The following is a 71,681-nucleotide window of genomic DNA, read 5'->3' as shown; positions in this document are numbered from 1 at the left end:
GTCGTCCCCGATGACTGGGCTGAACTTGAGTTGTCTAGCAAAGTTCGATATCTCTAGCAAGAGTACCTCATCCAATACAATCAAGACGTCGGCTAGTCCGTAAAAGCCCCTCAGCGCATGAGATATGTCAGCCCATGCCGCTGGTAATTCTGATCTGTAAAGTCTCAAGTTTACTGGCTCCAGCTCTCGATTGGGGGCTGCCATCAGAATCCGCCATTCACTCCCTTCCGCTATCAAGATTAAGACCGCATACACGAATTGTAGGGCGGGTGGCATGCTGGCGTATCCTGGGGATGTGGTAAACACCACCTTTGTCTTGGACCCAAATCTCGAGGCTACGTTCTCTTGTACCTCATTCATCGCCGCAAATAACGCCTGAATAGCCTCCCATATCTTCTTCGATGTCGGAATCTCCTTGCCCTTCAGTTGCTCAAGAAGTCCCATCGCGTGCAGGTGGTCATTCATTCCTGCAAACAATAGCAGCTCAGGTTCACAGGGCATCTCCGACTTTATTGCCACCACTAGGGTCAACATCTGGTTCAATTCGGCTCCTGGCAAAGAGTATACCAGAGTCTCCGGCCAGAACAACTTGGGAGACGTTCCTTCGAAGTCTGATCCCGCCACAATGATCACTCTTGCAGCAGCTGGATCTGCTCTATCATAAACTGCCAGAGTCTTGGCCAATTGGGTGCCGCCACAGGGCTTCCCGTACCTGGGATCCTCTGCCAACTTTGGACCTTCGTAAGCAGCGTCAGGCAACTCCATTCCCCCCGGGTTGAGTAGCTTGTCTACTACCTTCAATTGCGCCGGGGTTGCCAACCTGATCCTGGCGATGCCAGTTCGGTGCTTGGGAGGTTCTACTATAAGTCCAGGACTCCCTAGCTGCTTAAGAGGCCTGTAGTTAATGGGTCCCATGATCGTTTTTGTGGGAATTCCAGTCAGGTCTGTAGTCTCCATTAACTTCGTTCTCGAGAAATGCGCCTCGTGTGCTTTCAACCAGTCTACGCAATGATGTCTATTCAAGTCCTCATGCGACACTCGTTCGATCCCCAGGGTTTCCGCCAACTCTCGTCTGCATTCCAAGGTCTCTAGATCCAGTTCCCTCACCTTCTCAGGATATCTCAAGCGGGTAGTCTCCCTAGACTTCTTTTCTCTCCTGCCATCTGCCACCACCACGGAGGACATCGCCGAGCCCGGAGGCGTTGATGACTCTGCCTCCTCCGACTCCATTGGCGTGGCACTCTGCAACCGGGTCTGATTGCTCCTTGAACTGTCTCTAGTATCAACTCTCGCTCCTAAGCGACCAGCCAAGGCCCTCGAGGCAAGGAATGGTGGGTTGGGAGGTGGTCCTAACGTGAATTGGGCTGTCTCCAGCAGGTCCGCCTCTAGCGTGTTTATATGTTCCTGGAAGACGTCGTTCAGCCACTCCGCTCCCCTTGGCCTATCGAAATGGATTCCATCTTTCGAGGTGTCTTCAGGGAATCCCTTGTTCTCCATGCGTTCTGCAACGTCCAACAGCCTGAGAGGAAGCACACTGTTTCGGTGTATGTCTCGGATCGCCTTGTTCAGGCTCCGCACCCTCTGGTTCATTTCTAGGGAGTGTTGATCAAACATCTTGTTATAGGGGACCGTGCATATCGTCAGCAGGATGGGATCCATTTGGATCCTCAGCTCCTCAAGAAGGCAACTCATCTTGTCGCACAGCCTCGTCACTTTCCTTGCTTCTCCTCTTGACACGTCGTTGGTCCCAACCATCAGGGTGACTGTGTAAACTTTGTTCATTCCTAGCATGTCCAGGGTTGCCAACATCTGTGGCGTAGCAGCTCCAGCGAAACTCAAGACTCCAGTCTGCCAATGTGACCGGATCTGGGTCAACACCCGCACCAGGCTGTCCCCTATAATCAGGTGAACCGCACCCTCTGGCACACGAGGTGGCGCTAGATACTGCACCCAGGCTGCGTCGTGGAAGCAGTCCCTCCTGGCTTGCTGTTCCGCACTCCAGTCCAGCCGACTATGCTTGTGGTAGTTCCCCTCTGTGTTCTTCTTGTAGCTCGTGATCACGACGTTTCTGACCGGCTGTTCCCTCCAAGTCGGGGGAAGCTCTGGCCTTGTCGATCTTTCACGGCTCTGCTGCTGCAACTTCTCACCCAGCTCCTTCAGGCGCGATGAGGCGCCACTCACCTGACTGCCGCTCGAGGTCGAGGTTGGTGTATATCCTGGTAACACCACATCCATCAGAGGACGTACAGGTTGGGTCTCTAGATTGCGCAAGGAAGGCGTCACGTCATTCGGTATCCAGACCTCCAACCCTTCACTCATGTGTTCCCTGGCCTCGCGGTCAAGGTTGAACCGTCCTCTAGCCCTGGGAGCTTCATCCACCTCCATGCGTGACTCTGGCCTCGAGCTTGTCACCACCCGTTCGTTTGACCTGGCTCCCTTTTGTGCGTCAAGCTCGCGTTGTCGTTGTTCTATCCTTTCCAACTCCGACTTTAGTTGATCGCGATTCGCGGCGTTCTCCCGCACCTTTAGCTCCTGCTGATGTTCCGCCCTTAGCATCTCAAGTAACTTCAACGTCTGATCTCGCTCGTCGACTGCCTGGTCTCTCTCCAGCTGAAGCCTCTCCCTATCCAACTTCGCCTGATCCCGATCGAGGTTCGCTTTATTCCTTTCCTTCAGCGCCTTCTCAAGCTCTTTCCTTAGGACTCCCAGCTCCGGATATGCCTCGGTCGTCTGTTGCGCTCGCGACATCGACGGCACCTTACTCGAGCTCTGGCCCGTGGATCTCGCTGTTGGCCTCGTCGGTAGCGGGAACTCTCCTGCGCCGTGTTCGGTGTTGTTACTCAGGCCAGGATTTCTTGCCAAGTCAAAGCCCCTTACTCCTCCATCCGCATTCCAAGACAACCATCTGGTCTGTGCTCGATTTGATATGCCCTCGGTGGTGTAGCCGACTATCAAGACAGCCTCCGTCGCAGACTCCCTGCACTCGCCCTGGTCCTCCAACTGGAGGATCGCATTCAGCATCACCGCCATTCTCTCGTCGATCTGGGTGTGGTCCAGGTCCCTCAAGCGTCTGTACAGCTCGTCAAGAGTGGGCCTCTGCAGAGCCGTGGGCATAGAGTTCCAGAATCGGTCTGCCATTCTTTATAACTTCGGGATGTGTGTAGATAGATGTCAACCAGCTCAAGAATTACCTTACCAACTCAAGAATTACCTTACCAACTCAAGAATTACCTAATTCAAGAATTCTCTAGGAATTTTCTCTTGCAAGCACTTGCTGTAGATCCGAATTATCGCGTGTCCAATCACGATTCTCTTCTTCTGTTTCTCGCTTGAGTGTAGTTGGATATTCAACTTTGTTTTTCAAACTTGATCTGAAAACATAGAGCTCATTAAAACTTAGTATGTCACGTTCCTGACCTAGAGACCCCCCTTTTACCCATATGATTAAAATCCTATCATGCACATATCACTTAAAACAATTCGATTGGATTTCCCTTAAGAACATGCAGATTCATTTTATGTTTTAGCACCATCAATTCTTTCTTTTAAAATTCAATTGTCATGCCAATCACATCTTAAGATCCCTTTACCTGCGCCGCACCCCAGTACCTAACTCAAGACTCCTCCCTCACACCCGACTCGATACCTCCATGTACCCGACTCAGGCGATGCTCAAGTAGTACTTCTTGTGAAGATGCACCATTATCTCGGTTTCTGCAAAGACCACATGTAGGATAGCATACAATTCCCTCGAGCTCAGTTTGCCCCTGTTTGGGTCGTACACCGGCATCGAGTCCTCCACTATTCCTCTTTCAATCATGAAGTCACGTAGTCTTGTCAGTGCCAATATCACGTGTTCGGGATCAATTGTGTTTCTGTCGTTGACTCTCGTTACTAGGAAGCAGAGGTATTTGCCCGGGACTTGTGCCACTGACGGTGGAAGCGCTGCTATGCCTCCCAGTCCTGGCCTCTGTCTGAACAGAAACTCTACGTTCTGGTACTCTCTTCTGAAGTCAGCCTCCAATCTTGATTTGAAACTCATGTCCGCCGTGATGCAGATCGCGCTGGTCCTGTTTGACAGGATGAAGTCGCTATCCGTTATCATGATGTTCTCTGAGTATTCATTGGGTATTTCGAATTTCGTTTTGAAATTCCTTCCTATGGTAGGCTCTGGTTCTTCTTCCTCCAGTTCCAATCCGCTTGTTTCCCTCACTTCCTTGAGCTTCTTTATCATCAAATTTTCGGTGTGGGTAAGTCCTACCCCCACTCCCCGGACAAAAATATTTATCGACGTCCCCGTCGATGTAGTCGGGTCTGAATTGTCCTTAGGGATGTCCAGTGGCCTGTCTGTTGCTGTCCATCCGAAAAGAGGGTCCTCTGTCTTCATGTAATTTGCTGCTGATACATCGATTTGCTGAATGCTTTGTCCTTCGCGGCTCTCGTCCTTGACATCACGCATCCACTCTAGAATCCTCAAGATCGTGTTCTCCCTCCTTTCTATCTCACTCTGTTCGAGATCCGTCTCCAATTCTGGCGTCGAGCAATCATCCTGCGGATAATGTCCACCATCGTCAATGACCTGCCATTCCTCTCCGGCTTCCAGTTCGCCTGCGCTTAGTAGTTCATCGCCCAACTTGTCTGGCTGTATCTTATCGATCAAGAAGTCATCCCCGTACCTATTGTACCTCATGCCTGTGCGTTTACGATTGCCAGTCCTGGTTTCCGGTGGTGTTGGTCGATCCGGCTCCATCCACTTCGGTACCTCGTTTTGCTCTGGGTCGTTCCAGTCTTCTTCTACAAATGAACCTGCATCCGACTCCACTTCTATCTTTTCGTTGTCGTCCAAACTCAAGTTCTCATTACGTATTGGCCCACACGTATTGGCCCACTTCGTATGGCTTTGCTCTTAGTATCTTTTCGTCATATTTCTTGCGTTGCCTCATTTGCGCTTGCGCCGTGTTTCTCCGACATAGCTCGTTTAGCTCTTGTTGTCTTTTGATCGCTTCCTTCACGTATGCTTGAGGTGACGTCCTCTTCCCCTCGTACTCCGGGTAGAAGAATGTTATAGGCATTGCCCTTTCCCTGCCTGTCAACATCATGAAAGGACTGATACCCGTCGTTGAGTGCTGAGTACTATTATAGGCTCCTACTACCTGTGGCAGGTATTTGTCCCAGTCCGTCATGTATCTCGAGCAGTACACCCTGAGCATGTTGACCAGTGTCCTGTTCTGTCTCTCTACCAACCCATTGGTCTGTGGATGATAGGTCGTCGAGTGCGCTTGAGCAATGTGTGATCTCTTCATCAATTCTTTTGTCAAGTCCCCCACAAAAGCCTTGCCGTTGTCCGACTGGAAAGTCATTGGACAACCATACCGCGATATCCAATGCGTTATCAGGTGATCACATGTCTCCTCTGCCGAGGCTGTCTGGCACGGAACCGCTTCCGCCAACTTGGTGAAGTGATCTATTATAACTAGTATTTGGTTATAACCCGACTCCGTCATGCAGATTTTCTGATGGTCTATCTGCACCACTTCATTGAATTCCGAACTCTCGACAGACTTGAGGGGAAACTTCATCTTCCTTGGGTCTTTTACTTGAAGGCATGCTAGGCAGGCATTCACCCATCTCTCGCAAGCTTTTCTCATTCCCGGCCAATCAAACCTGTGAAGTATCCTTTGTTGTACTTTATCTATCCCCTGGTGGCCCATCTGGTCGTGTGATCTGAAAAGCACCTCCGTTTGGTACAATTGTGGTAGTATGATGAGGTTGTGTTTGTGTAATATTTTTTCCTCATCTCTTCTCTTGCACGCTACCACCCCTTCAGCTGTGTGATAAAGTAAATCTCTCTTTTCTTTGTAGAACTGGCTCAAGATCTTGTAGCTGTCTTCCTCAAGTTTCCCCTTCTCCTTGACTCCCGAATGGATCCATTTGGAGAGGTTACTTGTCATTTTGTCATTCCTCTGGGCCCTTATTAGGTCAGACAGCCTGTATCTCGCCTTAACGTGCTCCTTTAGCGCCATGATCTGTCCATTCATTTCACCAGGGTTGTGGATGTCATCGCTCAGCTTCACACATATCATCCTTTTCACGATTTTCATGTCGTCTTCTGGTACCAGATTCGTTCTGACGTTTGAGTTGCACGATAGTTCCCTTAGTGGTTTTCTTGAAACTGCTATTTTCTCGAGCTCTTCACCACCTCGTACCTCTTGTATTTCCAGATTGTACGTCCCTGAAGATGGATCCGTCTGTAATTCCCTGTCGTGCTGTCTTATCTTCTCTTCAGCCAGTATCATGCATAGACTGTCTTGGTCTTCGCTGCTCTCATCCGAGTCTTCATCCCATTCTTCACGCTCCCCGGACAATTTCCCTTCTCCGGTTTCGTCTTCTTCCATGAATCTGGACCACTCCCCGGACTCTTGATCTAGTCCCAGGTGTTCAACTTCTTCTCTGAATGTTACTTTCTTATCCCTGACTTTTGTCTGCTCCAGAATTTTGTCAGGGATTTTTTCAACTAGTGATCGCACAACTTCCTTGCTATCAGTGATGCTTCCTTTTGAGACGTCAGTATTGTTCACTGTTTCTTCTCTCCGAAGTATGGTTAGTTCCGGTGCCTCCTGACCTTTCCCTTGGATCACGGGCTTGTCATCTGATAGTTTCTCAAGCAACCTCATTAAGTTTTCATCTATTCGGACCGTTCCCTCCTCTACCTGGATGAGATCATAACCTTTCGCCTTGAGTGTTTCCCTCACGATCTTGGATTTGAGCATTATTCCTATCGGAATCCCTCTGCTTTTCTTCAAGATGGTCTTCTCAAGAGGCTCTTTCGGCAATTCAGGATGATCTTCAATCGGTTTGCCTGATTTGTCCAGCCATCTCGTGAGTGGAAGACTGTCGTACGTTTCTTTGTCCATAAAGGAGAAGCCGTCTTTGATCTCAGGTCTGTCCGCCTCTCTTTGTTCTTGCCTCTCGTAGAACTCCGTCTTCTTACTCAAGCTGTCAGCATTTTGATGTTTATCTCGTGTTCTGTGCTCAATTATCATGTTGTATCCATCCAAGCGAACTATCCACCTCCCAATATAGCTCTGGTCCATTGAGTACGTTTTCAGCCAGCTTAGTGCTCGGTTGTCGACTCGCAGCTTGAAGGGCTCACTGCCTAGGTATGCTCTGTATTTTTCGACAAAGGTGACCACCGCGAACATCTCTGCTTTCGGTGCTCCGTACTTCATTTCTGTGTCACTTAGGACCTTGCTCCCGTATGCTATTGGTCTCAAGACTGTCTTCCCATTCCATTCTTGTTCTTGATGGAGAATCCCAGAAATAGCGACTACTGACGCGTCCGTGTCTAGCACGTACATCCCCTTCTCTGTCGGCATACCCAGTACTGGTGCCTCACATAGCTCTTTCTTTATTCTCTGGAATGACTCTTCTGCCGCGTTGTTCCACGTGAACTTCTTGCCCTTATGTCTCATTAGTTGTTGCATCGGGTATACCTTGTCCGCATAGCCCTTGATGAATTCTCTATAATAGTTGGCGAAACCCAGGAAGCTCATCAGCTGGTGCTCCGTCTTCGGTGATTTCCAGGTTAGGACTGCTTCCACGGCGTCTGGATCAGGTCTGATGCCGTGCTTATCTACCATCCTTCCCAAATATTTAATCGAGTCCTTGAGTATCTCGCACTTTGATGGTTTACACTTCAGCCCCGATCTTTTCATGCACGCGAACACCTCGTCAAGCCTCTCGATGTGGTCTTCTAGTGTCGGCGTTGCTATTACCACGTCGTCCACGTAGCACATTACCAGGTTGCCGTACTTCTTCGTCACGCCTATCAACGCGTGTGCCATCAGCCGCTGAAACGTGGCTGTTGCATTGCAGAGTCCAAACGGCATCCGTTTCCATTGAAACAGACCCAACTCGCAGGCGAACCCTGTCTTGTCCCTGTCTTGCTTCCTTAATGGTACCTGCCAAAAGGCTGAGCCTAAATCAAGAGTCGTAAAAAATTTCGCATCACCTAACTTCGAGAGGCTCTCATCAATTCTAGGTATGGGATAGGCATCCTTCACCGTGACGGAGTTCAGGTATCGAAAGTCACAACAAAACCTTAACTGGTCGCCTTTCTTTTTGGCCATCACTACTCCACACGCCCACGGTGACTTGGATGGTTCTATCATGTCATACTCTAGTAACGTTTCGATTTCTTTTCTACACGCGTCCGATTTGTGTGGGGTCATGCGCCTCGCCCCCTCCCTGTGTGGTACCGCGTTTTCCTCAAGTTCTATTTCATGTTCAACAAAATTACAACACCCGATATCCGCCTTATGCCTTGAAAAAACCTCCTCGTTCCGCTCTAGTACGTCCTTGATAGCTTCGAGCTGTTCATCTTTCAGTTTGCCCCTTAAATGTTCAATCTCCGGCAGAACCGGTTTATCTGTTTGCATTTCATCTAGCGTGGGTCGCTCTGGAAAGTTCGAACAGCTCGAAAGCCCATCTTCCGTTTCTGACTTAAGTGATTTGATAAGACCTGAAGAATCTTTTATTCTCTGCAATCGTCTCAAGATACAAATTTTGTCCCTGTGATTAGGACAATCAACAACTTCATTTTGTTTTGAGTTTTCAATTGTTTCATATCGAGTTTTAACCGGTAAAGCATATCCCAGCTTCCTCCCTCTCTGTATCGTGATCGGTATATCAAGGGTATTCAACAAGACACTGACGCAGAGGCCGCTCTTCGTTATCGAAAATGATCTTCCTAAAACAGCAGCGCTTTGACTATTGGGATTCGGAACTATACACACTTGCTTGTTGTCACTTAGTTCATTATAATTTTTCATCCTCAAGCTTACGATTGCCGCTTCATTAGCTTTTAACCTTACTCTCCTACTCAAGAATACCGGTGCTTTGTTTTCATTCGCCATTATTAAATTTACCGGTTTGATTGCGTACCTCCTATCCGGGTTCCGTATCCTGAACATTGCATTATTTAGATCAATCGTTACGTCGAAATTCCTGATGAAGTCTCTGCCCAAAATGAATTGGTCAGATTCATCTAGGTTTTCTACCACGATGAAGCTCATCCACAGGTTACGTTCCCCCAAATTGAGGGCTATTATCGGCGTCCTTCCCAGCACCCGTAGGGCCCCTTTGTTTGCAGCTGACAGCCGTATTCTCGAGTCTATCAAGTCACCTTTGTCAAAGCCCATCTTTTCCCATGTTTCGATTGGTATGACGCTCAAGACTGCTCCCGTGTCAAGTAACCCACGTAACTGAGTCTTTTTGCCATTTATGTCTAGCACGTGCCCTGTCACGTCTGCTTCCGTCCCGATGTGCATTGCATCTTCTTCGAGCATAGCACAGTGTCCAATCGATCTTACTTTCAATTCTTCTTTCCCTATGTAGATTTGTCCAATTAGGTCTTCGTCGCATGTTATCATCGTCTTGGTATAGATGTTGATTCCATCTATATTTAGCATGACCTCGTGTGGACCATAAGCTTCAGTGTACCTATTATCAACACGTACCGATTTGCTGCCCCCTCTCGTGAGTAGTGCCCTGAGCGCTCTAGAAGTCGTTTGTGGACTTATTCCACTCAAGTAGTCTGCATACACGTCAATGTGCATTATCGTCTGGTCGCTCGGCTCGCTCAAGTTTCTGGTTACCTCGTGTCCGCCCACTGTGATTATCGACATTATTCTTGCTCCGATTTTCGATATTCCAAAAGGTTTACCTGTCACCATTTTCACGGTGTTACAATTCCCGGTCTTCATTGAGCCCGTTCTAGCCTCTGGTATTGAGTTCGATCCGGTTAATGCTTCGTTAAAATTCTGTCTTTCGATCTCCAACTTTAGTCGTTGCTCTATTTCTTTCGCAGCCAGATCTTGTTTTACTTTGGCAATTGCTTCCGTCGCCGCTTTCTCATAATTTATCTCTAGAGAGCTTCCGGCCGCGGATTCTAACGCACCGCTAACATGTGTAACAGCTTTCACTGTCTTCGTCGGCAATTCGGTGTTTGGTGCCCCCAAGTTCCTAGATTCAAACTCGTTTTGCCTGTTCCGCTGATTCTGCACCGCCGCTAATGCCAACTTATGTTTGGGGTGATTCTGGTCCTTGACCGCTTCCCAGAACAAGGGACAATCCATTCTGAAGTGCCCCTCCTGGTTACAGAAGAAGCATCTGGCGCCTATCTTGATGATTAAGCCATTATAGTACTCGTGTTCCTCCATCTGGCTCATATCCTCTTCATCCGGTGCATAACCTAGGCTCTTCATGCCTTGTTTGTACGTTGTGCAGTCAGCCACATGATGATCCGCTGACCCGCAGTTCGCGCATGATCTGCGCTTGTCCATATCATCCCTAGGTTTGTACCATGATGACCTCTGGGGTTGGCTTCCCCCTTGCGTGTTCCTGTTTTCGGAATATGAGTACTTCTTAGGTTTCATCAGCATGTATTCTCTTGATTTCTGTCTCATTTCTTCTGGGGTGGGTGCGCTGTCCTTCGACAATGTGTAGTATGTTGCTAACATTGTCCTTAAGTCATCACTTTTCACCCCATCGATGAACTTCGAGGCAATGCTAAAGTTCCGTCTATTTGTCGACTCCTCTGGGTCACTCCTCCTTCTCAAGCTCTCGAGGTCATCTAGGAACCGATCTATTGACTCGTCGTCCCTCTGCCTTCTCTTTTCAAATCGCATCATCGCTTGGTGGCCCTTCATGCCTGACCCGAATCGATTCAGCAATATCTCGAAGATCTTGTCCGCGGTGTCGCGTTCTTCCTCCTTCTTTGCGACCACGCATTTTAATGCCGTTCCTTCCAAGTTGCTCAGTATGGCTGTACATGCTTGTCTTTCGTCACTCAAGTTATCTTGTTCTAGATGTAATCTCATCACTTCCACCCAAGTGTCAATGCATCCATCGGAGTCGTCTTTGAATTCTTTCTTGGCTTCTTGAATGTCTTTCTTGATTTTCCCTCTCTCCTGTCGCTCGAGTCAGTGTTCCTCGTGGCGAAGGCCTCTAGAGTCCTGTTCATCATCTCCCAAGTACTGGCCCATGTCATAGCATCCGGTCCTGTGTTGCTGTTAGCTGTTGAATCTCCCAGAGCAGTCGTTGTATTCGACGTTCCATTCTTCATTATTGTTTTCGCAGCTGTTGGTGCTATGCTTATCGCATCCCTGGTTAAGGGCAACGGTGTCGATTGCCGTTTGTTCCTTTGTGGTTCTACAAAGTCGACTCTGGTGCCTTGCGTACGATCCGCTGCCGGTCTTTCTTGTGGAGTAGAACCTCTCAAGATTGCATCCAACTTTGCCTGTATTTCACACGAACTCTCGGCTTGACTCCTGCTCATTGTGTCCATTCTCCTTTCCAGGCTCCCTAATTGGCTGTTGACATCATCATATCGGTTCTTCAACTGTTGCATGTCTGTTTTGATGTTCTTTTCTCGTTCTTCATTGGTGGCTTCTACCTTATCTGACATTTCCTTGAGTCTCTCATCTGTTGCCTTAGCTAGGTTAAAATAACTGTCTAGATACTCGTGCTTGTTGTATCTTATCTCCTTTTTTATCACCTCTCTGTCTTCTTCACTGTGCTTAAGTCTTTTGTCAATCTGATTTAATTTCGCCAACAAGTCACCCAGCTCAATGTTAGTCTCTTCATGGTCAGCTGTCGGTCTCTCTTCGGCCGTAGCCTCTGCTTTAGCTTGTTCCTCTCTTGGATTGGCTTCTGAGGTCTTCGTGCTCACTGTCCCAAACGTTCGTGCTCTTTCTGCTTTTGGTTCTTCAGTCACGTTTTCTTTTGTTTTTATTCCGAACATTATTCCCAATTTTTCCGTAAAAGATGTCCTCTTTACGTGAGAGTCTTCTTTCACCGTTTCTTCGGTGTTGCCTATTGCATCTTCCGCGTCATCTATCGGTGAGAACTTTATGGGTTTCTGGTTCGGTTCCTCTGCATTGGGCATTGGAGTTGACTCTGTCGCCATCTTCCTTGTTTCATCCACACTTTGATCGGGTGTCTCTAGATCAATCTCGATGGTGGGTTCTACTCGCTCCCCTTCCGTGCCCTCTTTCGCCCTGTTCTCCGCTGTACTCCTTGTGCTGACCATGTTAACTGAAAAGTTCGTCTTCGTTATCTTTGGGCCCGTTGATGTCGTTCCGCGCAGCGATGAATTATATTTCGTGTTTGATCCACTTGACCTTTTTTCGAGCACCGGTACCCTACTCCGCCTCATTATTTCTATTTACAACTGCTTCTATTTACAATTTTATTATATACACGATTCTATTCTAAGGGTAAAAAAAATATTTTTTGTGGTAACAAATTCTGTACAACGTGTTAAAAACCTTATCCAATTCTCTTTCTAAAACCTCCGAAAAATTTTCCTTAATTTGGTCTTAACCCTACCTATTTCGATTTGTCTTATTCTGTCTTAAAACGCACTTGTTGTAATTTGACTTCAATTTCTATACCGTCCCAAGACTATTCGTCACTATCACAGTACTCTCCGTTAGTGTCCTAAGACCCTTGTACCAAGACCACTGTTCCAAGACTACTGTCCCAAGACTAGTGTCCCAAGACTACTGTCCCAAGACCAGTGTCCCAAGGCTAGTGTCCCAAGACTACTGTCCCAAGGCTAGTGTCCCAGGGCTAGTGTCCCAAGACTACTGTCCCAAGGGTAGTGTCTCAAGACCAGTGTCCCAAGACTACTGTCCCAAGACTAGTGTCCCAAGGCTAGTGTCCCAAGACTACTGTCCCAAGACTAGTGTCCCAAGGGTAGTGTCCCAAGACCAGTGTCCCAAGGCTGGTGTCCCAAGACTAGTGTCCCAAGACTAGTGTCCCAAGGGTAGTGTCCCAAGACCAGTGTCCCAAGGCTGGTGTCCCAAGACTAGTGTCCCAAGACTAGTGTCCCAAGACCACTGTCCCAAGACTGTCCCAAGACCACTGTCCCAAGACCCTGTCCCAAGACCACTGTCCCAAGACCCCTGTCCCAAGACCCTGTCCCAAGACCACTGTCCCAAGACCCTGTCCCAAGACCCTGTCCCAAGACCACTGTCCCAAGACCACTTCCCAAGACCCTGTCCCAAGACCACTGTCCCAAGACCCTGTCCCAAGACCCTGTCCCAAGACCACTGTCCCAAGACCACTGTCCCAAGACCCTGTCCCAAGACCACTATCCCAAGACTGCTCTGTCCCAAGACTTCTTCGGTCTTGTCCCAATACTCGTCACGGAGTGTCTTCCTCGTTGTAGGGTCTTCTTGAACCACCGTACCTTGTACCACCACTCAAGCTCTAGTAAAATTTTCCCAAAAACCCTCTCTTAAAAGCCAAATGCTGACCCCCCTCTTCTTTTTGGTTGTTTCTATTTCAATGTAGGTGCGCAGGTATCTTGTGATCACCTGTTCGTATAAAACCAAACACAAATCCTCAATAAAATGCAACAAAAATTTTAAGTAAGAAAAATAATAAAAACAGAAAAATGAGCCCACCTAAAATTTAAAGGTGACCAATGTCTACCTTTCGTCTAAAAAAAATGTCTGGTACCTAATTGCCACGCGTTTTCCTCCCCCCACTAGTGATCTTATGGGGTATCACAAAAGCTGTCTATATCCGGTCCCCCCTACCAAACCAACCAGCGTACCAGCCTTAACTCGAGTTGGATTTTGGATCTCCACCTAATATTACCAACGCGTGTTAATTTCTAATGTAACTAAGTCAACGATGTCGACTAATTAGTTACTCTAATTTCCCCCTTTTTGCAATTTACAACCGCCAACCTCTAGCCTAACCAGTCCCCCTTCTGACCTCCCCCCTTTCTAGCCCCCCTTCTTAAGCCTAAAAATTACTTTAAGCGCCGGGTGCTAAACCTCTCAAGAGAAAACCGTAGACCTGTTTCCAGGCCTGCTCAAGTAAAAACGTTCCTCAAAACTGGGGGATTTCGCTTATCCAATTTTACACTTATCTCCTATAATGTAATGTGGATTCTAACGATACCCGTTCTGCCCAACTTGAGAACTCGAGAATTGCCAAATCCTTCTTGGCTGCTTTCCCACTCGACTGGTCACCTGTTCCAGTCCAGTCTCCTATTGGTTCAGCCAAGTGTCCCTGAACCACTTTCCCACTCGGCTGGTCACCTCTTCCAGTCAAGTCTCCTATTGGTTCAGCTCAAGTGTCCCTGAACCACTTTCCCACTCGGCTGGTCACCTCTTCCAGTCAAGTCTCCTATTGGTCCAGCTCAAGTGTCCCTGAACCACTTTCCCACTCGGCTGGTCACCTCTTCCAGTCAAGTCTCCTATTGGTCCAGCTAAGTTCCAAGCTATCTGAAAACCCTTGACAACGCCCCACTTCGGGCACTTTATTCAGTTTACTGGTTTAAATTGCTAGGTTGATCGAAACGATCGAACTTGTAAAACAGTATGGGTATACTATTTAATTAATATAAAGGTTTGATCCAACTAATCTGGTGTCAAAGTCACTGTCTTTTTTCGTTTTATGGTTTTTGTTCCTTTTTCTATTCTTTTTTTGGTTTTTGTTTTGCTTTTTGTCTTTTTGCTCGTGTTTTTGTCCCCCTAGTTGCCCCCCTTTACTCGGTTAGCTAAGCCTCGTTCGGAGAGCGTACCAGGAAATTTTCTCGAGTTTTCTTAAAAAGCTATCACGGTACAACCGGAAGGTTTGCACGTTCCTGTCGAACCGTACCGCCGGTACTCTAGAATGGGCATTCAGCCCGAAGCTGTCTCAAGTGGGTTCGACTCCGTAGTCTTGATGTCGTAAACACCCAGGAGCGCCATAAAAACACTATGTAACATTCGTCTACTACAGTCACACATGAGGCTTAAGAAAAATAGGCCCTATAACTATTGGCTCAGGAGTCAGGGACACTATCTCTTGTGTTTTTCCGCCTCAAATCAGTCGGAGCCAATTCGGTTCGCTTGTGACATGAGACTACGACCCGCTACTGCTTAAGGCTACTACCAAAATATCCCCCCACTCTAGAATTAAGAACGTCCCCATACTTAGGTCTCAAAATACCCAAAATACATGAACGCCGTTAAAAACCGGGTTGGAACAATCCGTTAAGTTGCTTTTTTACTAGACAGTGGAACTTTGATCCATTTCAGATGGATCAAACTAAAACTCGCCTTACCTCAACATAACAATCATAAAACACACTCTAGAAATTTAAATTAAGGACTCACATGTTGATGCGCTCAAGCACAGGAAGTAATTAAATGGGTGAGCAACTCTAGAATTAACTATGGTAACTAGATAAGTTCAATGTTTATCAGTTTGAATGACAAAGGTAAGTTTGAACTCAAGAACGAAGTTTTATGTGGACCATTGGGACACTCAAGCTGTCCACCTTTCCGTCGAAGGTTCACTCTGGTCTAGTTCGAATAATTACTCTCTCGGGAATACTCTGTCTTCTATTTCAGATAGGACAGCTCTACTCTTGTTCACTATGATGGAAATTGCGAATAGCAATTTCCCACTCGTTTTTATTTGACAACTTCCCCGCAATTGTTCTAAAATTGTTCTGATTTCTTTTTCTGATTTTCAGTTATCGCGAGAAAATCGTGCATGACATGTTCCATTCGAAATTTTGAAAAATTAAATTTCACTCCAAAATCAAGTGTTTTCTGCTCTTCTCAAGGTCAAACTTCCAAATATGACTGACTGGCACAATTTTCAAATGAAGTGTTGTAAAAAAAAATTACAATAATAATGCAGATTACCTTTTCGCCTAAAGTGTATGTTGACTTCATTCATTAAATGTAAAGTAATGAATTTATTTTTTCTAATTTTTTATTTTAGGACGCTTTGGGATTTTCAATGGAAAGATCAGCTACTCTCTGGCAGGTGTGCAAAAACTGCCCTCCTAAATCTGGCTTTGAATAATCAATTGAAAAATAGGTTGTAGGAAGCTGGCTCTAATTTTTGGAGAAAAACTGTTATACTTTTCGGAAAAGTCAAATTTTATTTGAGTTTTTCATCGTTTTTTTTTTGTGGAAACGTTTTGACTTTTCTCAAAAACTACACTGCCAAATTGGATATAATGATCTTTACCGAAACGATAGGTTTGGTCTATTCCTCCCTGCATTAGTTGATTGCCCCTATCTTAAGAAAAAGTAATCGCCTTGTGAAATGTCATTTTTTGAAACTTGATGATTTTTTTTTAATTATCGAAAAATACCGTGCAGGCTCTCTCCTCTGCAAGCGAATAATATCTGTACAAGCAAATATTACCAGTAGAAAACCCTCAAGGTATGGTTTAAGACCAATTTTTGAAATCATTTCATATAACATTTTCAAAAAAAAATCCGACGTCAGTATTCTTTTTCTATTCACTCACTTTCTTGTAATGTGATAATTTTGTATTGCAAGTGTTGCGAAGCTCCGCTTCGCCTCAAGGCTAATAAAGAACTGACTGTCGAAACTTCTATGCACCTCACCTAGTTTCGTTAACAAAGCATTTCCGAACGATTCTGATTTCAGACTTTCTTTAAAAGATGGCCTCATTGATATGTGTTGCTGCAACTTCTTTGAATCAATGGGCGATGGACTTTGACAGTAATTTGAAGCGAATCATTGGTAGTGTCGAAAAGGCTAAAAGAGATGGTGCAAGATATCGATTTGGACCAGAACTCGAGATTTGTGGATATGGATGTGCAGATCATTACTTTGAAGAAGACACAATTTTACATTCCTGGGAAGCTCTTGCAAAGATAATTGCCGATAGAAGCCTTGATGACATAGTTATTGATACAGGTATGCCCGTTCTGCATAAGAGTTGTTTATACAACTGTCGAATTGTAATTTTAAATGGAAAAATACTTGGAATTGCTCCCAAGAAAAATCTTGCTAATGACGGTGGGAATTACCGGGAAATGCGCTACTTTGTCTCTTGGAAAAGCTTGGAAGTAGACGAACTGAGGCTTCCTAGTTGTATTTCGAATGTGCATGGGCAAAAGACATGTCCTATTGGCATGATGGTTTTTCAAACAGCGGAAACTGTTTTTGGAGTGGAGACTTGCGAAGACATGTGGACGCTAAAAAATCCCCACATAGACTTGTTTCTCCAAGGAGCAGAGTTAATTTTCAATTCATCTGCTTCTCATTTCAGCCTGCAAAAGTATTGGGACCGGAGGCTTCTGACTTCAAGTGCTTCTCTTCGATTTGGAGGACTTTATGGGTTCTGCAACACGCACGGCTGCGACGGAGACCGATTGTATTTTGAAGGGGAAACATTCTTTGTTTTGAATGGAGAAATAGTTGAGCGCAGTGAGTTGTTTTCACTGAAAGACGTTCAGTGTCTTACTTGTGCCATTGATTTAAATGATATCAGAGCCTCTCGACGGACGGTTATGAGCTCGATGAATGGTGCTTCTTTGCATCAGACTCATACAACCATAAAAATTGTGGACTTATCGCATTTTTCGTTGAAACCTTCATCTCAAAATCCGAAGCTCTCCTTGCCAATTGTGCTACAGGTAGTGAAGCATTACTTTTTTTGGCTCAATTGATACACGACGTCAAATCATAGCATTTCAAATTTTCAAGCGATTTCATATCAGATTAATTTTATAAAGTTTGGAGCGGTTCGCTTTGCCGTGATCGAATCATTCTTACTGTCTACATTGGAAGTAGCAAAAACCAATTATCAAATTAAGTACAACATTATTTCGACTAACTGATTTCGGTATATGATTCTGAGATGTAAGAAACTAGAGGAATAACTCGCTGAATTATGTTTGTCTAGGACCTCATTCCAGAAGAAGAAATCAGTCATGCACCGGCTAAGTGGCTGTGGGACTATCTACGACGATCTTCGTTAGCAGGATTCTTTCTCCCTCTGTCCGGTGGAATTGACAGTGCCTCCGTTGCTTGTCTTGTTGCTTTCATGTGCCATCATCTTGTCAAAGAAATATCGGATGGCAATGAACAAGTTTTATCCGATGTTCGGAAAGTTGTAGGTGAGGATAATTACGCGCCCGTTGACAGGCGTGATTTGGCTTCTCGTCTTCTCTACACCTGCTACATGGCAACTGAGAATTCTTCAGATTTCACTCGCAACAGCGCGTCAAGTTTGGCTCAAGGGGTCGGGAGTACCCATAGAAACATAGTCATTGACTTAGCTGTTAATGCAGTTGTATCGATCTTTCAAACAGCCACTGGTTTCGTGCCAAAGTTCAAAGCACACGAGGGGTCGAATTCGGAAAACCTAGCGTTGCAGAATATACAGGCGAGACTAAGAATGGTTTTTGCCTATCTTTTTGCGCAGCTGAGCGTGTACGTTAAAACGGGAAAAGAAGGATCGCTGCTAGTTCTTGGATCGGGTAATGTGGACGAGGCTCTTCGTGGATACCTGACGAAGTACGATTGCTCCTCGGCTGACATAAATCCGATTGGCGGGATTTCGAAGACTGACTTGAGGAAATTCATTCTTTACACTTCAGATCAGTTAGACATTCCGATTCTGAAAGAGATTTATAAAGCGCCCCCGACAGCAGAGTTGGAACCTCTGAATACGGATGGAGCAATTCAGCAAACTGACGAAGATGACATGGGAATGACGTATGACGAACTATCCATCTATGGCAGGCTGAGAAAATCCAACAAATGTGGGCCGTATTCGATGTACTTGAAACTTGTACATGTTTGGACCCATTTATCGCCGCTGGAGGTAGCAAGAAAAGTGAAATACTTCTTCAGAATGTATTCAATAAACAGACACAAACAGACAGTGTTGACCCCGTCTGTACACATGGAGAATTATAGCCCCGACGATAACAGATTTGACCTGAGACAGTTTCTGTACAATGTCAACTGGCCTTGGCAGTTCAGAGCGATTGACAGACATGCAAGTGAAACGAAAGAAAAGTGACTGATTTTAAACGAGCTGATAATACCAGGAGTATCAAAAGACTTGATTACTAACCATTCCGGGTTTCTTCTGTTATATCCCTGTGAATTCGTCCTAGGTTAAAAGTGATAATAGTTTTGAGCCGATCATTTTGTTATACCGTTTTCTGTGACGAAATATTTGATATTTTAGTTTTGGTGGATATAAAAGAAGAGACCCACTTATGATTCACTTCGTAACGACGCGTTGTTAGATTTTGTAAGCTTAGTTTTAGACTAGATAATTCAAATATTTTATTTGTTTTATAACAGTTTAAGCGAAATTAGAAGAGTAAAATGCAACCGTTTTTAGTCAGCTTGCGTTCGTTTATACGCAGTTCATGAAAAGATCAGTACGTGAAATCCAGTGTATGAACAAAACTAGTTAATTTGCAGCGTGCGTTCAATCGGCATGAAAAAAATCTTTGTATGGACGCTCGCCAATGAGCTGTAGAAATAGTTTGAAAACAGGTTTCAAAGTGAGAAAAAAACTGTTTTAACATGTGAAAACCAAGGTTGAATACATGAATTTTTCGTTGACTAAAGCATTTTCGCTACTTTTTTCACGAACTCGGGAAAATTGTTCACTATCCTCGGGCCTGGCGTCTCTCTGATAGTGAATTAATTCCCTCGTGCGTGAAAACATTTGCGAAGCTACTACTTAGAGGTGGTCTAAAACACAAATGTTTTGCTAATAATGTATACAAAAATGAGTGCCGTCGTTTGCTGTGCAAGTTGCCTGGAATGTCCTGCTCGGGAAATATTCATAAAAAAATTAAGGTAAAAAAACATGTTAATTCTGACATGCTGCGTAGAAATAATGCTCATGCCTACCAAGACAAATGTCCATGGTTCGAATTCGGCCAGGAATAGTTTTTGTACGCTGGAAATTTTCAGCGTTTCAAGAAACTTTTGTCGAGCTTTCGTCTGTGTTTCTGTTTTTTTGTCGGCTTAGTTGCCACTATAAGGAATTTGCCTATTACTATAATGACGGTTGTGATTTACAAGCGCTATTAAACCTGAATATAAAAGTGTGGGTTATAGACTCCGCCAGTGTAAACAATATTTTGAAATTTTTTAAATTGTGGTGATTATCCTTCCGATAAGCAAGGGTATTGCAATCGGGTACTAGTTTTTTTTCCAGTAAAAATAACTTTGTCCACTGGGATCCAACTTTGTTTTGGGGTTACTGGTTTTCGTCCTAGTTTTGTTCGGTTCAATTTCCGTTTTTTAAACGCCATTTTTTTAACTGGTAGGTTTTTTATTGGTTAACTTTCAAAGCATTGGTTTTGTTTCAATCTAATTAATTTTTACTTTAACTGAAACTTTACAAACTTGTAAATTTACCATGTCTGATTTCGAGTATTTTCATTTTTTTTTTAAATACTCAAAAAGTTTCACTTTATGTTATATCGACTTTGTCAACATTTTGACGTATTTTGGAGGGCAAAATATATCCATTTGGGATTATGTGTTTCAGTTTGAATGGGTCGTACAAACTTTTAAATTTAGTTAATTTTTTGTGATAACAGTTTTATTTTCGGTTCAGCAGGTTTTGACCCAAAGTTTGTCGCCTTTGTTGCTGCTCAGTTAAAATTTTCCATTTTTTATGGGCTGTTTATAAAATCTGAAGTCTTTGTAGCTGTAATTTTTCAACATTTGTCAGTTTAATTTTTCAAATAATTTTTTACACCATAATTTTCCAGAATTCTTCGTAAGTTTTGTTCAATTGCTAATTTGAATTTCAAATGTCTTGCTTGGCATGTTTGCCTAGAATTTGTGTTTGATAAAAACAGGTATTATGAAAGTGTGTAAGATTGGGTTCTTTAAATTTATTTTTTTGAGAGGCTTTGGAAAATTTTATCGTTTTGCAAAAAATATTTTATCTAAAACCCTGCTACCGAATTTCCAGAAAGGCGTACTCATAGAAAGACCGCCTGAATTCTTGTGTGCCTGCATACTATTTGGTCTCTTTTTGCTTAACTTTTTGTCTACAGCCTTCGAAGACATCTTTGTGGGGAATAGTTAACCGATATTTTTGATATTTTTTCCTTTTTTCAAAAACTAACCTACCAAATCTGAGATTTTGGTTTCAATGAATAGAACGTATTTTAAAAGATTACCTCCTTTAGCGGCTACGTCCATTTTTTTACACATTAAGTTATGGCCATCGGAATAGTCAAATTTTTGATTTTGTTTGACCGTTTTTGAACCTTTCTTAAATTTTCTCGAAATATAATTTTCCAAACCTAAGATTGCGGGTTCAATGGAGATAACAGATAGTGGGAATTCTCCTGCATTAGCGGCGACTCATAATTTATCTACACAATAAGTTAATGTCCCTGGAAAAGTCACTTTTTAAAAAAATTTTTCAGCGTATTTTTTCTAAACTTTATGAATTGTACCAAAAAATACCTCCCTTCATCTGAGGTTTTGGTTTCAATCCGGAAAATGGGCTGTGGGAAGCCTTTTTACATACGCGACTACGCCCAAATTTTTTCGACCCAAAAACTTATGGCCCTAGGAAAAGTCAAAACTTCGCCGATCTTTGAAAATTTTTTGGCTTTTCTCGAGAACAATTTACGTTTCCGAGAATCATAACTTTTTGTTTAAAAAATGAGCGTAGCCTATGCAGAAGAAATTTTCTCAGACAGAAATTTCGATTGAACACAAAAGGTTTTTGGGTTCAATTGAAATTTCTGTTTGTGTGAATTTCTTCTGCATAAGCTACGCTCATTTCTCAAACAAAAAATTAGGATTCTCGGAAACGTAAATTTTCTGATTTGTTTTGTCCGCTTCGCCTCTGTGTGAAAAAACTCAATCTTGAAAGACTCTTGAAAATCAAAAAGCTATTCTGTGATAAGTTTTTTCTTCGGAAATAGAAAAATGATCGAAGAAAGTCAATCCGTTTTTTTGTTTCCTTGAGTTGATGACATTTAGCAACTTATTGTTGGCTTTGTTTGAGTTTCACGAGTAGTGGGGTATGAAAACTTTGAGTTTTAAAACTCTGTAGCTTGAAATTTTTTATGTTTTGGATCAACAGGCGTCTACCCAAGTATTGTCTTCTTAGTTGCCGCTCGGTAAAAGGCTAGGAATGTTTATTTAACTCCCTGAGGATGCGCAGCATGGGAGACAGTTTTATCTTGTTGAACATGTTTCGAGACAAATATCTGAAGACGTAGTTTCAACTTTATTTTTTACATAATTTTTTGACTGAGTTGCATCCGTCTCATTTTCTATCCGCCAGCTTATAATTGAATTCTATGTTTGTCTTGTATCGCTATGCTATGATAGTGTTCAGTAGTTCGGCCTGTAAATGAGCTCATCTTTTTAAGATGAAGTTTCGTCTCGTCCATGGCTTGTAGGGGGATGTGGTGGGTAAATAGGTGAACGTTTCAAGGACTAACTTATTTTTTTCAGGGCCTAGTAGATCTCTGCGATTCGTTACATATTTCCTGCGTAACAACTTGAATCACTCGTCAGCTTGATTCATAATAAATTTAAATTTCTCAGGATCTGCGGCCCACTTGGTCTTGAGGACACGACTACGCCTGGGACGGCGAAAGTTCTACGCTTGAATCCTCCCAGGATATGTTTTTCAAAATAAAAATGTTCAGTGAAAGAAAAAAAATGTCGAGCCAAGAAAAATATTAGAGTTTAAGAATTTTAAAGCTCAAACTTTTTTCTAGGTAAAAATTATATTTCCGGCTCAACTGGTGTTCTCTTAATTTTTGTCGGCTTAGTTACGCCTCATAAATGTTTCTGAATATTTATTTATTCAACGACGGCAATATTCAATGAAATTGAAATTTTTTGACGTTTTTCTATTATTGGCTTTCATTTCCTTTTTGTCTGCGAACTCGCAATGCTAAAGTTAGTGGGATATCGGAAATGGTGCAAAGCTCAGCTTTGCCTTTGTAGTGCAACATATTTCTTTCACATATCCTTCTTTTTGCAGCGACTATATTCTGATCCTGTCAATTTTGATCTGGTCCAGATGTGATGATGTTTACCAACAATTTGCTACCGGAAAGGCTCCTGAGAATAAAATTGGCTTTCATCTCGAACTATTTTTGTTCGAATTCGTAATTTTTTGCTTAAAACTTTTCGTGAAAATTACTTTTGTTGAAAAGTTAGTAGCGACGTGGGAGTGATTGGAATATGTGATAAAAAATTTTTGAATAGATGAAACTATTCATTTTTTGAATTGGTTTCGTTTTTTGAAATAATTTTCCACAGTTTTTTTTTTCAACTGGTTGTTCCGATCACGTCACTCAGTGCCTTGAAGAAACTTTGGCAAAAACTGTTTACTTTTACACTCGGTTTTAGGTAGTTCTAGGAAAGTTCATATGGATCGATCATGGTCTCAAAATAAAGCCTTTTTGCTTGTGATTCGCTTTCAATTTTATCAGGAACCTTGTGTTCCTTTTGTTAAAATTCAATTAAACGTTTTTTGTAAAAATAAAGCCCCTGAAAAAGTCCTGATTGGTTGAAAAAAAATCATCACCTAGTTACAGAGCTAACAATTAAAAACACTGTAGTTGTGTAGCAGAATTGTAATTCAGTTTGCAGAAAATGGAACTTTTTGGACGAACCGAGATAAAACACACAGGTAAAAATACGTCATCATATAACGACAGAGATGGTCATGTTTCTTCTGCAAAAATCTTAATGGAAAAAATATCATAGCACATGGAAACCACAGCCTCGTTTGACGTTCAGCGAGTCAAAAACTGATTTTATCTCACCTTTACTCTGAACACTCAACAATTCAGCATCAAATTTGTACCAGGAGACAATGATTATCACGTAAAAAACCGCTTCCATTTTTCATTATGTAGCGAAACATCATCAATAAACAGTGTGAACTTGTTGGGATCGCTTATCTCGTTCTTTCTGTTAAAAAATCAATCCATGACTTATCCACATTTCTGACATCATCATTACAACAATCGAACCCGGAGTTCTCATCTATCACAAAGATAGCTCCCTTGATGCTTATATTTCTCGTTTATTTATAATACCTGACTCCATACATATTGTACCCGAAATAATCGATTTTGATGTCCATCATCAGTTAACCCATGTTTTCTGTAACAAAAACTCTTGAGTGACCAGACTTTGCGACGTTGATGATGCTCTCGAACTAGCTAACCAAACATTCCAACGTGTTGTTATAAGATGAACTACTTTACCAATGCTACTGCTTAACAACGCTTGTAAAGCAGAGCTACAAGCTATTGATTGAAAAATTGAAGAAAGCAAAATTCAGAATGATTGGATACTCTGTATTATTACGATCTCGACTGAACTAATTTCGATGAGCTGTTTTACGGGATAAACATAAATTTTTTGGCACGACTTCATTGGATGTGATTGTCACTCGGACATGATTTTTGTTCCGATCATTTTAAAAAGTGTAGAGAAACTTTGTATTCAGGTGTTTTAGTTTTTCTGTGTTCCCCGCAAAATTACATAACCTAAATTATCATCTAAATGGGTCGAGTTATATATCATAAAAAAACTCGTGTTTATATCAGTCGTGTTTCGAACGATATAAAAAATTTTTATATAGGAAAAAACAGGTCTTATTTCGAGCTAGTAAAGTGAGCGTGCAGGCCTACAATAGCCTTTTGAGCCTAACTTAGCGTCTTTTTACCACCGACAAAAATCAAAGCCAGTAACACGTTGAAGCTGCTTTGTTCCATCCGTAAATTTGGATCTTAAATTTTTTTGAAGAATACAGAAAATCGTATAAAACACCGAATATTCGGAGAATGTTCAATTGTTTTTAACGAACATACGTAGGCTAAATTCGAACAAATAATGCATCACCAGTGTCAATAAGTTAGTAATTTTCTTTCAAGGTCTAGTACAAGTGTTCATATTTTGAACTCCTTTTTTTATATCGACTTTTTGGCTGTAGCAATGTTTGCAACTGTCTTTCAGGATGTTTCGAAAAGTATTTTTTATGAACTGCTAAAAGACTTGAATACAGATGATTTGAAATACAGATGATAGAACTCCATTTTGTTATTATGAAATAGTTTCTCATTTTATTGTTTCGATTGACCCTTTGTCAACCCACTCTTGCTGTTTTTGGCAATTCCTGTTTTGAAATCGGTTCTAAATCTTTTGCGACTGCGGATAAAGCTGGCTTTGGTAATTCTCACGCTAATGGACAAAATTAAACGCAAAATTAGTATTTTACTATCTAAAATGTCTATTTTTAAAGCCAATTTTGGAACTAAATGTACTTGAAATTTCACCGAAAAAATTACCTCGACTGAAAGAAAATTACTTTGAATTGCATTTTTTTGTTCAAAATGTCTCTCATCGCATCAATTTTTTCTATTCTGCTTATTCAAAATAATATGTCATAGAAAACGTATTAAAACGGTAAAAACTGGCATTTTGAGATCCGAGAAAAAACTGATGCAGTCGGCGATCTAAAATTTGGGAAAAATCTGAATAAATGTTGTTTAAAAAAGTCTTTCAAATACGCATTGTAGAGAGAAAAATCCTAATTTTGCGTTTAATTTTGTCAACTAGTGAACGAATTTTGAAAAGGAGATTTGAACGTTTTCGTAAACTTTTTGAAGGCTCGTTTCTGCTGAAGAAGTTTATTGGAAGCATTTCTTCATCCTTTGATAAAACTCTCATCATGCAGTCAGCCATGTGAAAATAAATCAGGTTTTTTCACAAATATGGCGCGGGAAAAACACATGCTGTGGGTATAATTGACATAGTCATAAATTGGTATACATTACGGATCAGATGTTGCCTATTGTTATGTATATCACTCATGCTCTAATAACTTGCTGCGTTTTAAATATACTGAAAAACTTCAAAAAGCCTAAAACTCTTCCGCAGTATAATTATTGACTTCACAAAACCCATTGGCTTGGCTTGCTCTGATAGATAGCCACCTAATTTGACGACTTGAGTGCGTGTAAATCAGTTTTTGAAAAAAAAAATGTGCAAAACGTAAATAATGGCTTATGGCTTGCCTGATCCATTTCATAGAATTAACTTTAGTACCTTGCTTCAGTCACTTTTCTAAAAAATCTCGCCTTTTTAAGGTCAATAAATTCAAAAAATTGAAGGCTGAGCCATGAACATAACTTTTTTTTCTGAATCAAAACTAGTTTTGCTGGTTAATTTCACGTATAAAACTCTTCCAAGCTCACAAAAAACTTATTTTTAGAAAATTAGCAAATGTAATTTTGTTGCTAAAATGTGATCGAACTTGCTTCAAAAGCGTTAGTTTGTATGATTTTTAAGTTTTTTCAACCATTTTTTGTTTTGAGGAAAGATCAAGCGAATTTTTTCACGATGTGTTCAATTTTCAATTTCTTCTAATATAGAAATGTTTTGCGACACCATGTAGTTGCCAGTTTTTTATAGTTTATGCCCATACTTTGCACTACTTAATTGTCGGGACGCCCTGCAACACAAATCGACTTCTTCATAGACCCCAGCCACATTAGAATATTGACACTTCCAAATTTTGAAATATTGACACCTCTTGAATGGACACCACCGGAATTTTTCTATACCATAACAATTATACACAAAGTTTTAGAAAAAAATTAATCCCTTTTTGAGAGGTCCAAGCAAAAAAAAAAACTGGTTTTTAAACGCACAAAAAACTTAATTTAGTTTAAATTTAAAACTATTTAAAGCAATTTTGAGATTCAAGAAAGTTTTAGGCTCCATTTTACCTGTTTTTGATGAAAATTGATCCACAGTTGACACAAAATTGACCCCCTAATATTTTGAACGCTCGCAAGGAAAAACACTTTTTTGGTCGAAAATTGTCCATGATTGGCCTGTAATAAAAACTTAGTTACACTTCATCCTAATCAATGTTTCCTTTATTTGAGCTATCAGAATCAGTAGAATTGATCTGAAAATATTCGCTTCCTGGTTCATAAAAATCAGCTCAATTCACACTGTGAACAACAGTTTCCAAGTCGGGTGTTATTTCAGTTTTATTGAAGTCATCTTCATATCCATATTCTGTAGTGGTGACTTCACATTAGAACATTTTACAACAGCTAAAAGATATCATAAAAGAAACATCCATACAAGTTAACTGATGTCCATCGAGCGCGCTTCAAGAATTCTTTGTTCAATGCAATCATGCCTCGGTCTCCGATATGATGAATGGGATCGACGGAGACACATGATCGAAGGTCTGAGAAGCGCGAATCCAAGACGACATCGAATCCACCAAAGCACTTGACTATACGAAGTTATTTCTTTTTTCTCACTGATCACCGAAGCAAGTCTTTTCTAAAACGTGGTAGCAAATTTGCCCATGCCTCCCGTGCGCGAAAGAACAAGAGTTGTGAATAAACTATGTCAACTTTTCTGATACGTTGCTCATAGCATCTCATGCACACACTTGGCAGAGTACCAGAATTTGATTTGGCGCAAGGATTGAATACTCTGACATCGAAGAATGCCTTCTCAAATCTGCACCCCCCAGACTCCATTGGCTGAAATATCAAGACGCCCTTCGTTGTCGCTAATTGATGTTCTCAAAGCCAAAAACTCGCCAGCTAACCGCTCTAAATGAGGTTCGACTTCAACATTTGAGCAAACTTCAGTCAACATTTCTGCTGTTATGTCTCTCAATTCATTATGCCGAATAGCTGGGAAGCCTCCAGTAAGACAAGACAAGCAATGCTTAACCGAGAACGTTTTTCCACAAACACAGTGAGAAGGGACATCTTTCAGCGGCCAATTATATCGAAAGTGCAATGCATCTCGAAACGCTGCTTTACTCAGGCAAACACCTGTTCTTCTGCCTCTTTCGTGAGCCAGTTCAAATGCTTTTGAGTATGGAGAACTGCGTTCTGATTTTGTTTTCGAGTTTAGTGAGATCACCATTAATTTCATCTTGGCTACAATCGATCACTCTTATCATCTAATTCCACTTAGGATTGAAACTATGCTTAAAAACTGCAAAAGCACAATGTGGCTGTGTCTCAGCGATGTGAGATAAACTCTTTAGCTCACTTATCAATTCATCTGACGTTTTGAGATCATGTTGTTCAATGAATTTTTGCTGCTAAATATTTGTGTCCCTCTGTTAAAATTGTTATAACACTCTGCAAAGTCCAAGAGTTCAAGTTTAACAATAAGCTTAGTCTTGGAAGTTTTGTTGGAATATCCATACTCCGGTCCGAGTTCTTTCAACGCTTCCCATCATGACTTCAGTTCTAGTTTTCGACCTCCAGCTGAGTCATCTGCATACCAAAATTGCTTAACAAGATCATGGAATCGTTTAATGAGAGGTAACAAAGCTATACCATATATTGGATTACCTTCAGGCCCGCCCTGAGTTCTTGCGACAAAATCAATTCTCCGTCTATACCTGCAATGAATGGCCTGCACTGAATGCCTGCATTGATTGGCCTGCATTGAATGCATGATGCTTTGGCGCTTTTAAGAATGAGTTGAAAGCATGTGGATGTAGCAATTCATTATCAATAAAGTTCAATGTTCAAATCTCGATTTATAATTTAAAAAAAAATTATTTTCCTCTTAGATGCTTCAGATGTTTTAAACGTCGATAATACCTGGTAGGGTGGGAAACAAATTTGGCGTAAATTTGACTTTTTCTAAGACATTTTGCAAAAATTCAATTATGGTATCAAACTGAAGAAGCCTTGCCCGTGATTCTAATTTGAATTTCAAAATTTTTGCTTGTTGTCGGAAAATTTCATGTTCAGTGTAGACATGTTTTGAGACTCCTTGTAGTTGCCGTTTTTGTAAGTTTATGCCCATACTTACTTTGCACTACTTAATTGTCGGGACCCCCTGCAACGCAAATCGACTTCTTCATAGACCCAACCCACATTAGAAAATTGACACCTCCAATTTTTGGAATATTGACACCTCTGAATTTCCAAAAGTTCAGTTATGGTATCAAACTGAAGAAGCCCTTGTTAACGTTATTGTTGTTGTACGTAACCTCAGTTAGATAAATGTTTCAGGTGGGGTTTATGAATTAACGTATTGGTTTTATACCAGTTTTCATATGGTAGCAGTATCTAACGATGACGTCTGGAAACAACTGTAAAATCCCGCCTATCTGGACAGATGACAAGAGCTTTGACAACTGGGCCAGTGAGATTGATCTTTGGCTTGTTGTCACCGATCTCAAGAAAGAGAAGAGAGCTCCTTCCATCGTGTTGTCACTTCAAGGCAGAAAGCGAGATGTCGCCAGGGAAATACCTCTAGCCGAGCTAAATCACGTGGACGGAGTTCAAGTTTTATTAGCAAAGTTGAAAGAGTATTTTGCTAAAAGCTCGATTGACAGCTCATTTGAGGCGTATGTGAATTTTCAAGAGCTGACAAGGAAGTCGGGGCAACCTATGATGGAATATTTGCTGGCGTACGAATCAGCATATCAGCGTATTGAAAAGTTGGAGATGAAGTTGCCAGAGTCTGTACAGGCTTGCAAATTGCTGTATGGGGCTAGTCACCAAATGACTGAACGGCAGATGGTTCTTGGTGCCACGAAAGATCTAGACGTCCAATCCATGAAAGGGACGCTGAAACGGGTGTTCTGTGATACGTTAACGCAAACATCACAAGACGCCAGGGAGTTGAATCAAGAACCAGTTTTCAAAGTTTTCCGCTCGAGAGAGACGTTTTTTTGAAGCCTCCCAAAAGATTTGAGTCCCCGGATAATTTGTGGAATCTTAAAAAATGTGTCTATGGCCTTGTTGATGCCTCAAGACAGTGGCATGATCGTGTGAAATTCGAATTATGCTCCCTAGGACTCACACAGTCCGCGGAGGACCCATGCATTTTCTATCAAATGACAAGCGAATCGGAAGGTATCATAACAACACACGTCGATGACTTCTGGATGTGTGGCAATCACAGTTTTTTTGAGGCTGTTGTTGATAAGATCAGCCATATAACCGACGTTGGCAAGCTGGAAGATTTACCACACAAGTACCTTGGTCTAAATTTGAATACCACTGATACCGGTGGCCTGAAGCTCGATTTGGACCACTATAAGGCGAAAATTGCTGAAATGGAAGGCTTTGGTCGTAACAAGAGTTCGGATCTTCTCAACAGTCAACAAGTCAAGGAACTACGTACTTTGATTGGAAAACTCATGTGGCCAGTCATGCACGTGAAGCCTGAGATATGTTTTATCTATCTTATTTGGCTTCACAGTTACCTTATCCAACCGTGGAATTGATAAAAATAGCGAATAAGGTTGTCAGACACGTTCTGAACGGCCCTCCGATTGTTTTGAACTTTCAGGCATTGAAAAACTGGTCAAATATCAGTATTATTTGCTTCACAGACGCTTCATTCAACAATAATGTCGATGGGTCAACTCAGTTTTCATAGCCCTGTCCGTGACTCTAATTTGGATTACAAAAAAATCATTGTTGTTAGAAAGTTTTCTGCTGTTTGCACAGCAACCGAGTACCTTTTTCGCATGTAACATACTTCGCTCCGTTGGGAGGGAGGTCACATTTGTGTTTCGTTTGTGTTTCATTAGAGTTATCTTGGGTGAAGAATTTTTGGCGAATAAACGAAATGTTTTGACAGATATTTATATTTTTGGAAAAGAAAGTCTTTTTGACTTTCTCGAAGACTAACCTCTCAAATCTGATATTGTGGGTTCAATGGAGATGACGGGCAGTGGGAAGCTCCCCTGCTTTATCCGCCACTCACAATATTTATTACACAAAAATATATTGGCCTCGGAAAAGTCAAATTGATGATTTTTTGACCGTTTTTTTAACTTCGTGAATGTTTTAAAAATTTTCTTGTCGTATCTGAGATTTTGGGTTCAGTTCAATGAACCGGTTATGGGACACTCATTCGCTAATGTGACATGCGACTACGCCCAAGTTTTTGTGACACCAAAACTTATGACCTTGGTAAATTTTTAATTTTTTGACCGTTTTTTGAGTTTTCTGGAGAACTGCCCTCCCTCGAAATGACAGAATGCGTGAATTTCTTCTGCATCAGCGGTTACACTCTATTTTCCCACATAAAATGCTACGATTGTTGGAAAAATCAAACTTTTGGTTTGTTGACTATTTTTTGGACTTTTTCGCTAACTATCCTGCCAAATCTGAAATCATAGGTTTAATCGAAACAATACGTTGCTGAAAATCTACCTTAAAATTGGCTCTAGGTAGTTTAATTGCAAAAAAGTTATGGCCTTTTAACAAGTCAAAGTTTTGAAAATTTGACATTTTATAATAACTTTTTGACTTTAGGCCATAACTACCTTGCCAATTCTCAGGTTGTGTTCAAGCGAGAAACCCGGTTTGGGTAATCTGCACAATAGGTTCATTTTTGCATTTATTGACGATTGTTTTTGTTTAAATCCGTTAGATGTATTGGCTAAATTTTTTGTAGGTGCTCAAAACGAGTTTTGAATAAATTGCACTCTATCCCAGTTGTAATTTAATTACTGACTTACTGAATTTTTTAATTTTTGTTTTGATCATTCAAAATTGGCAGGGATTTCGCATTTGGTTGTGATTTGGTTTTTTTCGGGTACCAAAATCAGGTACCACGCAAAATTAGGTACCACAATAAATTATCGGAATGGGTCTAGTGAAATATCACTTAGGGAGTACAAAAACTGTTTTCCAATTGGCCTATTTTACTATTAGTATCGAGTATACCTAAGTTCTGTTTTTTCGTTCAGATCTTTTTATCAGGTCACGCAGAAAAAACTACATTTTCTTGAAAAAAACTTCTGTTTGTTTTTTCTTAAGACTATGGTCGAAACATTCTGTGCTACTTTCACAAAAACCGGCTATCCTCGTTTGAAGTTTTGCTTATGCTTTGAACGGTTATTGTTCCCATTGTTAGTCCTGTGTAAACTAGTCATAACATTGTCTCAGGGTCGAGAAAAATGTGTGTGAACTTTTTGAGATTCAGTCTAAATTCGATCGAGAACCGCGATCGAGTAACGCACGTTATACAGAAATCTACTTTTTTAAGAATTTTAGGATAAGAAAACTTAATTATAGTATATCGAAAACTATTTTCGGATGTTTCGTTTTGCGCTTCTATGGCAAAAAAATCTCCAAAAAAATTCAATTATTTTGCGAAAAATTAGAAAAACAATTAATTTTGATTTTACATTTTTTTTTATTGTTGAATATTCATTTTTTGACAACAAATGTTGTCGATCACGCCTGATTTACTAAATTTCTACACGATCGTGTATTTTTCGAACCGCACCACCTCTCATGGATTTTGGGGCTTCGTAGGTATGCTAGAAACCTCTAAATGTTGCTAAAAAGTTTTAGTATATTTTAAATTGTTCGGCTGCATGACTTCGAGTTTTGTTTCGTCTTGATGGGTTTCGACTTGATTTTTATTGGCTTTGTTTTATTTTATTTGAGTAAGTTAAGTGGAAAACGACATACGGTTACATATGGTGAATTAGTTTGGATTTCTTCTGATTTTGATTTTTAAAAGCGCGAGTTTACTGTTCTTACCACATGATTTTGTTTGAGTTTTTGTTCCGACCAGTAGGAGGAACTTTGTATTTGGGTGTTATTCATTTTTTGACGTTTTTTCCTTGGCAAAATCTGACATCACCAAGGAACTTCAGCTTCAGATGGGGCTAGTCTGTTTCAAGAAGTATTAGTATTATAAATTGTTATTTAATCGCTATTTCAAAAAAAATAGTCGATAAAAAGCGTTTTAAAACATGTGATATTATTCCACTTTTACAGCGAATAAAGCGAGAGTGTAGAGAGTGAAGGGTTATAGAAGGCTATAAACTAATATTTCAGCTCCTTATACCAATTTTAGATGCTTGATCTTGCTTTTTACAAACATTGAAAAACTTCAAAGAATTTTCAAAATTGTAACTTTTTTAAAGAGAAAAATTGAAAAGAAAATGTTGATGATTTAGAAAATATATCTGTAGATAACTGAAGCCATTTCTTATTTTTCATACTTAATTTATCTCCCTCTGCGTAAACAAAACAAATGGAACAAATTAAAAATGAATATTTGGCTCGATCATTTGGGCTATAAACATGAATATTTCGGCTTTTTCTAGAAAGAATTAATGTGGTCAGAACCTGATGTGCTACTTGCAAATGGAACTGGTTTCACTTGTTTTGTTATGCTTTTCGATATTTTATTTTTTTTTAGTTTCTTTTATATTCAAATCTGAAGGATTATATCGACAACTTCTATGCTCGGAAAATTGTAGGTTATTTTTTCCCGGCCATTTAAGTTATTTTTTGAATATACATATTTTTTGAATATATAACTTTTTCTGCTGATTTTCTGCAAATATTTTTGCTCTAACAGTTCGCTTTCACTTATAAGAAAGCAATAGAAAGATTTTTATGACAACTCAGATTTTTGTAAACGTGATGCAACTAATTTTCATAATTATTTGCAGCTGTTTGAAAAAAAAAATTTCACATCAAATTTTGAACAAAATGTCACCTTTTTAAAAATTCTTTTCTTATAATTTTTCTCTTTTTTTTGTCTGTTCGGTGCTTCAATTATTTTTAATTGTGCTCAGGGGTGGATCTAGGATTTCCTCGAGGGCGGGGGCAGATTTTAAAAGAAAAACCCAAAAATTTTGTCTACCTTTATTTTTACTTGAAAAAATATATATATCCGAGCGCTCTTAGAAAATTTTTATGACCCTATTTCGACAACATTTTCTCCACTGCAGGCGAATTATTGAAAAAAAAATTGAAAATATAGTTTTTGAACAATTTTTGAAAACTTTTGGACCGGAAAATTGCATTTTTTCGGCGCGTGATCGCCTTTAAAATTAGTAAAGATTGGCGCCGAAGCCGCCTTCAGAAAACTTTTAGGCTTAATCACCGCAAATATGTGTTATAAAATTGCAAATACCTAAGGGTTGAACCCATAGGTTGGTGAGTGGGTCGAGTCCCTGAGGAAAAAAGTATCCGTAACCCAACTCCCCACCCCTCCCCCTAAATCCGCCCATGATGGTGCTAGTAATCCATTTCCGCAGCTTTTCATTTCTATGGTTTGAAAAGCAGCGGAAATGGATTACCAGCACCATCAGGGGTGGATTTAGGGGGGGGGGGAGTTCAAAGCTTAAATACTACAAATGTATGTCTATAGATAGGCATGAATCCATCTTTTGGTGTTGTTAGTAAGATTCGGGTGTAGATCTGGGCGAGGGCTGCAGTCTTGCCCAGTGTGACCATTACAATTATCGGACATGGTTTAGCCTTGTTCGGGCCAGCTTTTATGTGAAATGAGATGCTGTTAAGAGTAGTATGTGTAGATCTCTTTTTTCCTAAAGCCGAGCTGATTTTCCAAAATTAACGTCAAATGCAATTTTATTTAAATTAACACAGTGATTCATAGGTTCCAATAGCAGGTGCAACCATAGCTGAAAAGTAACTCAAAAAGGTTCTAGGCATTTTCATTTTTGAAAAAAAAATAGTGAAAGATATAATCTGTTTTGCATTGAAAAATCTCTTAGTGGGAAAGCTAGCCTAGATTTCGTGTTGTTGCTGAAAAGTATGTGTTTGGGCAGATTGATAAAGTTAGATTTAACGGGAAACTTCCTCTTGTGAGGCAACTCATATGAGCAGGAGCTTCCTTTTGAAATAATCCATTTCAAAGTATCGAGAAAATTTACTGCCGCTTATTTGAAAAATTACTGACTGCTAACATGAAAACTAAATGGTCATTGTAAAGGTTATTACCGAGAGCACCAGCAGATTTGGGGGGGGGGGGGGGTTGGAAGCCCCCTCCTCAGGGATTTGACCCCCTGGCGACCCAAAGTGTCCTCCTTTGTACTATTTTGAGATATCCATTTTTAGCTGACAGACCTTAAAATTTTTCTAAAGGCGCCAAAATATGCTAATTTGAGAGGGGGGGGGGGGGAGGTAGAGCGCGCCAAAGAACGCAATTTTTTGGTCAAAACTTCCCAAAAAATGCCTAAAAACGCCTTTTTTGGCCTGTTTTTTTCCTGTTTTTTGGCCTGTTTTTTTCCTAGATCCGCCCTTGACAAAGAGAAGCAAAAGTTTTTGAAAAAAGTCGGATGGATTTCAGGACTATTGGTTTGGAACGCCCAAATGAACATTTCAAATGATTAGTTCCCTAATCCATCTGATTTTTTTTCTCGAACAATTTTTTGCCATCGAAGAATAATTCAAAATAGACAATGTTAGCTCTGTTAATTTCTAGGGAGCAAAGGTTGCGGTTAGGAACCATAACCTGGAGTTAGATTAACATTCGTAGCGATCTAAATATAGATAAGAGAATTGAGTTTGTGGGTTAGGCAGCAAACGGGAAACGGAACTTAACATTGTCCCCCTTGGTTAATTAGTGTTAATAGGGGATTAACATGAACTGCATGGGGACTAATTCATTTGGACCATGCGAGCAGGTCCCTGTCAGGAATTTGACGGACAGAAAGGTAGTGTGAAACCCTAATTTGATCAGGCAGGGAGAAAATATCCAATTGGGCGAAATGAAAGCAAACCGATTTTGTTTGCTCTTCAGATTCTTCCGAACGGATCAAATTATTCATATAATTTTTGCTTTTTATGCGAATACATTAGTTTCTATTCTGTTTTTCTCATTTTTTGAATCTTTCCAGTAGTATCATTCCCTGATTTGATGCACATTTACCTAATATTTGTCATAAACAATTGTTTTATAGCTGCGAAAATGATAGTATTGAAAGTCAAATAACTTCTAAGGACTTTTGACAGGTTTTGGTCAAGTAGTCGTTAGGTTGATCGAACGCGGTGGTACAAAACACCCGAAATTAAGAAGTGTTGTTTTGTTGTTTGTTTTTGTTTGCGTTTCAGTCAGTTACCCAAAAAGTAACGAGGAAGTTCTCTCGAAAATCAAGGAAAACCCGAGGATTCAGAGATCATTTGCAAGTGTTGTCAAAATTGCGACACGATCACCTGTGAGCTGTAAACAGTTTTGTAAACATGACATAAACTTATTTTAACCGTTTGTAAACACGATAAAAAACCGATTTGACATTCAAAGCTCTTCTCTCATAGTTCCAATTGTAACAGTTTTCTTCTTAATTTAAAAAAAAAAAACAATTTATTTCACTTCCTAATTTCTTCAACTTCGGGCAGTTTTTTGAAATGCTAAGAGTAGGTATCATTATTTAGGCAAATTTAATTTTTCATTTTCGTAATTAATTATACTACTGCTGGTGGTAAAATTCCTTTGAAAGCAATCACCGATAGCGAATTAAAGAGGAGATTTAGCAAACAGTGCTGCGAGATTAAATTATTAAAGGAACTGTGAATATCAATTTTACAATGAACATCTGATTGAAAAATGTCCCGGCTAAAAAAAGCACGCAGGCTGTTGTAATAGCTTCGACCAATGAGATTGCATATTGCCTCAGCCAATCGCGTTGAGGGAAAAGATGAAGCTTGCCTGCCATGGAGTATTATGCTCTTTTCCAACAGTGTAACTGGTCTCAGTTTAAAACGCCTCTATGTTTAGAGCAAGTTGGTTTAATTAACTGAAACTTAACTACATTCGTCTCAAATACCAATCAGTATTCATTTTCCACTCTCAATTGCGTAATCACTTACCAATTTAAACTATTATTTCGAAAAATTCCTTAAAAAAAAAGAAGAAAATTGGTCGATGATCAATATTTAAATCGGTCTTTCCTGCTGTCGAGTTCATTTTAAAAACGGAGAATTTTGGCAGACAGAGTTGCAGTTGAGAACTCCTGTTGTGCTTCGCTTGACCATCCATCCGCAAACATCTCCTAGTTCCACACAAGGTTAGTAACAGCAGCTGCAGTGCGGAGTCCCTACAGTTTCCGACAAGCTTAAAGTTAGACTTCAATTTTTGCTTAAAAATTAAATTGCAAGACATTTTTTTTCCCAAAAACTGATTCAATTTTTGCACGAATCATCTTGTAATTTGAAACTGTAGAATGGAGATCTTCGAAAATTGTTTTGCAAATAAATTATTTACTTCAACAGTCTAGGTGAGTTAGTACAAAAAATGAGTGAAATTTATCAGAATTTTCTCAAGAAAAATTATGATAAAGTCTAACTACCGTCAAAATCGAAACCTCTGAATTAAATTTGCTCAGAGATCCCTGGCACCTTCATGCTTTTTTCTCCCAATAATTTTGTAGAATTCTCTAATACAAGTTTCAAATTGGAATATAAAAGTTGTACCAATGGTGACAGTGAGCTGACGATATTTATTCATTATAAGCTACTGATGCCTACATGTATCTGCTATGATTTTTGTTGTATTGAGTTGAGGTGATCGCTCTTCACTCGGTTGCGAGATTAGATAAGTGACACTTCGATCAGATTTTCTCTGTTCAACTGCGACTGACCAAAATCGAAGTGAGTTACAGAAAAAATCACGGCGCTGCAATTAAGACAGGCATAGGTGTATCTTATGAAGAGGTGCTCAATTAGCTGGCGAAGAGTTCTCGCCTCTCAACTCACAGAACAGTTGAGTAGCAGTTTAGCCAGAGATGATTGAACAGTACTTGAAATGATGGGTGAGAGAAAGATAAAAGTGAGATCGTCGAATTAATCAAAAATGTCGGCGAAAAAACTTAAATGCAAAAACCAATTGTGCAAAGCTACCATTATAGCATATATGTTAAAAGTTTTTTAATCATTTTTATTTATTTTTCACACTGAAGGCGTGAAAATAATATCAGCTTTTCATAATTTAACGGTAAAGAAGTTTTTGTCTTCAAATAATTAAATAACATAATCAGCAAGAATCATTGAGATTTTATGTTTCTGATTCACAGTGTTTAAGTTTTCAATTTGCTGCTCAAATTTTACAAGTTGTTGTTAATTTCAAAACAGCTACTTGAAAATCTTTAATCTGACGGGCTTTATTGCCTGAGTTGTCTTCGTAAAACCAAAAGCATATCGCAAAAATTGGTTGGCAAAAATTATTTTAAATTATTTTAGGCTGACAAAGTGATGCTATGACGCTGGCCATTCAAATTGCATCTGATTTTGCTTCAAACGAACCTGGTTAGTTGCACCCTTACTTTTCCCAGGTAGTTCTCGACCTAATATCTCTGACTTTCATATCTGGTTCCAAATGATCATCAGACATTGCAAAGCTATTTTTAGATATTTCACAGATCATTTTTGTTTTGAAATAGATTATTCGACCCCGGTCGAATGGAGAGTTGGTAAACTCTAAAACACTGACTGCAGTTGATGTCGTCATTCGGCTCATCGTGGTTCGGGCAAAAAGTTTAGCGTTTTCAAAAATTAAATTTCTACTTGTTGACAATATACAATCAAGCCACTCTGAACAAGATCTGAACCTGTAACTTGTAGGAACCTTTTTGGAACCAAGCTGGTATTTATCCCAGCAGGGGAGGGTCTCAAATACTTCTCCAAATACACCTATAATGAGTTTAATTAATTCTAACCATCAATAAGTACCCGATTAACTCACCTTTTGTCTCGCTAAGATTACTAATCTTGGTTAATTTTTTCGAAATTCAGATCAGAATTTACATAAATTGTTGGTAATTTGACAAAAGTTCGCTACACAACTTTTTAATTTTTGTTTTAGAAACATTAACCGCGAATCAAAATCAGTTTTCTCCTGGATTTGGACTGGAACGCGGAGACTTCAGCATGGAAACACAGCTTCTCGGATTGTCTAATTCTTCGCCCGTTAAGAAGGCCTCCAAATTTTCAGTAGCTTCCCTCATCGGTGGATCTCGTACGTAAACTTCCAAGATTTTTATTGGTTTTACCTAACAATCAATCCTGTACAGCCTCTAGGCGGTGCTTTGACTTTTGAAGTTTACAACAAGATTTTCATTTTTTAAAGCTTTTATTGACTTGTCTAGGTAATATTCACTTGAGGACGTATCGTAAAACTGTGATTTTGCAGTTTTAAAAGCAAGCTCAAAAATTAGGTGTTGTTTCCTCTGAGTTCGATCAATTATTAAATTATACAGCAAAAAAGTTTTCATTTGTTCACAAGCAAATTAATTTTTTTTTTTAATTTGTTTTCGTTTTCGTTAAGTTTAGATAAAAAAAAGATAATTTTGATTGTAATTTTTTTTAGTCGATGAAAGTTCAAAATCTTCGAAATCTCCGCCAGCCAGATCATTTTCCAAGAGAAATGACGTCACTGACCATCCTAATAAGCAAGAAGCCGATGACTCAGAGTTCGAGGACGATACTGACGTCATTGTGGACGATTTGGACGAGTCTGAAAAACCCAACCTGAGTCTGGAAGCTAGTCGGAGTGGAATTGGAAACGAGAAAGAAGGCAGCTCGGATGACGAAGATGCTGGTGAGTTTTAGCAAGTGTATAATAAATAAGTTTTGAGATCTGAAGACTTCAGAATTTCTAATTTCCTGCTTTCGACTCTTTCATTTCATCATAATTTCCAGACCTATTTCAGAAGACCTATCTCGTATCTCCAATTCATCGAAATCATATTTTGAGCGATAATTTTTTCTTGTCTTCGAAATTTCAAATAATGTGTTAGTACTCAGCTTTTCTACTATTTTCCTCCCAGAAATTACTTGTCGCTTCCTTGAAATTCACAGTTTTTCGAGTTTATGCTGCGTTTTCATTTTTAAATCTTAGTTACAAAGACACCATTATCGGTCCCAATTGGCTTAGGAGTGAAACATCAGTTACAAAAATGAATCGTGGTGGTTGAACGGCAACTGTGGTCCGTGTGGCATTTCCAGACACTCGGAGCCAGAAACTCCATCAAAACTTCCTTTGATTATCTCGTTTAATAAGCAATTCCTTTTAATCGCTCACTAATTTTGTTGATTGGTAAATACGAAAAAATGAATTTATCAAAAGTAGTGTGCGGAATATCTCGCGACGAGATGATAACTTAGTTCCTCGTTTCTTTTTCCCTGTTTTTTTCTAATCAAGGGGTGCTTAAGGCGCTTCTGTGAGAAAAATGTTTAAAACTGGCGCCCTGCAGCCCACATTTTCATATTTATTCTTGTGCTTCTGAAAATACTAAAATACTGAATTTTAAATTCTCAATTAGATCAATCCCTAATTTAAAGATTCCCAACATACTTGATTGGCCTAAGTTGATGTTAGGGGCGCCAACAGACCAAAAATTTGCCGTACTTTTTGTTGTGATGGGCACTTTTAAGGAGATTTGAGCTCATTTTGGTTTAATGGAACTGCTAATTAGGATTTGAAAGGCTTTTGGTGGCTACATTTAAAATACAAGTGGGCAAATTTAGCCTTTCTGTCCCTAAAATTTGAGGTTTTTATTTTTCTGCCGTCGATTTGCGGACGGAGAATTAGCTGTAACTATTATGAAGAGCTTCCGTTGGCGTCATACCTGCTTTCACCTCTTAAAATTCACTTTTTCTTTATTTGATGCTTCCTTTTCTTTTTTTCATATCTTAATTAAAAGTTTTTCGGATTGATTGCGATTGTAGTATTGTAAAACAGACATGTTCTAGTCGGTTGGGTTTTTTGAAAAAGAAACTGAGAGCCTTGTTGCGTTGGTTGCACATTAGTTCGGGAAAATGCTAAATATGGCGCCGGCCGCCCGCTTTCTCAAGTCGCAGATTGCTTTTTAGGAGAGTAACTTACACGGCATTTCTTCTAATTAGCTACCCAATCTGACAGGCTTAAGTTAGTAGCAAGGGTAACCTTGGGGCGTTGGAGAAGGCCTTTGTTTGCGGGATCTCAAACGAGACTGGTCGACGCCCCTGTGCTTAGCTCGGGTCCTGTCCATCACGCGAAACACTGAAAAGAACCGCCTGAGCTGAACTAACTTTGCAAAATACGATGGTGTGTATTAGCCCTAATGAGTTGATATTTATAGGATTGATTGGGCTAACTTCCCTCTGAAATGGGAAGGGAGCCCAATTGTACCTTAGTCTGTAAAGTACCTATAAATTGTATTTGCCATTTTGGGTGAATGTTTGGCGTTATGATATTCATTAGATTGACTATTTGCAGTATTCAGACTAAAGATTAACCCAAAATTTGCAGTGAAATCTCTGGTGAATTTTTTTCAGAAACAGGTTTCATGTTTTTTTTTGTGGGAACTGAACGATATGTTGAGGATCATTTTTTGGTTAGTTGAACTTTAAAGCGAAGTTGCAATAATTGAAAAATCTTGATTCAGTTTAAGTTCTTGTAGCATCAATTCTGGAGTGCTTTTTCTGCGTATGTAAAAAATCGGGTCAGTGGTCGTAATTAGTACCCAGAAAAACGAGATCACCCCAAAATTAACAGGCAAATTTTAGGTTTTAAGGAGCCAGCGAGAAGTTTGTTTCACTTGAACTGTATTTTTACTGATAATTAAGAAAGCCTTCACTTATAGTGAATAAGTGAGCAGAGAATGTGGTTTGGGAATAAGAGGTCATTTATACTATTTGTTTTGGCTTCGAACTATTTTTGTCCGAAAATATCTTATGCCTATTCAACCAAATTGAGTTTCCTTCAAAAAAAGTTCTACTGTAATGAAATAGTATCTTTAAAGTCCAATGTCCGCAGAAAGTCTGCATCTTTGAATCGAATCTTTCTTCAAATTCATCGTGGTTTAGTTTTTTCGGCCTTTCTAATTTCAATGCTGATCATCTTTGTCGCAAAAGCAGTGATGCATCTGATTTAATCTTCTGAAAACTGTTGGCATATTGAAATATAGGTTATACCAAATAGGCTAGATCCCAATTTAGGCTTCAAGGAATCAAACACTATAATTTTTTTTTATCTGTGAAATAACTTAAGACTATGTTAGTGTTATGCTGATATAGAATCGGATACCTTTAAGATTTTAAAAATTTTGTTGATTTCAAAGTAGAGTTCGAGTTGCGTCTCGTCTCGACAGAATCGGGAGGCACTGCGCGCTTACGGCGACTGACTGCCGGAATTTTTTCCAGACATTGGCGGTCTGAAGTGTGGCGACGTTTGGACCCTTTTAGGGCTCTATTGGGTGCATTTGGGGGGCCTAGTAAGGACTGATTAATCTGCATTAATGGACAGTCAGTTAATATTGAGGCAGGAGTAATAGTAATAATTGCAGGCTTTGTTTTTATCATTGTTATCGGTGGATAAGAGTGACTTAGTTAATAATGGGTTAGGCTGACTGTTGACATGTCAATATGTTCGATTACGTCCAACTTCTGAGCCCCTTTTTGTCTTTTCCCCCCATTCCTTCGATTCCCAGACTCCGCGACTAGGTGTGAAGAAAGGGATGTCTCGAACGCATTTGAGCGATTGGATTGCTATGTTTTCCCTCCTTAATTATAGGTCTGCAGCCTAGTTAGTATTTAGGGATAGGATAATTGATGCGTTCGGATAAACCCCTAATTATATTCCCCTAAAGCCGCCTCGCCTTTGCATTTCTCCCGATAAGTGCAGTCTCTCTATGCTCCGGCTCACCACAGTCAAAGCAAGCAGCAAGGGAGAAAATTGAATTAACTCGCCCCTACTTATTATGCTCACACTTGTTAGCGCTCATCGCCTTGGAATCTTTTGTCTTTCGATCCTGCTTAAAACAATGTTTCCAATTTGCATTCCATTCAATATTCAAATCTACCTTTGCTTCCCAATTTCATCCGCTCCTCATTGGGGCGCGTGCCCAACAATCCGAAGCCCAAAGGACCCCCCTCCTAATCTAATCTAATCAAGCAACTTTGTGATCTGAAGGCACGATCTCAATCCGACAAACGAGAAATACACAGTCCTATGTTCCCCATGTATAATTCATCACCAAATTCTGGAAAGGTTAAATCGAAAGATGAAAAAAAACATAATAACAGCCAAAAAACGTTCACATGTTTATCTTTGCCTTGAAAGCTGGTATTTTTAATGTGTTTAGATGAAACCCTACACTTTTAGGGTAATTTCAAGCCTTAAATTTGGCCTTTTCAAACTCTGTGTTGCTATGATGGTTAAGAGCTATAACTCTTTATGTTGAGAGGCCCTCTTTCGAGCTAAAAAAAATGACAAAACTTCAGAAAAACACCTTCAGTTGAGGCTTGCAAATCTCAAGTTGGTTCTCGTTTCTTCGTCACAGCAATCCAAAACTCTATTGAGCATATTAGAAAGAAATCTTGCTTAGCAGCACTGGGTCTCAATTAATATGAAGCATTGGTCATTCAAGTGCCTTTCTAAAAGAGCTGCTCTCAAACATAAAATCTGAGATGGTTTGGTGACTCTTCATTGAATAAAGTCTAATAGCGCGTGAAGTCTCTTTAGTTCAAAAGTGCTAATTATGACACGCTTCTAAGCACAAGGATGACGCAGATAATAAATCACCGTCTGCAGACTCATTTTGATTGATCAGTCCGTTTCACCCGATGATCGAATGAACACTTCATTTTTCAGTCTGATGGCTTCATGATTAGCTTGGTGGTTGCGACGAATACCATAGTTTAGTGAAGCTGTTTCTGAAACTAGTGTAAATTAAGCTGAAATGTTCTAAATTTGACCGAAGTACCTACCTTTTAATTGACTTGAGATTCAAATTAGTTGTCAATTTTTTTTACGATTACACTAATTTGTTTCATGGTTTTGGCTAACCGACTCCAAAAAATGTTTCTAAATGCAGCGTTAGCGTCAATATATAATAATTGCAAGGGAGAGAGCCCGCCCAAAACGCTATTTTTTGATGTAAACCGACTCAAATAGACTTTTTTTTGAATAAAATTGCCTGGACTAGAATTTTTTTTTGAAAAAAAGGACCATTCTGAAATTTTGATGTATCTCAATAAATCAAATTGGCTGGTCTAAAAAAAGGCTGAGTTTTTTTCTAATTACTTTCGCAGCAAAAAAATCTTGCTTAAATTACACTCTCATCATATTTTGTTGACGGATGTTTAGTGTTTATGATCCTTTACCGTATTTGGATTGCTTCAAGTACGTTTAAGCAACTTCTCAAGTTTTTGTTCAGATGTGGGCACCGATGTCAACAAATCATTGGGGGACTCTTCTCTCGCAGACGCAGAAGGGGAGGGGGAGGAGATGCTACAGAACTCCGCAGGTGAGAATGTTACTAAACTACCTGCCATAACAACCCATCAACTATTCATAACTTATCACGCTCAAAATCACATCCAAATTTCCATCTAATTAATCATTGAACACGTCTCGGTAAAAACAGTGCCTGCGATAATCTCGCTGCGATTGTTTTATATGCTGTTACATCCCCCAAATCGCTATAAAAAGATGCAAATCTGGGATATTCGTCTCCAAGATGGGGGATTGCACGATAACTGATAGTTTGACATAACTTCCCCCTCTCTTCTCGCCCAATGTTGAGCACTACTTCGCTCATCTTGCTTTATGATGCATGGCGCGCCAGTACTGTATATTATATGGCGCGTTAGACGTCTTTTTGTGCTTTCAGGAAACTAAGCTGCTCTATTGCTTATAAAAGTTGAAATAATTTGCTCATAAATTATTTTAAATATTGAAATTTTCAGACTGATTTTAAGACTTTAAATTGAAAGACATTTTTTATGGAAAATAGTGTTTCTAATAAATTTAAGGGCGGTCAAATGGAGTGCATCCGTGAAGACAAATAGCTTGAGTCTTGATCACCAATTGATCAATGACAGTCATCTGATATTGAATTGACCTACAGCATCGGCTCCCTTGATTGAGAATTTGGTTTTATTTACAAAAAAAGAGAGATTTTTATGGCTCTAGTAGATTGAACAAGCTTTTTGAGCTTAGAAAATACTAGCTAGGCAGAGAAGCAAGATCGTTTCATTAATTATTAAGTTAATGCAAAAATGCTTTGTTTTTTTCCAAATTTCAGATGAAAACTACGAATTGATGTTTTCTTTAATTCCGTGAAACATCTATCTAGAGCACAAGAAGTAACCCTGACACCTGGTAAGCTGATCACTGATTGGCTTTCTTCTGTCTTAGTTTAAGTTTTGGATCGAATTATAGTTAAATAAGTTTTGCGGCGACGGTGGCAGATAACAGAGCGAGACTGGAAGCTGCGGCGGTGGACCAGAATGTTTTGTTGCGTCACCAAAATCGGATTATTTATCTCTCTTAATTTTCTTCACTTTTCAGCGCCGCTGCCATTCCATTCATTTTGTCTGTACGAAGTTTGCTCTCCGATGAAAGCAGACCTGCCCATGTATTGTTCGGTCGCTTGTCGGATTGATCGGCTTTTGAATGAGAACAAAGGGGATCTGCATTTGCCACTAGCAGATCGATCGCAGCTCCAGTCCGGCTAGTTATCAAAGATTAATTTGGATGTCATTTTATGAAAGGACCAGAATGTTTGTCTCCTTCAAATCCGCTCCTGGCGACAAGTCCGAACTTCATCTCATATACCATACTGCTCAACAAGCCTACTGCTCAAAATGTCCAATTAGCCTACTCAACTAGCCTAAAATATCATGCTGTTATTAATTCACAACTCAGAAACAAACTAATAGGGATTGTGATATAATCTTTTTAATAGTTATCTGACCGAAATGCAATTGGCGCCGAACTTCTTCAGCCGGCCAGAGTAATCCTAATCCATCACTATAAACAGAGAAAGATAGATGATGTGAATAAACATAGATTGCAAAAAGTGGTCTGTAAATTACTTCGTTTCTTTTATTTTTTTCTAAAAAAAATTGTTTATTTTTTATTGTTCTGGAATTTTCAGGTTATGTTTAAATCTAAATTTGTTAAATGTTTTTGTGGTGGTCAGTTTTGAGTTTCGATTAAAAATAAAAGTGAAACTTTTTTTGGTTTGTTTGATGTTTGGTGCTGGCGTTACTTCAGTGTCTGGCCATGAATGGCCAAATAAGAAGTCACGAAAAGAAGAAGAAGAGCCGGAAATGTGTCTCCACTTAGCACAACAACATCCCGTCTCCCTTCCCTCCCCTCTTTGAACACAATGCAACTGAATTTGTGTCCAAACACACACACGCGCACACACATACATTCACAAGTGGGGACCTGTCTTTCTTTGCAATTGCATTGCGGCGGAGCTGTCGTCTGCTACTGAACAAAGAGACGCTAAGACTTCGCGACGCTACTCTGTTTTTCCCCCTTTTTCCTCCCGATTCTGTTATTAAATGCATAGTTGACCAAAATTCTGGAATGAAAATGTGGAAAATTCCTGATGTTGTATTAAGTTTGGTTTACCGAGTTATAAGTCGATTTTGCCATTTTTGCGATATTCAATTGATTTCAGCTTGACTGGTTTCTCTTTCTTACTAGATTTTCGTTCTTCAGGTTAATTGGAAGCAAATATCAATTTTTTGCTCATAATAAGTAAGAACTAAAATTACCAATTTTTGAGATTATTTTTTATTTAATCGCTAATAAAATTATGATTGTTTTTTTTTGCGAGCTTGTCACTGAAGCCCTAGTTTCCCTCAAAAATCGATAACCTTTCGACTTATTTAAATAGAAAGCAAGAAATACTCCTCAAAATCGAATCTCGATGTGTTTTCAAATGCCGTTGAGCTAAATTAAATCTCTAAACAGGCTATTAATTTTTTAAATCAAGGTGGATTTTTTTCAAGGGTCAACATTAAGAGTCTAATTAACGCACAAATATATCTGCTCTCCTAGATACTGCCTCTCTCAAACATTTTTAAATCCAGCCATGCTACTTAGAAGAAATATTAATTAGCTCCTTATATTTTTCTCCCATGAAAGATCTATTTTTGATTGACAAAAGAAAAATACATGTAAACATCAAATATTTACTCTTTTCCGCTTCAATATTTGATAATTTCAACTATCAAAAGAAAGTTTTGTTCTGGAAAAAGTTTGGAATTCATATTTTTAACTAACAGCTTTACATTTTTTAGTTAGAAAGTAAAATTTGTGCATAAAATATTTCGATTGCGATATAAATTTGTTCGGATCGTTCCATATGCGATTTTTTGCTGGTTGAGTTCTGAAGCGTAAAGTCGGCACCAATTTATGACAACAGATAGTCTGCGATCTCAATAAACGACAAAGGACACCTAAATTGTCGCGCAGCTCCTCTTTGTTCGTACCCACTCGGCGTGAAGCCGTTTGAAACGAGGCGGGACGATGCCCGACTGAAAAATGAGGAGAAAGATCAGAGAGACAAAAGAAAGTAGGCAGTGACACAAATTAGCGAATACAGTCAATGACACAAGCGATTGGTTTAGGAGGCCGTTGGTACCACTAGGCTTTCAACTGATTAGAAATTATTGTTATTTTTTCTGCTTCCTAGCTTAGAGGAATATTTTGGTTACACGAAAAACATACATTGTGAACTGAAAACGTAAAGCGATAAATGGTATTTTTTGAACCATTTTGTGATATTTTTTTGAACAAAGTTTTACAAGGCCAAGTGGTTTTTCAGAAGCTATAGCTGCGTATGGCTTCTAAATAAAACTGATAAAAAAACTTTTTTTTTAAATTTGTTCGAATTTGATAATTGGAAAACTGACAGCGACTGACGAACGGATATTTTTCTAAGTTCCAAATAAAAAACCATTGATGAATGATTGAATTGGCCAGACTCCAATCGAATACGATATTCTCTTCGAAAGATCGCAGAAAAAGATCTTCTCAAGAAGATCGCGAGAAAATGATATCCTTCCAGATCGAATCAAGACTGAAAGGCTTTCAATATGATACATTCTTTGCCTCCATGTGGCGTTTGTTTCCAGCTCATGATTTGCGTGAAAAAACCTCCTCCGAATCCAAAGATTCTTCCCACTTTCACTTACAGTGATCCGATCGAAAATCTTCAAACGCAGACTGATATTGAGAGACCATGTATACTATTTAAATAAATTATCAACAAATATTATTATTTCATATTGCCATCAGTTTTTGCGTAGAGGAAAAAACGTCATTTTAATAGAGCAACAACTAAGGTTTTGGGCGAACCTCAATTTTTGAAGTTTTACTTTTAAAAATTTTTTGAAATTAACTAATTCATCCCGCATCAGTACAACAAAATCAAAAATTGCCAAACAGGTATCTCCAGCTTTAGCGTGCCTCTAGTTTATTAGTACCTTGAAAAGTTATTACCAAGGTACCAATACATCCATTATGAATTGTTCTTTTTGAATCTTCTTTTTCAAGGAGTCTATTTTTTCAGGGTATGGAGGGGGTCAGTACCGAGAGACAGACGAGGCCTGTACGCCTTTCGGCTGTCTGTACTGCGACAAGATGTTCTCTCGGTTGAGCTACTTGAAAAGACACGAGCAAGTGCACAGTGATGCTATGCCCTACCAGTGCGACTATTGCCAGAGATACTTCAAACACAAGCGCAGTAGAGACAGACACGTCAGACTACACACTGGTAATTTAGATTTTTTCATTCTGATTATCATGCAAAAGAACTAGATAGAAATAAGGTTTTTTATCCACGAAGGAGAAAAACTGCTTATGGGCTGTTTAAAGTTTGAAGTCAGTTTCTCTTTTTAAAATCGTCGTTTTTGTGCTTTTCAAGTGGTAATGAACGAAATGATTTATCACTTATTCAGGTCTTGTTTGTGTCAGGACAAAGTATTAGAAGTTGTTCTTCGAAAAATGATTTTTCGGCGTTTGTTACTTAAGATTTTATTACAAATTCAAATCAAAGTCAAATGATAAATATAAAGCTTATTATACACTCCAAAAACAAACAACCGAATGGCGCGAAAAAAAGAGTGATTGTTTTTAGTTTTGAAAAACTTTCTATTTTCAGAATTCTCAGCGGAATAAATTTTAAATTTAAGATATCTATTGATCGCGTTTTGTCGAATTTGGATAATCTTTGCGCTTTCGACTTGTAAGCGTTCTCAAATTGGGATAGAGACTTTTTCCAGGTAAAAAAATTTGTCTAATAGAATCAATTGAACCTTTTGAATGTTAACTATTTTTATTCAATAATGTTTTTTTATTTCATTTTTGTATTTTTCGGCGAAATGAGCTTCGGTATCAGGCGCGGATCTTTGAATTTTTCGAGGGGGGGCGAACTTTCCAAAAAAATTGAAAGAGCCAAACAGTCAACCAAAACAGTCAGCAAAAAATGGATATCTCAAAATAGTACAAAGGGGGGACCCTTTAGGTCGGCAGGGGGTCAAATCCCTGAAGGAAAGGAGTCCGCACCCCCCCCCTAAATCCGCTACTGTTCAATTTTATAATGATTTCCAGCTTTTGTCTCGGCTGGTTTCATTTTCAGGCAATCAGAATTGAGCATATTCATCTGACTTATTCCCATTTTCAAAATTGTCAAAAATATATATTTTTTCGCCGTACAACGGAACAGACCCCAGGTCTGCAAATTTGGCTCCCGTTCAATTTTTACGTCAAATTTGAATTTTTTTGTTACAATTTTTGTCTTTTTTGGATCAACTCCGTGGATTTCCAAATAGAAACGAATGAACCTCTGTTTTTGATTTATTAAAATAGAGTTTCTGTCTTCATTTGCACAAAGCACTCCCATATCATTATTAACTTTCAAGTGTCAAAAATGATATCTGTCAGTTCAGATAAACCAGGATTTTTGGCGACAATTTTCTTTCTGAATGTTTTTCCTATCAACTTCTTTATTAATTTTTCACTTCCTGTTTTGATCTTTAGCGGCTAGTTTGTTTGTGGAGCCTTTTTGTTTACACCAATAGCAGTGCTTTCTGGCGCTACTCGAGAGACCGCGGCTAGCACAAGTGTCTGTGCATTATAGGATTTCGAAATCCGCCCAGTCATTAAAGATTTTTTAAAACCTCATTTTTCCTGTTCAAGTCCATATTTAGATGCCCTCTGCTCAAGTTTTAGTGTTAAAGAGGGAATTAATAAACTAGTTTCCCAGCCCTTCTTCTGTGGAAAGTTCTTAAACTGCTTGAATATTTTGCAAGTGTGACCCTTGTTAAAACTGTTCACTCAATAGTTTCGACTAATTAACTCGCAAATTGAACCAGATTAATTTTACCTTGATAATGGGCCATTTTATCAATTGATGAAAGTGCCTCCTACCAAAAATATTCCAAACTTCTCGAGAATGAAATCTCGGTTTTTCAAGTTTGAAAACGTAATTGAATCGAATGTTGTTTTAAGTTGATAACGTCAACCCCACCCATTTTTATATTAATGAGTTTGTAGTTTAAGGTTATTATGAGTTTTGAGTTATAAATTTTTTTTTGTGTGTGTTTCAGGGGACAAGAGGTATGCGTGTACCATCTGCACCGCTTGTTTCTCCCGCAGTGACCATCTGAAGATCCACTTGAAGACACACAACTCCACCAAACCCTTCCAGTGCCTCATCTGCAGCAGAGGTCAGTAATTCAACCATATTTCAAGCCCCCCCCCCAATATTTTTTGGGGGGGGGGGGGGGGGGGGCGATCGCCTGAAATATACCAAGGCTCGCCTGAAATATACCATTTTTCTCTTCGCGCTGTGCCCTCAAAATTAAATATATTGATCAATCACGAAAGTCTGAAAAATGTGACATCAAACTAAGCTGAATGCCAAAATAGAACCTACTTTTATTGGTAATCTGCAATTAGCTTAGGGATCTACTTAACAATCTCTCCCCCCTCCCTCTATTGTATCTACTAAAGAATTTCCACCCCTATAAATAAAAACAGTAAATTAGCACTAGAGCTTGTATTGAGAATTCGAATTTTGCTGCATTTTGATTGGCCAAAAACTCGACGTTTTCTTAAAAGGGGGAGGGATATTGTTAAGTAGATCCTGGCTTAGAAACTCAAAGTAGTCTTGTCTTTTCAATGGCTTGTTAATGATTTTTTCCCAAACACATTACACATTGACTGACTGCTCTAACTAATTAATAAATCGCTGTAAAATTTTATCAATTAAGCTCACCATAAATTTAATTTAGTTCAATTTAATACAAGTCACTTATGAACGAGCTTCAAATCTAGTCAGCTCTCCAGTTGTTTTTCTTGATTCAATCACGTTAGTTTGATCCCATTGGTGCTCTATAGTATTTTTATAATTCTGGTAAGCGAAGGGGGCTTCAGTGTGGGGACCCCTTGTGTGAAGTGTGGCTCTAAGTGGTGTCAAGCGGGCTTAATGAGGATCAGATTGAGGGGTGAGTGATAGGGATCTTAGTTTGGAGAGTAAACAAGTGTTTTGTTTTGGGACCCCTGGGACGTCCTCTTTATTTTCACCCCTAGTGGATTTTCACTTCACCTGTGGGGGGATTGGGAATGTTGTGAAGGTAATAGGACAGATTTGCATCTGAAACTAGCCCCACATGTACTCTGAATATGACACCAACAGGGCATTGGAAACCTAGCCGAGAGAGAATAAAGACGAAAGCAATCTTTGCCCTAAAAACTATGCTTCGTTTTTCTGTTTTTTTTAACTTGCTTGAGAAGTCGAAGGATTTTTTTCTCCGCTCGTTGTCAGTCAACTTTGACAGTGAATTTTCAAAAGAGGAAAATTTGTGATTGTGTTAGCGAAGAATACGAGCGAGGAAATTTTTAAATTGTGATCCTTGAAAATTATATAATCATCTGCAATTGTGTCTTAAACTTGCTCTTGGCGGTGACTTATCAATTGATGGTTATTGCACGGTCATCACGATGTCATGCACGGTCAGTTCAAAAGATAATTTATGTCAATTGAGTCAGTCTGCTAGTTGAGCGTGAGTATTTGGTAAGAAGACAGGAAAAGTGGTAGTTGAATCTCCCCTTGAGTGGTTGTGCTGATTGATAAGAGACAGGGGATCAACCTAATCCTAATTGGATCCGTGCTAAGCTGTCCTCCAACTCCAGCACTAATATGGGCCCCATTAACCCCTCCGCCTTGCTCTCTTCTGTCAACTGGAGATCCACAGCTTCGCTTTAAATTAGACACCGATGCTTTATTATTGTTCCTTTGGCTTTAATTCCGAATTCATAATTACCCAAACCAATTGACATTTTCGACCGAAATTCTCGGAAAAACGCGTTGTCGCTTTTTTGCAGAAAGCATTGTCATTTTATTTAAAGGCAATTTTTTATAATTTTTAGAAAATTTAATTATTTTTGGAGCTGCTTCCAGTGTTATTTCAAAGGTGAGAAACATTTGTTGATGATAGTTCCTGGAATTAATCTTAGACATTTCATACCATTGTCCAATTTTTTTTTTAAATTTATCAACGGATATGAAATCTTCGCCCTTATAATATCTGTTCCGTGCTAGGATTTTCCAGACTAGAATTTAGTTTTTTAGATACCATATTTTGAATTGGGAGGATTTTAAGCGAATTTTTTTCCCTGAGGGCAGGTAACATGTTCAATTCAGTTTGAAATAGGAACAAATGACCAAATACTTGCACCAAGCCAAGCACAGTCGCACAGTGTTAGTAGTCTGCATACGCTGCTTGCGATCGAAGCTACTCAGTAATGAGGGTGACAAGAAAGAGATCACGCCGACCGGCCGGCACAACCGCTGCTCTACACGGAACACCCGCCGCTTACTCAGTCGGAAGTCTCCCCGCAGCATAGAACCTTTTATTACGCAGAGTAAACACTTAGCCTAATTCAAGACTCTATACATGAGACCAATTTGTTCTAATTTTTGCATTTTTTGCTCAAAAAATTTTCCGATACATTGATGCAATTTATTTCAAAATTTTTAATGAAGAAAACTATTGAAATTATGCTAATTAGAGATTGTGTTAGTTGAGAGGGTTGGATGTTAAGGTGCCAATTGTTACTGCTAGGCTGAGTTGGTTCCGATTCCAACCCAATGTTCGAATGCACAACAGAAGAGACATTACAGCTTCCTTGCTCCTGCCCTCCCTCCTAATTTATCCTCTCAAAACAGCACGGCTGATCAATAGGACACTTTTCAGCCGACTGCTCACTGGGACGATGCATTTCAATCATTCAATCTTAGTCACTTCATTTTTTATTAAAATTTCAGGACTAAAAAAAGTTTTTCATCGATGGAGAAAGTACGAATTCCCCTTTCTCCGCATTCAATCAAATTTAAAACTTCGAAAAAATATATTTACTAATACGAAGTTTGCTGTTTTTAAACATTTAGTTTTCGCCTGTTTTATTGAAAAGTGCGGCCATTTGACCCCTAGTTGAGAGCGGCGACACAGTTTTTGACACATTTTTGTGTCATTTTTAGTCTTTCTTCAATCTACACTTTCTATTTCTCAAAGTGCTACTGTGCATTAGATCTGATTTGAGTGCGATTTGATCCTTTCTGTAGGTTAGACTGTGTAATTTGTGTTGTGCAACGTGTGTGTTGTATGTGTAGGCTATACGACAATGGCGGCCCTGACTGCCCACACGCAGAGCCATCACAGGGGGGCCAGCTGGCACACTCAGGGGGGTCTGGGGGCTCACCTGGTGCGCTGCCTGCGGTGTCCGGCCGTGTTCGCCTCAGCGGGGGAGCTACATAGACACTCTCTATTCGCTCACTCTTCTATCTCTTGTTCTATCCCCCCACAGGCAGTCGTAGTCTCCGCAGCCTCAGTTGCCGCAACCAACAACACAAATCATATTCACAGTCTCCAAATTCACAACAACCACCACAACCACCACCAACTTACTTTCAACAGCGAACATTGCCACGGCCAGTCTACCAGTAATAACAGCGCCATTAGTACCATTACTAGCAGCAGTATTAATACTATCACCAGCTCCTCGGCAACTGCGCCTAATGCTACAGCCAATGCTGCCCAAACGCAACAGCAGCAGCAGATACAATTACAACAGCACAATCTTAATTTGAATCTTGCCAACGTCGTCGCTTCTGCTGCCGCCGCCGCTGCAGCTGCTAACTCTGCTTCAAACGTCACTTCATTCAACGGAGGTTCAAATTCATCAAACGCATCTGCAATAAGCAGCTTACCAAGCTCAATATCTGGTATCGTGGGCGGTGCGAACTCTCGCCTACTGCAACATCACAGAAACACTGTCGGACCGACGCTAGCCCAGATAGTCCAGCACTCGAATGGAAGCGTTGTCAACAATAGTGAATCGCCAGCAGGTATTTTGATAATTTTTCTACTACTCAATTTGTAATTATCCAAATGAAAAGTATACGTATTGCAAATTAATCAAATAGTTAAGAACGCATGGATGGATCAGGTACAAAGAGCCATCGGAATACTCCATAAATATGATCTTTCAGCGAAATATTGATGAAAAATGTGAACTAATTGAGTTCTTTGCGCCCCTAGGCTTTGTTTTAGGAAATGGGCTGCCAAATTGATAAGATGATTTTTCGACTTTTCTATTCAAATCATTTTAATTCCAATTTACTACTGCAATATTACATGAAACATTATTGAGTATCTGATAATTTTAGCCAAAAATCAACACCAACAACAACAGTCATTTTCTCTTCTGAACAATCTCGCATCCTCTTTCAACCACAGTCAGTTTATCCAGAATATCCAAAACCAGAACTTCCTCCAAAGCCAACAAAATCAGCAACTGCACAACAGCCAACTCAGATCCGCCTTGGGAAATCTCAACTTTAATCAGCAGCAGTTTCTAAACGCCAGTCTAAACAACAGCTTAGCGCTGAATCATCTCCACCAGCTTAACTCGAGAAATTTGTTATCTTTAAACGGAAACGGTGGACCTCAAAATTCAGCAGTTCCTGCGTTACCAAACCTGCCACAGGGAAACTCTTCAATCTTAGGCGCCAGTTTGAACGCTCTAAATAACTCTATCAAGTTACCAACTTTATCAAACCGAAGCTCTCAGGAAGAGAAGTCTATCAGTTCTGAGGGAAATACTGAAGACGTCAAAACAAAACCGAGTTCTGAAAACAAAAATCAAGATTATCAAAATGGAACTAATTTAAAGAGACGCGCGAGTTCGCCTCTGAATAATTCTACTAGTGCTAAACAAGCGAATCTGATTTTAACTCCACCTTCATTGAAATCGCCCAGTCAGCTAACACACGAGACTCTTAGAAGTCCGAGTTTTCACGCGCAGGCGAATCATTTGCCGAACCCGAATCTACTTTTGCAGTCAACTAATAGTGCAGCTTTCTCGGCTCTATGTGCCCAAAACTATCTGTTCCCGAGGCTGGGAAATCCTTCGCCTCTTTTTCGACCGAATCCTAATTTGTTTTCTCGATTTGCTCCGAACCAGCTGTCGCCTCCGAGCCAGTTTCTACCTCCGCCCCACCCAGGCCTTCCGGGATTCCCAGCGGCTTTACCTTCTCGCCATTCTTTGGAATCTTTGAAGCTTCCCTCAAACAAACCCGGTACGTTTTGTCATTGAACTTACATTTTTATCACAAATATTTGCTGCGAAAAATTCTGAATTCTTACTTTTAATATTGTGAAGATTTTTTGAACAGTAGTAAAAAACTTGATTGACTCCCGAAATCAACCAGGTGTTTGATTATTTTTCGCTTCGAGTGAAGTTGAAATACTAAGTTTGCGCTGATGGCACCTGAATGTTTTAATTATTTGTCTTTCTTGCTGAGAAATCTTCTTGTAGTGCCATCATTTGACACGTGTGATACTATTAATTTAAGCAAGTTTATCAATCTCGACCCAATTCAGTTTTATTTCCTCAATTTTATCATCTTCACATTGCGCAAATGATCGCATTGAGGAGAGAGTATGCGAGGCGCTCGTGAATAATTTAAGATTAAAGTCTCCCTAGATCTCTCCAGTTTGTGAACGAGCTCTTGTGTTCACATTTCTTCTTTTATCTGTGAAATCATTAAAAATTGCGAACATATCACGCTTTGTAAACACCAGAAAAGTTCATTCATGATACCTTAGCTAAGTTTTTAATGCTTAAAGATATGAAACAAGTCTTCTCTTTGATAAATTTCATGAGCATAAAAGCAAAAACAAATCAAAATTTTCTATCTTTGTAAATAAATTGTCTCATTTTTCAGGCGTACAAGGGCAGCTGAGTTCTATTTCACCGATTCGGAGCTCGCCTCCAAACGTACTGAATAGTCCTATCTCAAGCAGGGACGAAAAGTTAGGAGTCAATCAACTGCCAGGCCTTCCAGATCTAATTTCACCGAGTGAGTACCAGCAGTCAGTTCTTTTTATACCTGATTGATACGTAATACAACGGATATTTCAAATAATATAAGTTTTTTTGCACGACAGAAAGGTAACATAAATAATGATTTTATTATCAAACTGGACAATAGAGCGCTAATAACAAAAATTTTGATCAATTTGACGAATCGATTTTGTTTATAAATTAATTTTTAGTTAGAGGTGCGCCAAATTCAATCAGTCATTCATTGAATTTCCCAATTAACCATCCTGCACCTGCGACCTTGAACCCATTTCTGGCTCCACGGTTGGCGCCGACGAACCCAACTCATCAAAACGAGGCTTCAGTCGCCGCATATCTGAACAACGCCACACCCAATCGTCCCTCCAACTTGCCAGTTTTCGCTTGTCCTATATGTCCCCCCAGTGCATCAACACATTTCGATAAATTAGCAGACATCCACAATCATTACTTGGCCTTCCACCAAAATAACAACAATAATCACAGCCCAGGCAGCAGCTTTAGTCAAGATTCTTTGGAGATCACAAAACGCGTCATTTCGGAGGCCAAATCGCAAAACGAAGGTGAAAATCATTTTTATGTCGCTTTCAATAAACATCGGTAGAGTTTGAAGAAAAAATTTAAATAGCCGAAGTGTTTTGTCGGAATAGCTGAAAACTTTACGCGATAGCGGTGATTACTAAATTTCCTGCGTGGAAAAATGCTTCATTTTTTTTCTAATAAGTGCAATGAAATGATATTTTAGAAGACGAAGAAATTCCGCAACTGACTGCAGAAGAAGCGAGGAAATTCGAGCAGCTCAAACTCTCTCTTCTCGTTTCCGAAGTGATTGACGAATCAGAGGTAGCTGATAGCCAGCCGAACACACCGTTGACCCCTATTACCATCTCAACCACATCTGCATCGTCTTCTTCCGCTGTCTCTGCAAAGTCAAGTGCAAACTCGGAAAAAATTGAATCAGAAGCCGATTTGAAGAAAATTTCAGTGAAATCTGAAATTATGAATGAAAAAATAGCCTGCGCTTTGTGTGCTCAGATATTCCATTCTGAAGATGACGTGAAGTCGCACGTGGACAAGGAACACTCCGAGTTAAACAGCCAATTAGAGGGTTCCAAATTAACGTCGCCCTCTTGTGTTGAAAATGACGATTCGAAACAAGAGTCAACTATTAAAGTTAGCAACGTAGACGAAAAGACAAACTCACATAACAGTCCAAATTTAGGATCTTTGAGCTTCGCAGTTGATAATTTGATTCAAAAAGGTGACTATCTTTTGGAATAAAATGACGTAATTTCTCTTGGATTTAAAAACTTGAAAGTTATACTATAATAAATTTTTTAGATCAGGGTCGAAAACGGCTTCGCTCTGAAACGAGCCAAGATTCTTCAGAAAGAAATGAAGTCTCTAGCAAAGGTCGCAAAAGTTCAAACTCCACCCCAAAGGTATCGCCGGACTATCAAAAAGCCGCAGTGGTAGAGAAAGAAACATCAAAGAAATCAGTAACCCGAGTGAACAACCATGATTTCACGTGCACTCATTGCAATCGAGGTGGTTTTAAAACTCCAGATGAGCTTCAAACCCACATGAACTCCCATCTTGAAGTTTTGCTCAAACAGTCGATGTCAAATGGGCTGATGACGCCAGTATTGCCTGGCGGAGGGTCGGCGTCGAATTGTCCCGAGTGTGGAATTGTGTTGCCGTTGTCTGAAACTGGAAAGCAGATGCATCTGTTTTCCCACTTCAGGTTGGAGAGGCGAAATTACATAATATCTTCATCATTTTTTATTTCAATTGAGTTCCACTATCAAAATTCGTTTAGTAGATAATAAATTCTGTTTCCAGTGAGTTGCAGCCTCAGGAATTCGCTTGCATCCACTGCAAGAACGTCAAGTTCTCCTGCAGCGAAGGATTGCATCAACACCTCATGCAGTTCCACTCCAAGTGTCTCTTCACATGTTCCCTCTGCCAAGAGACATTCAACAACAAAGTATCACTACAGGTAACTAAAACTTCTAGATTGTTCACTTCTAGAATGTTTCTCGCGTGACTGAATGTGTACTTCTTCTAGAATGTTCACTTCTTCTAAAGTGTTCTTCGTGTGACTGACTTGTCCACTTCTTTTAGAAAATTCCTCACATGATATCACGTTTTATTCCAGTAGCGATACTTCCATGTATTTACATAAGTGTATTTTGTTAAAATAGCTTTCTGATGATTGGAGTTTTTGGTCAATCGTAAATTGAGCGATAAAAGCGATGCTTTGCTTATACTAACTTCGAATTTTTTTCAGGTTCACTTTGCGGCACAACACAGCAACAAAAAACAATGCTACAGATGCAAGCGGTGCAATGCTTGTTTCTTTAATGACCTCGACTTCGAAAAGCACATTTTCAAAGAACACCTCCAACTCATCAGACAAACTAACTCCCCCCAACAAAAGCAACCTCTTCCCTCCCCCACTTTTGCAGGGCTCCATGAAATGCTAAAGAGAGGGTCGCCCTTCCACCAACTAACGAGCCCGGATGACAAAAATTTAGCCCAAAATAGGCTGAAATGCATGTTTTGTGGAAAAATCTGCGATTCTGAAGAACATCTACAAACTCACATATACTCTCACATGAAGCAGTTTAATTGTCTCTACTGCGACAAAGTGTTCCACTTGAGCAGTTTGCTGGAGCAGCACATAAAAGCCTTCCACATGCATGAACTTCTGGGTTCTTCTCAAAGTGAACAAATTCAGAAAATCAGCCCTAATTTGGTCACGTCTCGTGCCAATTCGTTTGACTTCGGATCTGCAATTGACTTGTACAGCTCCGCTCAATCGCCGGTGGAATCTCTCATGTTCAAGTTTTCGTCTGCAAAGACTTCTCCGGGTCGAATCGCCGGAGTCGCGACGGCAACTGCACGATGTGGCATGTGTCAGGCTAGTTTCGTGTCTGAACTTGAACTAATGAAACATAAGTGGACGCACGTGTTCACGTTGAGCACTCCGCGATGCACGCTGTGCAATGCAGTCTTCAGTTCGCCTTCCAACTTGGCAGCGCACATGTTCGAACACAAGGTAATAGAATTCTTTCCTGTTTTCGGCACTTTTTTCTCGACAATTTACTGATAGTTTAAGTTACTACTGATAGTTTAACCTTTCTAGAAAGTTACCATCATTATGAGACGAATTGACATTTTTATATTTGCTCTTTGTCAGATTTTTGCCGATGAATATATGGATATATGAAAGTTAGAGTGGTCCCCACTAGTTGATAAAGGCTAACTTATCGTTTTGATGTAAATATCGAAATTTGGAGAAAAAACTTATATGAACCGAATTCGAGGGAAGTTAATGATTGATATTTTTTACTTAAAAACTTCTCGAAAAATATATGCTATATTTGTTTTTTTTAGTAACAGCAATTTTAGAATAAAGGAATAACATTATTTTTTCATTGTAATAAAAGAAGCATATGTTTTAGGCCATCAACGTTGGCAATCTCTGCACGCATTGCAACTTCCCCCTTACTTCAGAGGAACACTTCTTCACCCACTTTGATAAACACGTGCTGTCCCCCACCCTCTGCCCCTCCCCCTCTCCCCACTCTGCGAAGGGGAATAGAGATGGCAGTGACTTGTCCCCCTTGCTGTCTGTAGGGGGAGGGGACAAAAAACACGTGGAGTGTATAGTGTGCAAACAGCCGCTGACATCGGCGGCCGAATTGCAGACACATGCCAAGTTCCACAGTCACATCGACGTCACTGCCAGAGGGTATAGATGCAGTGTATGCTACCAGACCTTCCAGACCAAAACCAACCTCCACTGCAAGGTCAAAATAGTTTCCTATCTCTTCTAATCATCTCGTCTTTAGTTTCGACTCCATGAAAGAACGGCTCTTGTACCGATAATCCCCGCCAAATATAAACATTAGTTTTACCGTAAAAATAACTTAATCAACGCCGAATATAAATAGCAAAGATGTCTAATTTTGGGTCATTATTTTTTGCCCAATTTTTCTAAAAATAGAGAAAATTAGTATTGTCTGAGCTTAATTGTAATATATTTTCAACTAGAAGCCAAATTAGAATTTTCAAATTTTCAAACTGATTACTCGAGGTATGAGTATGCGCTTAAATTATCCAAATGATCTATAATGGTTTCAAATTACTATTTCAACTTCTTCATAACAATTATTTTGCAGGTTGATGGAAATGGATGCCCTTTCTACATTTGTGGAGAATGCAAAAAGAACTTGCAAAACAACCATAGCAATCAAACTTCTTCAGAACACCATCAACACATCCACCAACTCCTGCTCAATCGAAACTCGGTCACGCCGCCGGGGGGAGGGATAGGGGGAGAAGGGGGTTTGGTGGGGATAGGGAAGTCTAATTCCCAGGCGACGAGGGCGGGAGAGTTTGGATTGGGGGGACTGATTGGCAGCTACAGTCATCTTATTAACCAGTCTAGACTCAATTCAGTCGACTTCAAAAATGGTAAGTCCTTATCACCATACTTGGCAAATTTAATAACCGATCAATCTTAGGAGCTGCATTTGTGTTGATCATTCAGTGAACAATGATACTTGACTAAGTATAGCGCCACAGATACATTTTCCTTTGTAAAATCCGTCTGACAAGAATCAAGTCTTGTAGACCCTGCGGAATGAATAAACTTAATACCGCGTGAGCGCTCTGTCCCAAAATCGGCTGATTGACAGTGTCTAGCGGTGGCTGCAATTCAATAGCGCGTCACAAATTGGCGACGAAAGGATCCTCCGTTCAGTTCATAACCAGGTATCGTATTTAGAGGGGGTGGTTTATTCTACAATTTTCCAGAACACTGATTTCATTGATTTCACGGAACAATTGCTTATTATTTATTCAACAAATGGTATAATTTATATCGGATTATGTTTACAACCAAGCTTTATTTTCCTCCTTTTGTTCCAGATAACTCATCGTCACCTAGCGGCGCCGCTGCCAAATTTTTTCCAGACCGGAACATTGGTGCAATCCACGGTTCGATTCCCGCCCTGGCGCCTACATTTGTGCAGCGAGGTTCAACACAATTCCAGCCATTGTCATGCAGTAAATGCAAGATAAAATTTGCCTCAATTGATGATCAAATTCGTCACATAACCACTGCTCATTTGACAGTTTCACCAAAGAGCGAAGATCAAATTAAGGCGGCTGAAAATAACTCAGAGAGCAAAACATTCCAGTGCATCAAATGCCAAAAAGTGAGACCTGCTTCAAAAATTCTTGACCAAATTTTTTCCTCAAACGTTAAAAATAGATAAGGGGGGGGGGAGGAGAGGGACCATTATTGACTCATTAGTGGATATGCGAAATTGTCACCATTAGTAGCTTTAGGGAGTCAGTTAAGCTCAGCTCCGATTCCGATAGTGCGTCATTTTTTCATACCGCAAGTTATAAACAGATCTATGCTACTGCGGGTGCGAATATCTTGCTCTCTCAGAAACCCAAGGGCATATAAAAATTGCTGTGATTCTAATTTAATGATTTAATTATTTTGGTGCCGCTGATAAGCTTGTAAAATTAGAATGCCCAGAACGAAATTGTCACAAAAGTGAAAGAACGCAAAAACAAATTGCGCGATTAAAATAATTAATCATTCGCAAAGTGTGTTAAAAACTGGTGCGCATCTTAAACCAAATTCTTATTACCCATTTATTTTTCCTAAATTCAACTAAACCCTATAAATATTCTGTGAACTGTTGTTGATATTTTCAAGATTTTCGTTTTCATTCAAAAGCTACCATGTGCAATTCCCTATTGTGAATATTGTGTTTTGATCACTGGGAGAAAAATTGGTAAGGTAGTTCAGAAAAATAAAAAGAGAAAGGAGAGTTACTGATCTAGTGGAACTTCCTGTGTAGGGGGGGGGGGATTTAGGTGGTAGGGTGGGGAGGAAAAGGAAGTGAAGTAGGGGATGTGGATGATGTGATAGGTATGGAGGGAGATTAGGAGAGTACAGTGGAGCCAGAAATCCTCCCTTCGCCCGAATTTCTTTCAAACTGTCTTCTCAAATGTATCTTGCCCACTCTTTATCTGCTCCACCGATCATCCCTGTCTAAAAGACAAGCCCAAATTAAATCTCAACTGTCCCGCTGGCCGAACTCAAATTCAACCAATTTTGATTTTCCAGGGAAAATTATCTTTTTTATAGATAATAATTCAGTTAAATGAAATGGTACTTTAAAAAATATTTGATTCGGAATTACGTCTCTTATGAGTCTTTAAAAAATTAGAAATTTTGAGAATTTTTTTTTAAATTAGGTTAGATGGCTATTCGTCTTTCCAGCCAGCTGTGTTGTGTCAATTTGGTTAGGGTGAATTTGTGTGTGGGGTGTTGGGTTAAAAAGTTATTATTAGGGACAGGCAAGGGACAGTTTTGGGCGCATCTGAGGCGCGGGCAAAGTGAAAAAACGCCCAGATGTCTGCTACATATGGAGATCTTTCTCCTGCTAATATAATTGATTCTGGTGATTAGAAAGATTTAAATGAGACACATACTAGACGGAAAGACTCCACATTCCACTTTTTAACAACCCCTACTCACTTTACCCAACAGATACCCTTATATCTCTGAATACCCCAAATGGAAATCGATACTACTACTACTACTACTACTACTATGATGCTTCATCCCATATATTTTTCATTATCTTGCTCGATAAACTCACGCCATTGTTTCAACAATGCTGACAAATCGTCTGCTAAAGTTCAAAATAAATGTCTGATAAAAATCAACTTCGTCCAAAAAATCCATAATTTCACATCAATCTGTGGATTTTACGAAATAAAAGATTGAAGGCAACTTTTAATATCAGAATAATAGGCGCTATAACGACTAACTCGAAACCGTACGTCAATTGAATTGACCTATTGTAAACTTCACAATTATTGATTTCAAGTGCAAATTAACTCCTCTGTATTGATTCGAACTTCGATGCAAAAACTTATATGGATGCAGTTTGCAATTTTTAGCGATTTTTTTGAAAAGCAGAGTCTATGAAATCGAAGTTAAAACAAGAAGTACTAGTTTGCTGTGCAAGTAACACAGAATTTTCCGACCAGGTATTTTTTATTGGAATTTTGCAAAACTAAGTTTAAAAAAACGAAAAAATGAAGAAAAAAAAGTCGTAGTTCTTTCCACCCCTAGGAAATAGTCGGAACCAAACCACATGATCATAGCTAAGAATTCAAACAAAGCAAAGTTTATATCGGCCAAAAGTGGCTTTGAGTAATGTTTAAATTGTTACTTCCTCGTTCTCTTGGTTAAGAAGCAAAGATTAAACTATAGCACAATTTAAGTTTTTGCTTCGCTAAATTAGCAAAATGTGGTTTCAACAATTTTTGGTTGTTTTAAATTATTCAAAAAGATCTGACATGTTTAACTTGATAAAATAAAAGAATGATTAGTGAAAAAACAGATAGGAATTAATTGACAGATTAAATGTGATGGATGGCAATGAAAACGACCTGTAGCATAAAATATGACAACACAATTTGCTTCGCTCATTATGAGAACCATTTTTTGTGCCTCTGATCTGCATGCAGTTTTTTAGCTGTTTTTCACGTACGACAATTGCGAGTCTTGAATTGGTAATCTTTTGATTGTGAGACTGAGAATGATGATGACCGCTATCATTTTGATATGTAAAATTGGTAATGAATACTATATATGCTTTCGCTTACGTTTCAAGTAAATGTTCATTTTCTGCGAGTAAAACAACAATTCCCAGCCCCAAAAAGTGACAAATAAATTGCTTGTAATGTTTACCAGGGAGCACCGCACAACAACGGTTTTTCATAAAGAGCTGAACAGCTCGTTTGTAGTTTATATCATTCGTGCATAAATATTAAAGTTAATAATTTAATAAGTTAAAATGTTTTTGTATATCAAATTATTTAAAATTAACGTTTTTCTTGTTCAAACACCGCGTATTATGATGGTGGTTAAGACTCGTATGGTTTGCAGGTGTTCGCCTCTGAGACGGAGATCCACATTCACATAGCCCAACACGTGGAGGAGGAGGGAACGAGTCACAGCAAGTGTGAGTTGTGTGGCCAGCTGTTCCCCACTCCTGCCAGACTCCAGTGCCATTTGATTGAACACACCTTCACACACCTGGACGGACTCATATGTCCAGTTTGCCATGTCGTTTGCAGGAGTGCACGTGACTTACAGGTGGGGACAATGCAATGTTTTTTGTTGTTCTGGGGGGGGGGGGGGGGTGGTTAAAATTTAAATGACTAAGTTATAGCACAACAATGGATCAATGCAGACCTAAAATTTGTTGTAGAAACAAGCAAATTTCACTTTTTTTAAAATTATTTTTTTTCCATATTGATGGCAAATCTTCATTGTGGAATAATCTTGATAAATTGAATCATAACTTGAAAAAAAGTTAAAACTCTTTACAATTAAAGGTATCTCTGAAGTACCAATGGCTTTTTGAATAACTTTAAATCAAATGTAGCTCTAATTATTTTTGATTTCGCCTAGTAAAAAATTTGAAACTTGTTTAGATGCACGTAGTCAACCACAAGAACATTCAAAAGCCGCACACATGTCAACATTGTCCGCAATCTTTCTTCTTCGGAGCCGAGTTGGAACACCACAAGCTGCAGATTCACTCTAAGCCTCTTTTATATTTCACACCCAATGACACAAACCAGTCCCCCCTGCCCATGTCTTATTCCAACCCCCTATCAAACCAGTCTGAAGACGCCAGGGTTGTCCTAAAACAGCGTCCATCATCAACTGATGACCGACTGTTGACAGGTGGAGTCAAGTCAGCACCTGACACGTCCTCTCCTCGGTGTCCACCGAGAACATTGTCGCCGCCGACTGAGTTCTACAGAACCCGATTTCCGACTAGAGTGAAAAATGGTCAAAAAACTTACTCGTGCCCAATTTGCCGAAACCATTTCAGCCGAAAAGATAATCTGAAGGAGCATTTGAGATTGCATCATGCGGGTATTAAGCCCTACTTGTGTCCGAAATGCGGTAAAATGTTTTCCAGGAAAAGTCAAGTTCGCGAACATGTAAAGCTACACGTGAATGACTCATCAGTTAAACACCTGCAAGAAGTGAAAAGCGAACCTGAGACCGAAATCGACACATCAGATGTAACAACCGGATCACTACATTGTCAAATATGCAATTTTGATACGGATGTTGTGGAAAGTTTAAAAAATCACCTCGAAAATGAACATTGCGACGAAATTTCGTTTGTGACTGAGTTGAACGAAATTGTGGAATCGTCGATGGAGTATTCTGAGAACGACGAAATCTCTACTCATAATGAAAGCTCACTTTTAGAAGTTCGATAAACCGATTGGTAAAATAAGCCAGCAAACCTTTTTTTATTACTCGACTCATTTGATGTTTGAAACAAAAAAACTCAACCTGACTTGAATTTTATTTTGGTGCTCTTCTTTATGGACTTTCAAACGTCTTTATAGCTCTCACTGATAAGTAGAAACTTACTTAAAAGTTTGAAATTACAGTTAAACTGATAGTTTATTTATAGATAAAAAGAATAATTAAAACTTGCTTCTCTGTGCAATATAAATACCTTTCATTTAAATTTTGAATCTTTCCTTAGTTGCAAAACAATTTAAATCTTCACGAAATTTATTTTCAAAATTTTATGTTTAGAAGAGAACCCATTTCCAGTGCTAAGTAAGTATTGGAAGACAATTTAGTATTAGAATATTTTTTCTATTTTGACGCTCATTCAGTCGTATAGGACGCCCTGTATGAAAAGTTTAAAAACCTGCAGGTAGAAAAATTGTTTGTGTCGTTTCTCACTTAGTCATTGAGTTGTTTTGCTTTGTTTCCGCTCCTCTCGACTGTTATGGTACTAGCTCCTCTGACTATTATGGTAGTAGCTTTGTGCTGTCAATCTCTTGATCACTTTTTTTGTTTCTTTCAGCCACCACCTGAGCCAAATTTTGTTGATCAATCTGTTTCCAAGGAAAAATTGCACTTAAATACTCTAATTTTTCTTGCGATTCCGCGATTGAATCAAATGAATATTTGTAATTGTGGTACAAAAGTTTCAAGTTTTCAGTTTGGGTGCCATTACGCGATCCATTGAAAATAAAGTAACAGTAAAAAGATCATTTGAATGGGAAGTGTTTGATTTCGATAATTTTTTGTGGCCAATTAACATCCCTTAGAGGTTGATTTCGACCCATTATAGTCAAAAGAACAGTTGAACATATTTCGGAACAAAAAAAATCAATTTTGAAAATAATATTGAAAAATAAAGCCAGACTGCTCAGATGAAAAAAAAGGAAAAAAAGAGAAGAGACCAGCTGATTTTTTTTTCAAAAAATGATAAAACATCAGATCACTTCGCAAAAACTTTCTATACTTCGATTTTTTAGTCAGTGAGAGAAAAGACAAACCGGTCCTCCTTGCTGTAACCAAAACCTGGTGTAACGGAAATACTTTTAAAAATACGTTTGCAAAACGATCGCATAATTGAATGCAATGACAAGCGTGCCCAGTTGTTAAAAATCTACTATCCACCTGTCTAATTTAACTCAAAATTCGGTAAGAACAAATATAGGGTCGCAGATCTTAGTCAGGGAGAAAAATTTATTGACCAATTACTAAATCGAACGATAACTATACGTGCCTAGACCTGAAATTTTATCGTTCCAACGAAAAGAGTTCATCCTTAAAGAGATTCAATAGATTAAGTGTTTCAGTTCCATAAAACAACCACTGGTTGAAGTTATACCCTTGCAAACTTTTAGAGAAATAAAACTAACCATACAGATAACTGGATAACAAATTAGGCAAAACGAAACAGAGCCAAACAAAAAAAAAACTCCTGGAACAAAATATCGACAAAAATGGAAGCATGAGATCATCACAGCAAAAAATATAATCAGGAAAACCAACTGGAGATCAGTTTTAACAAATAAAAAACTTGAATTGATATGTTTGATGAAAATTAAAAAATCAAAACAGACGGAAACTGTTCTGATGATAATGACTGACACAGTTTTGGTTGTTGTACGCAGGAAACCTAGTAAAAACCCAGCAGGCCTTCGAGCCTCTCAACCGAGCAGCCCGTTCAAGCAACCATGGTGCTAATTGAAACTAATGAACGAAACGAAAAATGCTTTATATGATCTGAAAGTTGCGTTTGCGCATGAAAACATCAGCAGGCACCGAAAACCTCAATAAGGAAAACAATTTGAGAATAGGCCAATCAATTGTATTCGTTGGCGCAATTCACAAATGGATGCTTCACGATTCAGTGTATCCCCAAACTTCTAAATGAAGCTTAAGTTTCACCTTTTTTTCAAGCGGGAGTGGAAATTGAGTGCACAAATTTCAGACCAACATTGATCTGTTGTCTAAAGTTATCGAAACTGTACTTACCTAAAGAGTAACTCAATTTCTGGTCCAAACTCGCTGTAATTTTGAAAAATCGATTTAGATACCAAAAGATAAGTCAACAGTGGATGCTGCATAGCAGTTTTTAATGATCTTAAGGGGAACGATGGCCTCAAAATATGATCTGTCAGTGTTTTTACTACATCTCAAGCGTTCAAATTGGTTTCGCATAAATGATATAAAAAATTATAATTATGCACGAGATGCGAGTTCTACTTATGATTTACTCAGTTGAAGATTTACTTGTATATGAATTCAGCAATTTGCTCAGGAAAATTTCATACGTTAGGAAAACACATACGGTTGAAAAAGTGATCGAAAGCATATCAAGTCCTGAAATTCAAATTACAATCTATGAAGTAAGTCATAGTTTATGAGATAAAAAAGCTATCGCGTGCAAAATATTGTGAAATACATGATTTGCGCCATTGAATTAGTTGTGACTGTTCTAATTTTTAGCAATTCTCTGGATAGCTGAGACAGTGTTTTGTTTTTTTTTTCGGCCAGCAAATCTGAACAAATTTTTTAAACTTAAGACTGCCTTTTTGATGCGAGTAGATCCTATTTTGAAGCTATTTTAAAAAAGGTGCGAGCTTTTAATAGACATGTTTCAGATCTGTGGCAGTCCTAAAATTAAAGATCAGATCTAATTTCAATATAAAAAACTAAAAGCGGAGTATCTATCTTCTAGTTCGAAAGGTACAAAAAAGTTTACTGAAATTTTTTTAATCAATGAAAAGTGCGTAAAATTTCGTTTGTGAAAAGACTCTGGTTTGTTCAGAAAGGATATTTAAAATTATTAACCTAATAATGATTGGAAAGGTTCGTGCAAAATAGAAAATTAGATGCGTTTTCTGAAAAATATACTCTACACATGAAAATTTCCAAAATTTGTAAGCTGGCGATAGAAACCACTGTTAATTGCAACTCAAGGAGTTTCAAAAAAGTTCACATATATTTCGTACGGCTTCGTGGTACATAACTTTGTGGCGATAAAAAACGCGTGACAATACTCAGACCCTTATTGGTGCGTATATGGAAGAAAACGGAAGTCACTATTTGGTAAGTTTATAATTAATCTAATAGGTTTTGCAACTAAGGGAAGACTTAAAGCATCAGTTTGTAGAGAAAAGCAAGAAAAAGTATCATCAATTTTACATTAAAATTTTTGATCTCGCATGTGAAAATAACAGTTGTTACAATTGTTTTTATGTTTTCTTAGACATCCCTCGGATAAAATTGTACACAGACTGCATGTGGAGCTTTTTTCCCCAAGGTTGACAAACCTCCCCATAAAACCAGACAACCAAAGTGCTTCATTGTCCCCCTTTTTTTACAGAAGTAGCACTCTGTATGCTTTGGGATTTTTTAGGGCTTACTTTGATCGTTCAGAAGTCAACTTTACCAACACAGAAAAATAAATTTCTTATTCTGACTGATTTTGAACTTTGAGTAACCATTTTTGACAAAACAGGAAACTTGGGACTCATTATTGATCATAAAATGGCTATTTTAAAGCCCCATCTTTTAACCAAAAATAATCAAGATTGAAAACTGTTTCGAGCTAAAACAGTTCACCACTACAGCATGTTTTGACAAGGTTTCGCTGTATATTTCACTCTATTCTCAAAACTAGAACGATGGATTTTTTTCTGAAAAAAAATATTTGGAAAGATTTTATGCCTGTTTTACCCTTGCAAGAACATTTGGCTTGTGACCGGAAACCATGCTGTTTTCTGGCGAACAACTTTCTTAAAAATCTACAAGATTGAGCACATAGTAACATGCAGGCTAAGATGCTCATTTTGGAATGCAGCTCTCGAGTTTCATCTTATGTGGTAATTAGTTTCTTAAATTAAACTTGTTGAAAAATGTTGGAGCTCCTTTTCTGGTTTGGGATTGTGGTTGTCGTCTTAATTTTTGTCGGCGCACGTTTTGCAAAAGCAAACTATGGTATCTGAAAACTAAAAAAAACTTTCATCAGCCTACTTCCAAAATCCTAATTTTTTTTCTGTAATCTATTACGCATGCGACTAGCAAGCGTTATCAAATCGGATTATGTAGTTTTTTAAGGTTAACAATTTGCTTAAATAAATTGTTTGAACCATTCGTTAGCTTGATCTATAATGTATTCAATTTTTTAAGCGTCTCTGGTTCGCTTAGCATAGACGTAACCAATATGCCTGGGAAGTCGAAGGTTTTAAGCTCACATCAAGCAAGGACCTGTTTGTTTTCTAAAAAAAGTTCCCGTCATGAAAATTGCTTACCTATTGTGTGTCTGTCTATGGTATACTGCTGAGTTGCCATATAAAGAACTTTTTTTGGGCTATGTAAAAAAAGTGTTTTTGATTTACTTCTGTATTTTGTAAATCCATAGCCCCTGGCCTTGTAACTTTTCCATTTTTTTTTGGTTTCTTCACTCAAAAATTGTCTTTCTGTCAATATGGTTTCCACTTATATTGTTTTAATGTCCTAATTTTGCGTCGTGTGAAAGAAAAAAAATTAAAACTTCTTCCTTACTTTGGATGTTGAATTAACCTACAAGTCGCATTTATTGAAACAGAAGGCGAGTTTAATTTATTCAGCAGGACAGATGTATGAATTCAAATTGTTGTTCAAAATTAAAACTCTGTTGCAACTCTAGAAAATTTTTGTTGAGCCATTTATACTGTAAAGAGTTTTACTCTATGGCGCTTCTGTAAATCCTGATCTACTTTAGAATGGATACAAAAATTTAACAAAAATCTTTTTACCTAAGGATAATCTGAAAGCGTGCACGAGATGCGAGTCCGACGTATGATTTACTCAGTTGAAGATTTACTTGTATATGAATTCAGCAAATTGCTTGGGAAAATTTCAAACATAAGGAAAACACATACGTTTGAAAAAGTGATCGAAAGCATATCAAGTGCTGAAACTCAAATTACAATCTATGAAGTAAGTCGTAATTTATAAGATAAAAAAGCTATCGCGTACAAAATATTGTGTAATAAATGAATTGCGTCATCGAATTAGTTTTGGTTGTTCTAATTTTTGGCAATTCTCTGAATAGCTGAGGCAGTGTTTTTGTTTTTTTGTTCAACGAATCTGAGCAAAGGTTTTTGACTTAAAGCTTCAGTTTAGACTTCAGTTTTTTACTTATTGCAGCGCGCAAAAAATCGTGTCAAAAATTCTATATAAATCGAAAGTAACGTTGTTGACCATTGAAGTTTTTCAAGGTTGCAACTATTTCTAACAATTTCGCTTTAGATACAACAAAATACTTTTCAACTATTGCGCCCTTTTCAGCGCTAACAACAACTTCTAAATAATGTGACCCAAGAAAAATAAATTGCAGCTAATGTATTTTGTTTCTTTTAATTTCGAACTGAAGTTCCGAGAGCAAGTTTCTGGTAATCGGAAAATAAACTCAGCACAATCAGATGTTGTCAATCAAAAAATACCTAGCTAACTAAGTTTTGAAAGTGTTTCATGAAAAGGTCGGATTTTTCTCTGATACTTGATGTTTCTTTTTTAAGATACAGTGGCGCCAAAAATGCTTCCAGAAAAATTTTAGGGTTGGTCGGCCAAAAATAGATGTCATAGAATAATACCAAAGGAGAGCTTTTTGGACAGTGAGAGGTCGAATCCCCAAAAAAAGGAGGCACCCAAAATTATTTTGGTATTATTTTCAAAAGCAAAAACAATTTTAGCAAAATTCTGAAAAACCTGCTCACCCCGTCCAACTTCGAGAAAAAATATTGGATGATTTTGGCAAAATCCTAAAGTATTGATAGTTTCATCATAAAGACTAGCGTTACATCATTATAAAACGGTAAAAATCAGGGAAATATAAATCTGGTGCGAGTGGAATACAGACCATACCGTAAGTACCGACGAAGTGGCTACTTAAAAAGTCTCTTTCAAGCGGAAAAAGTCACACCAAGTATATAAATCTTCCGTCGTTTTCTTCAAAACTATGAAAAAATCACCCTTTTGCACGTTTTTGAACATTTTTGAAAACTTTTCTAGCTAACAAATTTCCTAATATTGAGTCTTAGTGATCAAACCTGTTTTTCTCTGAATAAGATTTGAATCAAATTTGAACCAGCCCTGAATTATGTCTGATCAGATATAATGTAAAAAAAATAGCAGTTCTGAGGCAGAGCTATTTTAAGAAAGGCGCGAGCTTTTAATGGACATGTTTCAGATCTGTGGCAGTCCTAAAAATCAAAGATCAGATCTGATTTCAACAAATAAATTCAAAGCGGAGTATCTATCTTCTAGTTCGAAAGGTACGAAATAATTTACTGAATTTTTTTTAATCAATGAAAAGTACGTAAAATTTCGTTTTTGAAAAGACTCTGGTTTGTTCAGAAAGGATATCTAAAATTATTAACCTAATAATGATTGGAAAGGTTTGTGCAAAATAAAAAATTAGATG

General features: G+C 39.1%; 3 protein-coding genes across 4 annotated transcripts; all 3 read left to right on the top strand.

The window, feature by feature from the left end:
* Positions 1–16,480: 16,480 nt before the first annotated feature.
* Positions 16,481–19,114, top strand: LOC134851662 (glutamine-dependent NAD(+) synthetase-like). The gene is made up of 2 exons (XM_063867844.1): positions 16,481–17,471; positions 17,741–19,114. The coding sequence occupies exons 1-2, from the start codon at positions 16,491–16,493 to the stop codon at positions 18,863–18,865; spliced, it is 2,106 nt and encodes a 701-aa protein (XP_063723914.1). The 5' UTR covers positions 16,481–16,490; the 3' UTR covers positions 18,866–19,114.
* A 17,113-nt stretch (positions 19,115–36,227) lies between these two features.
* Positions 36,228–39,215, top strand: LOC134840488 (uncharacterized). Its single transcript, XM_063856326.1, has 4 exons — positions 36,228–36,676; positions 37,848–37,913; positions 38,470–38,622; positions 38,974–39,215. Exons 2-4 carry the CDS (start codon positions 37,865–37,867, stop codon positions 39,213–39,215), a joined length of 444 nt encoding a protein of 147 aa, XP_063712396.1. The 5' UTR covers positions 36,228–36,676; positions 37,848–37,864.
* A 4,638-nt stretch (positions 39,216–43,853) lies between these two features.
* Positions 43,854–65,444, top strand: LOC134851646 (uncharacterized). 2 transcript variants are annotated; one of them, XM_063867825.1, is made up of 16 exons: positions 43,854–43,894; positions 47,963–48,166; positions 50,001–50,120; positions 53,069–53,803; positions 54,125–55,036; positions 55,685–55,819; positions 56,016–56,384; positions 56,567–57,082; positions 57,163–57,565; positions 57,664–57,820; positions 58,112–58,882; positions 59,289–59,636; positions 60,009–60,303; positions 60,760–61,049; positions 63,815–64,024; positions 64,366–65,444. In XM_063867825.1, exons 1-16 carry the CDS (start codon positions 43,876–43,878, stop codon positions 65,170–65,172), a joined length of 6,291 nt encoding a protein of 2,096 aa, XP_063723895.1. In that variant the 5' UTR covers positions 43,854–43,875; the 3' UTR covers positions 65,173–65,444. The 2 variants fall into 2 exon arrangements, with proteins under 2 accessions (XP_063723895.1, XP_063723902.1); XM_063867832.1 differs by lacking the exons at positions 43,854–43,894; positions 47,963–48,166; positions 50,001–50,120 and adding an exon at positions 51,623–51,869.
* The last annotated feature ends 6,237 nt before the right edge of the window (positions 65,445–71,681 follow it).

This window comes from Symsagittifera roscoffensis, chromosome 1, assembly GCF_963678635.1.
Source record: "Symsagittifera roscoffensis chromosome 1, txSymRosc1.1, whole genome shotgun sequence".
Classification (NCBI taxonomy): Eukaryota; Metazoa; Xenacoelomorpha; order Acoela; family Convolutidae; genus Symsagittifera; species Symsagittifera roscoffensis.
Note: the sequence above shows the minus strand (reverse complement) of the source record. Positions and strands in the feature narration are given on the sequence as shown.

Coding starts and splice junctions, on each gene's coding strand:
- LOC134851662 (XM_063867844.1), top strand. CDS start 16,491: ATGGCCTCATTGATATGTGTTGCTGCAACTTCTTTGAATCAATGGGCG. Junction 17,472..17,740: donor CCTTGCCAATTGTGCTACAG/GTAGTGAAGCAT, acceptor ATGTTTGTCTAG/GACCTCATTCCAGAAGAAGA.
- LOC134851646 (XM_063867825.1), top strand. Junction 57,566..57,663: donor CATCTGTTTTCCCACTTCAG/GTTGGAGAGGCG, acceptor TTCTGTTTCCAG/TGAGTTGCAGCCTCAGGAAT. Junction 58,883..59,288: donor CGCACATGTTCGAACACAAG/GTAATAGAATTC, acceptor CATATGTTTTAG/GCCATCAACGTTGGCAATCT.
- LOC134840488 (XM_063856326.1), top strand. CDS start 37,865: ATGACGCTGGCCATTCAAATTGCATCTGATTTTGCTTCAAACGAACCT. Junction 37,914..38,469: donor TTTTGCTTCAAACGAACCTG/GTTAGTTGCACC, acceptor TTTTTGTTTTAG/AAACATTAACCGCGAATCAA. Junction 38,623..38,973: donor TTCCCTCATCGGTGGATCTC/GTACGTAAACTT, acceptor AATTTTTTTTAG/TCGATGAAAGTTCAAAATCT.